At 43.6% G+C, this 72,089-nt stretch overlaps 4 protein-coding genes across 5 annotated transcripts in view; all 4 read left to right on the forward strand.

Moving 5' to 3' along the window:
* Positions 1 to 21,607: 21,607 nt before the first annotated feature.
* LOC121532755 (protocadherin beta-15-like) lies at positions 21,608 to 30,587 on the forward strand. The gene is made up of 4 exons (XM_041838551.2): positions 21,608 to 24,333; positions 28,901 to 28,959; positions 29,107 to 29,222; positions 29,478 to 30,587. Exons 1-4 carry the CDS (start codon positions 21,802 to 21,804, stop codon positions 29,849 to 29,851), a joined length of 3,081 nt encoding a protein of 1,026 aa, XP_041694485.1. The 5' UTR covers positions 21,608 to 21,801; the 3' UTR covers positions 29,852 to 30,587.
* An 8,230-nt stretch (positions 30,588 to 38,817) lies between these two features.
* Positions 38,818 to 50,589, forward strand: LOC121532763 (protocadherin alpha-C2-like). Its single transcript, XM_041838564.2, has 2 exons — positions 38,818 to 41,349; positions 50,366 to 50,589. Exons 1-2 carry the CDS (start codon positions 38,971 to 38,973, stop codon positions 50,402 to 50,404), a joined length of 2,418 nt encoding a protein of 805 aa, XP_041694498.2. The 5' UTR covers positions 38,818 to 38,970; the 3' UTR covers positions 50,405 to 50,589.
* Positions 50,590 to 65,877: 15,288 nt separating this feature from the next.
* LOC121585974 (protocadherin alpha-8-like) lies at positions 65,878 to 68,469 on the forward strand. The gene has a single exon (XM_041902347.2). The coding sequence runs from the start codon at positions 66,034 to 66,036 to the stop codon at positions 68,467 to 68,469; it is 2,436 nt and encodes an 811-aa protein (XP_041758281.2). The 5' UTR covers positions 65,878 to 66,033.
* A 510-nt stretch (positions 68,470 to 68,979) lies between these two features.
* LOC121532773 (protocadherin alpha-C2-like) overlaps positions 68,980 to 72,089 on the forward strand; it is a 196,497-nt gene continuing 193,387 nt past the window's right edge. The window contains exon 1 of one of the 2 annotated variants that reach the window (XM_045205001.1): positions 68,980 to 71,495. In XM_045205001.1, the coding sequence (XP_045060936.1) occupies positions 69,120 to 71,495 (2,376 nt within the window). In that variant the 5' untranslated portion in view covers positions 68,980 to 69,119. Of the gene's footprint in view, positions 71,496 to 72,009 lie in introns of those variants that run through there. The other variant, XM_045205015.1, reaches the window with a different exon arrangement.

Here is a 72,089-nt window from a genome sequence, read left to right on the forward strand (position 1 = left end):
ATTTATTTGCAAATGATGATGGAAAATAAGTCTTTGGTCAATAACAAAAGTTTCTCAATACTTTGTTATATACCCTTTGTTGGCAATGACACAGGTCAAACGTTTTCTGTAAGTCTTCACAAGGTTTTCACACACTGTTGCTGGTATTTTGGCCCATTCCTCCATGCAGATCTCCTCTAGAGCAGTGATGTTTTGGGGCTGTCGCTGGGCAACATGGACTTTCAACTCCCTCCAAAGATGTTCTATGGGGTTGAGATCTGGAGACTGGCTAGGCCACTCCAGGACCTTGAAATGCTTCTTACGAAGCCACTCCTTCGTTGCCCGGGCGGTGTGTTTGGGATCATTGTCATGCTGAAAGACCCAGCCACGTTTCATCTTCAATGCCCTTGCTGATGGAAGGAGGTTTTCACTCAAAATCTCACGATACATGGCCTCATTCATTCTTTCTTTTACACGGATCAGTTGTCCTGGTCCCTTTGCAGAAAAACAGCCCCAAAGCATAATGTGTCCACCCCCATGCTTCACAGTAGGTATGGTGTTCTTTGGATGCAACTCAGCATTATTTGTCCTCCAAACACGACGAGTTGAGTTTTTACCAAAAAGTTATATTTTGGTTTCATCTGACCATATGACATTCTCCCAATCCTCTTCTGGATCATCCAAATGCACTCTAGCAAACTTCAGACGGGCCTGGACATGTACTGGCTTAAGCAGGGGGACACGTCTGGCACTGCAGGATTTGAGTCCCTGGCGGCGTAGTGTGTTACTGATGGTAGGTTTTGTTACTTTGGTCCCAGCTCTCTGTAGGTCATTCACTAGGTCCCCCTGTGTGGTTCTGGGATTTTTGCTCACCATTCTTGTGATCATTTTGACCCCACAGGGTGAGATCTTGCGTGGAGCCCCAGATCGAGGGAGATTATCAGTGGTCTTGTACGTCTTCCATTTCCTAATAATTGCTCCCACAGTTGATTTCTTCAAACCAAGCTGCTTACCTATTGCAGATTCAGTCTTCCCAGCCTGGTGCAGGTCTACAATTTTGTTTCTGGTGTCCTTTGACAGCTCTTTGGTCTTGGCCATAGTGGAGTTTGGAGTGTGACTGTTTGAGGTTGTGGACAGGTGTCTTTTATACTGATAACAAGTTCAAACAGGTGCCATGAATACAGGTAACGAGTGGAGGACAGAGGAGCCTCTTAAAGAAGAAGTTACAGGTCTGTGAGAGCCAGAAATCTTGCTTGTTTGTAGGTGACCAAATACTTATTTTCCACCATAATTTGCAAATAAATTCATAAAAAATCCTACAATGTGATTTTCTGGATTTTTTTTCCTCAATTTGTCTGTCATAGTTGACGTGTACCTATGATGAAAATTACAGCCCCTCTCTCACTTTTTATGTGGGAGAACTTGCACAATTGGTGGCTGACTAAATACTTTTTTTCCCCACAAATTGAGATTTTTTTTCTCCAGAAAATCACATTGTAGGATTTTTAATGAATTTATTTGCAAATTATGGTGGAAAATAAGTATTTGGTCACCTACAAACAAGCAAGATTTTGTTTAAAAGCCTGTTGATGTCGTTGGATGTTTCTTTTGGAGCTAGCTAGCTAAGCTATCACTAGCCTGCTCGGTGGTTAATGTGGTGTACAGTAGGCTACAGTACCGTTACAGTATTACTAAATGACAACAATCTAGCCTTGTCACTACTAGTTGGCAAGTTGGTTAACATGGGGTGTAGTAGGCTACAGTACAACATGACTCAATTATAACAAAGTAGCCTTGTCACTAGCTAGTAGTTGGTTGATGGGGTGGGGTACAGTAGGCTACAATACAGAAACAATAGCCTTCCTACTGTTCTGTTATTTGTTGGGTCTGGAAATGGTTAAATTAACTAATATTATAGAAAGATCACACATTCATGCAACTGTGGTGGTGTCACATTGTCTTTATCCATACCGTAGCTGCTGCTATGGATATGCCTTTTACTTGAGAGCTCTGTCCTCTTTGCCAGATCTCCCATGACAAAATGATGTTATTTTTGACCTGGTAAAATAAGCTAATGGTTGTGTGCACTCTCACTAGATAGAATTGTGTGGTTCGGTGGTAGATTTTCAAAATAAAATAGACATATACAGTATATCATCAGCAATTCTCAATCAGATGAGATACACAGCTAACCCAAATTGAATTTCATTCATTCATAAATTTGGACACTAATTATTGTTAATATTCCAATTCTCTAGGCCCTCCCTCTTATCACAGCCATTAAACTATGTAACTGTTTTAAAGTCACCATTGGCCTTGTGGTGAAATCCCTGAGTGGTTTCCTTCCTCTCCGGCAACTGAGTTAGGAAGGACGCCTGTATCTTCGTAGTGACTGGGTATATTGATACACCATCCAAAGTGTAATTAATATTAATATTCAGTGTCTGTTTTTTATTTTATTTTTACCCATCTACCAATAGGTGCCCTTCTTTGCAAGGCATTGGAAAACCTCCCTGGTCTTTGTGGTTGAATCTGTTTGAAATTCACTGCTCGACTGAGAGACATTCGTGCGCTGTACCGAGATGAGGTAGTCATTCAAAAGTCATGTTAAACACTATTATTGCGCATAGAGTGAGTTCATGCAACTTATTATGTGGCTTGTTAGGCACCTTTTTATTCCTGAACTTATTTAGGCTCGCTATAACAAAGGGGTTGAATACTTATTGACTCTAGACTTTTCAGCTTTTCATGTTTTGTAATTTGTAAAAATTTCAATAAAAATAATTCCACTTTGATATTATGGGGTATTGTGTGTAGGCCAGTGACAAAACAAATCTCAGTGTAATCCATTTTAAATTCAGGTTGTAACACAACAAAAAATGGAAAAAGTCAGGTGGTGTGAAATTATTAAGACCCTTTGACTTTTTCCACATTTTGTTACGTTACAGCCTTATTCTAAAATGTATATATATTTTTTATTATCCTCAGCAATACCCCATAATGACAAAGCGAAAACAGGTATTTAGAAAACAACTTGGTTGGAGTCCACCTGTGGTAAATTCAATTGATTGGACATGATTTGGAAAGGCACCCAGCTGTCTATATAAAGTCCCACAGTTGACAGTGCATGTCAGAGCAAAACCAAGCCATGAGGTCGAAGGAATTGTCCGTAGAGCTCCAAGACAGGATTATGTCAAGGCACAGATCTGGGGAAGGGTACCAAAAAATATATGCAGCATTGTAGGTCCCCAAAAACACAGTGGCCTCCATCATTCTTAAATGGAAGAAGTTTGGAACCACCAAGACTCTTCCTAGAGCTGGCCGCCCCCGGCCAAACTGAGCAATTGGGGGAGAAGGACCTTGGTCAGGGTGGTGACGTAGAACCCGATGGTCATTCTGACAGAGCTCTAGAGTTCCTCTCTGGAGATGGGAGAACCATCTCTGCAGCACTCCACCAATCAGGCCTTTATGGTAGGGTGGCCAGATGGAAGCCACTCCTCAGTAAAAGACACTTGACAGCCCGCTTGGAGTTTGACAAACAAGCACCTAAAGACTCTCAGACCATAAAAAACAAGGTTATCTGGTCTGATTAAGTTTGAACTCTTTGGCCTGAATGCCAAGCGTCACGTCTGGAGGAAACCTGGCACCATCCCTACAGTGAAGCATGGTGGTGGCAGCATCATGCTGTGGGGATGTTTTTCAGCAGCAGGGACTGGGAGACTTGTCAGGATAGAGGGAAAGATGAACGGAGCAAAGTACAGAGAGATCCTTGATGAAAACCTGCTCCAGAGCGCTCAGGACCTCAGACTGGGGCGAAGGTTTACCTTCCAACAGGATAACGACCCTAAGCACACAGCCAAGACAATGCAGGAGTGGCTTCGGGACAATCTCTGAATGTCCTTGAGTGGCCCAGCCAGAGCCCGGACTTGAACCCGATCGAACATCTCTGGAGAGACCTGAAAAAATATGTGCAGCAACGCTCCCCATCCAACCTGACAGAACTTGAGAGGATCTGCAGAGAAGAATGGGAGAAACTCCCCAAATATAGGTGTGCCAAGCTTGTAGAGTCATACCCAAGAAGTCTCAATGCTGTAATCGCTGCCAAAGGTGATTCAACAAAGTACTGATTAAAGGGTCTGAATACTTATGTAAATGTGATATTTCCTTCTTAAAAAAATAATAATAATAGCAAACATTTCTACAAACCTGTTTTTGCTTTGTCATTATGGGGTATTGTGTGTAGATTGATGAGGGGGAAAAAACAATTTAATCTATTTTAGAATAAGGCTATGAAGTAACAAAATGTGGAAAAAGTCAAGGGATCTGAATACTTTCCAAAGGCACTATATATATATAGTTCCAGTCAAAAGTTTGGACACGCCTACTCATTCAAGGGTTTTACTTTATTTTTACATTGTAGAATAATAGTGAAGACATCAAAACTATGAAATAACACATATGGAGTCATCTAGCAACCAAAGAAGTGTTAAACAAATCAACATATATTTTATATTTGAGATTCTTCAAATAGCCACCCTTTGCCTTGATGACATTTTTACACACTGTTGGCATTCTCTCAACCAGCTTCACCTGGAATGCTTTTCCAACAGTCTTGAAGGAGTTCCCACATATGCTGAGCACTTGTTGGCTGCTTTTCCTTCACTCTGCGGTCCGACTCATCCCAAACCATCTCAATTGGGTTGAGGTCGGGGGATTGTGGAGGCCAGGTCATCTGATGCAGCACTACATCACTCTCCTTCTTGCTAAAATAGCCCTTACACAGCCTGGAGGTGTGTTGGGTCATTGTCCTGTTGAAAAGCAAATGATAGTACCACTAAGCCCAAACCAGATGGGATGGCGTATCGCTGCAGAATGCTGTGGCAACCATGCTAGTTAAGTGTGCCTTGAATTCGAAATAAATCACAGTGTCACCAGCAAAGCATCCCCGCACCATCACACCTCCTCCTCCATGCTTTACGGTGGGAAATACACTTGCGGAGATCATCCGTTCACCCACACCGCGTCTCACAAAGACACAGCAGTTGGAACCAAAAATCTCAGACCAAATGACACATTTCCAACGGTCTAATGTCCATTGCTCGTGTTTCTTGGCCCAAGCAGGTCTCTTCTTCTTATTGGTGTCCTTTAGTAGTGGTTTCTTTGCAGCAATTCGACCATGTAGGCCTGATTCACACAGTCCCCTCTGAACAGTTGATGTTGAGATGTGTCTGTTACTTGAACTCTGTGAAGCATTTATTTGGGCTGCAATTTCTGAGGCTGGTAACTCTAATGAACTTATCCTCTGCAGCAGAGGTAACTCTGGGTCTTCCATTCCTGTGGCCATCCTCATGATAGCCAGTTTCATCATAGCGCTTGATGGTTTTTGCGGCTGCACTTGAAGAAACGTTCAAAGTTCTTGAAATGTTCCGTATTGACTGACATTCATGTCTTAAAGTAATGATGGACTGTCATTTCTCTTTGCTTATTTGAGCTGTTCTTGCCATAATATGGACTTGGTCTTTTACCAAATAGGGCTATCTTCTGTATACCCCCCCTACCTTGTCACAACACAACTGATTGTGTCAAACGCATTAAGAAGGAAATAAATTCTACAAATTAACTTTTAAGAAGGCACACCTGTTAATTGAAATGCATTCCAGGTGACTACCTCATGAAGCTGGTTGAGAGAATGCCAAGCATATGCAAAGCTGTCATCAAGGCAAAGGGTGGCTATTTGAATAATCTAAAATCTAAAATATATTTTGATTTGTTTAACACTTTTTTTGTTTACTACATGATTCCATATGTGTTATTTCATAGTTTTGATGTCTTCACTATTATTCTACAATGTAGAAAATAGTAAAAAATAGAAAATGACATAGGCTATTGATCTAACGAAAACTGCTTAAGCCATATTCATGATGACGAATTTTACAAAACCTTTATTGCACTATAATAACCTATAGCATACGGCACAAGGAATCTTCAACACCTTGGCCTACTCAGTTTATTATGACCTGAATGCAATCTCAATCACGCAATCATTATTTTTATTGTGAAGTTTGGTCGTATTAGTTTCTGTTTTCTCTCATAGCCTAAGTAAAGCACAGGTAAGTGCACCCACGCTGTACGTAAGGCCCTGTCAGTCCCATGTTATTGGAAGTCTCTGTGACGTAGGCTATATCTCATACAAAAGTCGTTCTGCAGCCCGAGATTCTCGGCGCTGGTTTAGCTCAATGGTTACTTCAATGCAAATTCTGTTTCAAGGTCCTCGGGCTATGAAGTACGAACCATGGGCGCTGTCCAGCGCTTTTGTTTTAATTTTTTCGAAAAAGGTCTCCAAAACAAATATTTTAATTCCATTTAAAGTATACAATGGCAATTCAGTTGATCGGTTACCTTTTCCATTTGTATTATGGACATTTATTATTACGTTAAATTAATAACATTAACTGAATTGACAGCAATAAGTAGTTACACTGTGGGTATCTTTATTTTGTTAAATGTATTCATCTTTAAATAAATAAATACATTCTGAAAAGTGAATGATAGGTCAGTAGCTTATCTAGTCCATAGTCCCTATTTTTGTGTGTCTTATTGAATGTGAGCTTTTTAACCGGTAGATGGCGCATTGGATCATTAATGAGAGAATGCTTTGATTTGAAAGTACTGTGGCCTAACTAAAACAATTACACTGCATCCTTCACTTCTTTGCAAAACCGTCTGAGCTAGTACAACGAAACCTGGCCCGGGGCATAAAATGGGTAGGCCACCTGGTCAGTGATAAAGTCCATTTGGCCGACTGTGCTTACCTGTAATGCCAGTCTCTACAGTACATTGTCCCTGTGTGGGCTGCCTGATTTACCTGAATGTACCAGCAGGAGTCGCTCGGAGACAACGGAATATCAGAAAGGCCTAATAAACAGGAACGATTACATCTGGAAATATTTGTTGCATTTCAAATGAGAGGCCATTGGGCAACCAGCTTTAGCTATATAAGGCTCTTCATATCTGAGCAATTAGAGGTTGAGACAGCAGGTCTGGTAGAGAGAGACAGGATCAAACAGCAGGTCTGGGACAAGGTAGCACTTCCGGTGAGTCCTGAGCCGGTCAGGGTTCCATAGCCGCAGACAGAAACAGCAGAGGCTGGATTAGCAGCACGATAAGGTGGACTGGGGACAGGGCGAGCCAGGAGTCATCAGGCCAGGTAGCCTTAGGCATGGTCCTAGGGCTCAGGTCCTGCATCATTTATTTAATTTGTGTAGACTAAGCCCTAGAGGTTTTGTAACACATGATTTAGCGTACTTGTCAATCCAGATCAGAATATTTGATATCCTTTTTACTGTACACTGTTTTTTCCCCAAAGGAATTCACTGAATATCCTACATCCTACTAGGATGTGGTCAGGTTGACACACTTCTGAGTCACAATAACACAGATCACACACACCACAGATTGCGAGGGCAAGTACAATGAGCAGTTGGGAAAATGAAGTCTGCTACGTGGTTGCAATGTGATGTGGTCCAGGTAATTATCACACACACGTATACACTCACTCAATCACTAACTCTGTTTTGTTGTATAATTATTTTCACTTAAGAACATTTTTCCTCTCTCCTTTAGATCTGACACCCCTATTAGCTCAACCACAGCCCTCACAGCTGCAGTCATCTGCCCCTGATACACCGGCCGCAACAGGTGATACAGGTAATTATCACATACATGTATACACACATGCATACTCTCCCTCACGTGGGGCTCTATTCAATCCCATCCGCTTTAGCCTCATAGCGGTTGTTTTGGCGGTGTCTGAGGTGGAACTGTGTTAGAGCTGTCAAATCCACAAGCAGCTCCTGGCATTATACCTAAAGCGGACATTGCCATTGGCTGCACGGAGTCGCATTAACAGAAATCTCATGCAGCCCTGTTTACATGTTAGAACACTGGAATTTGAGATGTAATCTACACCTCTATTAGGCTGATAGAAATCCTCATTATTTAGTTTAATGATTTTGAATTTGAGCGTCATTTTCTACATAGCCTACACTTTCTCGTTCTGAACTCGTGACGCAAGTAGGACGGGTGTAGTTTCGTGACAATGATCAAGAGCAGCTGCTTATCGAATTGACAGATCCAACGCAGTTACACCTCAGACACCGCCAAAACATCAGCTATGCGGGTGTCGGCTATCGCCGGTTAACACTTGATCTGATTAAATGTAGGCCTTACACTCATTCAGTCTGTTTAGTTGTATGATTATTGTGCCTCTCTTTTAGATCTGCCACCCCCAGCAGTTCAGCTGCAGTCACAGTAGTCCTCTGCTGTGGTATTTAATTTACCGGCTGCACCAGCTCCTACTACACTGGCCGTGAAGGGAGAAACTTTTGAGGATTCCCAGATGGATACAGGTAATTCAGAATGATATTACATTCACATATGCTCACTCACACCAACAGATGTGCAAAACTGCACTCCACCATTGCCTGACAGCCTCACCCAGAAGTGCATACACTGGGCCTATCAAGACTGACAAGCAGAGATGGGTGACTGACAAGGAAATATAAAAGAGATTATTGTGTAATTTGTACAGTTTGAGGAAATTCTGTGTGCTTTTTTCTGAGTGGAAAAACATGCCTCCCTCTCACACACACACACATTAGACCTAATGTAAATACATTGTTTATTTTATGTATGCTCCATTTTATTTGAGGATTGTGTGCAATAAACTATATATTCACAGTTAAAGCAACAGTTTGGTTTATTGGATATTTATCTGATAAATTGAATGACCAAAAGGAAGTTGGCAGACCTGGCTACCCAACCACATCGCTCAGGCCAAACTGATGTTTGTTCTCCACAATGAATGTATGTAGCGATTAAAATTCAGGGTGAGTCATCAGGCAACCAAGGCCAAGGAATGGAGATAGAGAGATGACGTGGGGGGAGTTCCAGACCTCAGTTTTTTATGAAGCAGAGATTGGTGGCTAACAAGAAAAAATATAGCATACATGCTCTCTATCTCACACACACACACACACTCACATTAGTATGTAAATATGTAAATACATTGTAATTACTTGTTTATTTTATATGTATGCTCCATTTTATTTTAGGGTTGGAGATATTTAGGCCTACATATTGTGTTATCCATTTCACACAATGGGTATGTGCAGTTGTGCTTACTCACAGTTGGTGGAGAGGGCATGGTTAGGAGAGATGGTGGCTGACAAGGAAAAATAAAATACAACATGCACACACATTCTCCCTCCCTCTCTCTCGCTCTCCCACACACACACATACACACACACGCACACACACACAATAGTATGTGAATATGTAAATATATTGTAATTATATTGTAATTATTTTATGTATACTCCATTTCATTTTATATGTGTATAGTTTGTGGGGAAATTCTATGTGCTTTTGTCTGAGTTACAAAACATGACTCTCTCTCACACTCACTCTCACACACCCACATTAGACCCAATGTAAATACATTTTTAATTTAAAAAAAAATGTATTTATGTATGCAATAAAGTACATTCACAGTTAAAGCAATGTCTTTGGTTTATTGGATATTTCTCCAAATAAAATGTGTGCGCAAAAGGAAGTTGGCAGACCTGCAACCCTCGGAGTGTGTGTAGGCTTTGTCATCTGAAGCTGAAACATATTGAGATGGGGAGAGATGGAGCGGGAGAGATGGGGAGGAAGAGTACAGTGTAAAGGTTTATCATTAATAACTGACACAATTCTATAATGAATACATATTAGAATAATAATACATAATAGAGTGACCAATAGTTACTGTATTGTGATTGTTTAGAGTTTTAATTACTCAACAAGTAGTGCTCCAAGGTGGGATCGAACCGTACAGCCCAGTACATCACTGGGGCCAAGCTTCCTGCCATCCAGGACCTCTATGCCAGGCGGTGTCAGAGGAAGGCCCTCAAAATTGTCAAAGACTCCAGCCACCCTAGTCATAGACTGTTCTCTCTGCTACCGCACGGCAAGCGGTACCGGAGTGCCAAGTCTAGGTCCAAAAGACTTCTCAACAGCTTCTACCCTCAAGCCATAAGACTCCTAAACAGCTAATCATGGCTACCCGGACTATTTGCACTGCCCCCCCCCACCCCATCTTTTTACGCTGCTGCTACTCTGTTAATTATTTATGCATAGTCACTCTAACTCTACCCACATGTCCATATTACTTCAACTACCTCAACTAGTCGGTGCCCCCGCACATTGACTCTGCACCGGTACCCCCCTGTATATATAGCCTCCCTACTGTTATTTTATTTTACTTCTGCTCTTTTTTTCTCAACACTTTTTTGTTTTATTCAACTTTTTTATTAAAAATAAATGCACTGTTGGTTAAGGGCTGTAAGTAAGCATTTCACTGTAATGTCTGCACCTGTTGTATTCGGCGCATGTGGCCAATATAATTTGATTTGATTTGATTTGATATCTCAAAAGCAGCAGGAAAGGTCACCAAAATGTCCGTTGTGGCTATATACGTCTGGCTCCCGCGAGTAAAGCACTGGTAAGTGCACCAAGGCTTTAATAAAGGCCCTGTCTGTTCCGTGATATTGGAGATCCCTGTGACGTAGGCTATATGTCATAAAAAACTCGTTCTGCAGCCGGAGATTCCCGGCGCTTGTTTGCTCAATGGTTACTACAACTGAACTCCTAGTTTCACGTTCCACGGGCCAAATGTACGAACCACAGGCGCTGTCCAGCGCTTATTACTTATTTTTTCTAGAAAAAGGTGGTCTCCAAAACAAATATTTTGATTTCATTTAAAGTAGACAATTACAATACAGTTGATCGGTTATGTTTTCAATTTTTATTATAAACATTTAATAATTACATTTAATTAATTAATTTAACTGAATTGACAGTAATAGATAGTGACCCTGTGGGTATCTATATTTTGTAAAATGCATTTTTCTTAAAATAAATACATTCTGAAAAGTTTACGATAGGTCAGTAGCCTATCTAGTCCATAGTCCCTATTTTTGTTTTTGCAGTCTTTATGAATGTAAGCTTTTTAACTGGTAGATGGGGCTAATGATCATTAATGAGAGAATGCTTTGATTTGAAAGTACTGTGGCCTAACTAAAACAATTACACTGCGTCCTTTACTTCTTTGCAAAACCGTCTAAGATAATAAAACGAAACCTGGCCTGGGGCATAAAATGGGTAGGCCACCTGGTCAGTGAGAAAGGCAATTTGACCGGTTGTGTGGATGTGCTTACCTGTAATGCCAGACTCTACAGTACATTGTCCCTGTGTGGGCTGCCTGATTTACCTAAATGTACCAGCAGGAGTCGCTCGGAGACCACGGAATATCAGATAGGCCTATTAAACAGGATCGATTACATCTGGAAATATTTGTTGCATTTCAAATGAGAGGCCATTGGGCAACCAGCTTTAGCTATATAAGGCCTAGTAATAATGAAAACAGCAAAAACGAAACAAAAACAAAAATTATTTATTGAGTTTTTCCTATGGAAATGATGTTTATATTGGAAATGATGTTTATATTGTCACATGCCTAAGTGATTTAGGCACTTGGTTAACAGCACATTGGGTTAAACAGGTTGGTTATTTGACTTCAATAAAAGTATATGTATTGTCATTCACGTCTACTCTGACTAGTTGCACTATGCACATCAAGACTATATATAGATGTTTTTCTTCTTCTTCTGAATATTCTCTGTGATGGATCAAACCCACGGGCGCTGTCTGGTGTTTTTTTCACAAAAGTTAGCCTATAAATCAAGAAAATGACATATGCTATTGATCTAACGAACACTGCTTAAGCCATATGCATGAATTACGAATATTACAAAACCTTTATAGCACAGTAATAACCTATAGCCTACGGCACAACAAATCTACAACACCTTGGCCTAGTCAGTTTATTATGACTAGAACGGAATCTCAATCATGCAATTATTGTTTTTATTGTTAAGTTTGGTCACATTAGTTTCTGTTTCTTTTTCATAGCCTAAGTAAAGCACTGGTAAGTGCACTAAGGCTTTACACAAGGCCCTGTCAGTTCCGTGTTATTGGAGATCCCTGTGACGTAGGCTATATCTCATTCAAAAGTCTTTCTGTAGCTGCAAATTAACGGCGCTGGGTTAGCTCAATGGTTACTTCTACCAAAATTCCTGTTTCAATGTCCGCGGGCCAGAGCTTTTATTATTCTCCAAAACAAATATGTTAATTCCATTTAAAGTAGACAATTACAATTCAGTTGATAGGTTACATTTTCCATTTGTATTATGGACATTTAATAATAACATTACATTAATAAAGGTAACTGAATTGACAGCAATAAATAGTGATCCCGTGGGTATCTTTATTTTGTTAAATGTATTTATCTTTAAATAAATAAATACATTCTGAAAAGTTTATGATAGGTCAGTAGCTTATCTAGTCCATTGTCCCTATTTATGTTTTTGCATTCTTTATGAATGTATGCCTTTTAACGTGTAGATGGCGCAGCGGGTCATTAATGAGAGAAGAGAATGCTTTGATTTGAAAATACTGTGGCCTAACTAAAATAATAATATGCCATTTAGCAGGCGCTTTTATCCAAAGCGACTTACAGTCATGCGTGCATACATTTTTGTGTATGGGTGGTCCCGGGGATCGAACCCACTACCTTGGCGTTACAAGCACCGTGCTCTACCAGCTGAGCTACAGAGGACCGACCTAAGACAGGGAATTTTTACTAGCATTAAATGTCTGTGGCCTAACTAAAACAATTACACTGCATCCTTCCCTTCTTTGCAAAAGCGTCTAAACTAATAAAACGAAACCTGGTCTGGGGCATAAAAAAACTTAGGCCTACCAAATTATCTTCATCTAATAATCATAACGTTTTTTCTCAGTATAGTTTCTGTCTCATACTTGCATTCACTGGGAACCTGCAATCCCCCCCATTGAACTATGGGTTAAGGAAGAATTGTGCAATACATTGATTGACGTAGCCTACATCATAGCGGAGGTATTAACGCAGTTTGCACCCTCGCCCACTCCGCGCTGCGTTACCGCAGAGGTTCCTTCAGCTGTTAAACAATCTAATGGACCAAGTACGAACCACGGTCTCTGTCCGGCGTTTTTGGAAAATATATTAGAAATGCAAAAATCTACTACAAATGTAAAATTGTTGTCATTGGTGAGGGTTCAGCAATTACAATTGGGATAACTTGCCTTTACATTTGACATTTTAGTCATTTAGCAGACGCTCTTATCCAGAGCGACTTACAGTTATTAGTTTAGAGAGTTTACATGTTTTACTTATTGTTACATTGTACATTCAAACTATATTTTGTAAGTATTTGTAAAAAAAGTAAATCAATCAAAAAAGAAGGTTTTAAATTAATGGTTTTAATTGTGCTGAATTGAAAGTAAGGGGGGTGTGGGTAGGAGTTTAAAGGATAGGCCTACCTTTTAGGCTACACAGGTAGCCTTTGCTTTCACATTTCACTTATATAAAAAAAAAAAATCATATTTAGGCTTTGTTTTGAGGATAAAGTTTATTATGAAATTGAAATGGTTTTATTGTTTTAATGTAAAGAAAACAAAGATTATGATTGTAGGCTACAGTATTGCAGTCCTGCCTGCTCTGACATTTATCCCCAAACAATTATCCGGCAGATGGCGCTCTAGGATCACGAATAAAAAGGATTGCCAGTAGGCCTACACATTAACTGTGTTCCTAGACTTCCCACATTGCTAAAGGTCAAGTCCATTTCAGTACAATTCAGGATTTAGGAAGTGAATGAGCCACAGTTTAAGATTTTCAGTCTTTTCAGTTAATATGCTTATTAATTTGTAATGTTGTGACAAATGATTTATAGCCTACCTTACTGACATTTGGCTAATTAAATAATATTTTATTAAACTTCTACAAACAAGAATCAATAATACAGATACATGATAGAGTAGGTCTGGACTACGAGTTGAAAGTTTGAGAGACAGTCAAGATGGAACAACATGGCTTGAGCAGAGGGAGGAGGTCAACCGGTGAGAGGCTAACTGTAAGTCGCTCTGGATAAGAGCGTCTGCTAAATGACTAAAAATGTAAATGTAAATGTAGTAGGCTATAGAGCTATTTACATATTTTGGTCGTTATAGAAGACTTTGTAAACAAATTATCTTCAGCTTCATGTGATGTTTAAAACAAGTATAGTTGCTCTCATGGATTGTTGTTCATTGAACTCCATGCCCACTCAGTGATGGCACATCTTGCCTCTATGTCCACATAGAAAAGAACGAACTCTGTGGTGCTGTAGAACAGCTCTGCCGTTAACTCTCAGTTTAGTTAGCCTATCACCTGACTGCCCCTGTGTCTAACCGTAACCTGAAAAAATGGATAAACACAAGACAGGCCTAGAAAGTACTCATCCCCCCACCCACCATCTCTCCCCCGGTCTCTCGAGGGCGGGGTGCGAGGGCGGATGATACGATCTTAATGCGCCATGTAATGCATGTTAATGTAACAGGCACCGAGGGACTGTCGGTGCATCCAACAGAGTGTTTTGGGATTATTTATCACAAAACATTTGTATTCTTCTGTTGGGGAACGGTCGATCCTTGATAGCTACACACTAATCCCCCACTCTGTTAATTAAAAAGATGAGGAAACCGATGGAACTGTTTTTTCTTCAGAAATGTAATCATTTCTGGAGAAGCTTAACCATCTGCTGGAGGTTAAATCTGTGAGCAGATTGTGTTTTCTGGTTATTTAAACCCGCGGATTTCCCTTTTTTCTACTAGAAGAAGGGGCGGGTGGATGGTCTCTGGGGGAGGGGGGGTCGTCGCTAAGGGAGGGTGGAGGGGAAAACTTTCTTTGGTCTCCTTGGCTGTGTCGTCAGCTCAAGTGGAGAAATTTGAGCTCGAGCCACAGAGTTTAATTAGAATGCTGACTTAAGTCTGTCGAGAGACGACGCGGAGCGCGCAGAGGGATTCTGTATGCCTAGTGTGTGTGTGTTTTTGATGTCTGACTGACTGACCAGGATTAAATGGGAAAGATTAGATTTGAGCAAACATGTGCCACACTCTTAAGAGCCCCGGGTTTTCCTCTTTGTCTTATCAGAGCCAAAACGGCCATCTCCATAATTTCATAAAGTTCCATTTTACATCTGTTCAATTTACTTGGGCTAAGATTGTCCCTTGTCTGTACAAATAAGCTCTTGTCTTTTGCCATGTTTTTATGTTATCTCCGTAAAATGATCGCAATTATCCCTGTAAATAATAATGTAAAATGTGACTTTGATATTGTAACGATCCCGGCAGTCTGAGTCGGGTCCTGTCTGTGTACTAGTTTTTCTGCTCGTGATCTCCAGTTTCCCGAGGGTTCTGGAACGCTCCCTGCCTGGTTGCCGGGCAACGTTGCTAGGCGGGAGCTCTCTTGATTTCCGCACCTGCATCCCATCTGCAATCTGCACACCTGGTCCTGATCATCACCCTTCTTAGGCTCTGGCCTAACATCCATTCCCTGCCGGATCGTTAGCCATGAACAGTATGTTTATCAGCGGATCCGTCTTAGAGCTTAGAGCATTAGTTTTGTTGTTTTGCACCTTGTTTGCTTGTTGTATGCTTACCTCCGTTTTGTTCTCCCTGCAGTCACTTGTCCGGAACCTTCACCCAACCTCTGCCTGATGGTCGGCGGCTGCCGAGCCCTCATTGGACCAACTACTGCACCCTCAACAACTCATCCACGCCGCCCGCTCTGTTCCCTGGATTATTCAGCAGCACTCGTGGATCAGTTAAATAAACACTCACCTTTGACACCACTTACCTTGTCCTGGTCTGCTTCTGGGTTCTGGCTTAGTAAACCGTGACAGAACGATCCGGCCTGTAATGAACCCAGCGGACCTGGACTCTGTTCGCCATGCCATTACCCATCAGGAGAAGATGTTGGGCCATCATAGCACGGTACTACAGGAGATCGCGTTGTCAGTTCGGAACCTTTCTACCGGTCTGACGGAGGTCCAGAACCAGCGCAAGTTTCCGGTGGAGGATCCACTACCGGTTTCACCCATCTCGCCTGCCGCTTCTGGAGCTGTGTCCTTCCGTGAGCCCAAGGTTCCGACGCCGGATAAATATGAGGGGGAGCTGGGAAGATGCCGTTCCTTCCTTATGCAGTGTGGATTAGTGTTCGATCTACAGCCCTACTCTTATGCCACAGACAAAGCTAGGATAGCCTTTGTGATTGAGTTGCTGCGTGGTCGAGCGCTGGAGTGGGCTTCAGCCGTTTGGGAACGACAGGATCCCTGCATGGCTTCATACCAGGGGTTCACGGCCGAGATGAGGAAGCTCTTCGACCATTCCGTCCGAGGGAGGGACGCAGCTAGGCGCCTGTTTTCGCTTCGCCAAGGAACTCGCAGCGTGGCCGACTTCGTGATCGAGTTCAAGACGTTGGCTGTGGAGAGTGGGTGGAATGAGGAGTCTCTGCAAGCGGCCTTTTACCAGGGTCTGTCGGAGCAGCTCAAGGATGAGTTGATCTCCTATCCGGAGCCTAGTGACCTGGACAGCTTGGTAGCCTTGTCTATTCGGGTGGATAATCGAGTCCGAGAGCGAAGGAGGGAGAAGCAATGGGTCCCGGTCCAACCGATCAGCTTCTCAGGTTCCAGTCGGGTCGGGGATTGGACCAGAATACGTCGATCATCGTCCACCACACAGGATTAGTGGAGAGGTCCTGTCTCCCGATTCTGAACCCATGCAAGTGGGGCGGCACGGGTTAACCAAGGAGGAGCGCCAACACAGACGTAGGACTAACTGTTGCCTCTACTGTGGTGGTTCGGGACATTACCTCGCCACTGGTTCCCGGCGGTCGTCAAACTGCGCGGCTCGCTAAAGTTGGGAGGACTTTTAGCGAGCCAGTTTCGACCTCTCAATACCTCTGTCAGACCCCGTTTCCCGGCTACCCTTATGAACAGGAATCAGAGCTTAGCGATTAACGCTTTGATCGATTCAGGTGCCGATGGAAGCTTTCTTGATGCCGAGTTGGTGGAACAGCTGGGGCTTTCCAAGGAGCAATTGCCGGAAGCCATTGAAGCTACCACTCTGGACGGCAGTAGTCTGGCACGTATCACGATGAGGACTGAACCGGTTAAGATGCTGTTGTCGGGGAATCATTCTGAGATGATTTCATTCTTCATTCTGCCGTCTTCCCATGTTCCTCTGGTCCTTGGATACCCCTGGCTGAAGGAACACAATCCCACGTTCGATTGGGTGACGGGCAAGGTAACGAGTTGGAGCCTTGATTGTCATGCTAACTGTCTCAAGACTGCCTGTCCCCATTCGGTTCCCAGTCAGGTGATTGAGGCTAAACCCCCAGATTTGTCCCTGGTTCCCGAGACATATCACGATTTGGGGGAAGTGTTCAGTAAGCAGAAGGCTCTGTCACTCCCTCCCCACCGACCATATGATTGTGCCATCAACCTGTTCCCTGGAGCTGTCTACCCCAAGGGAAGGTTATACAGTATCTCCCGACCTGAACGTGAGGCTTTGGAGACCTACATCAAGGAGTCCCTAGCTGCTGGTCTCGTTCGTCCCTCGTCATCACCCCTGGGGGCAGGATTCTTCTTTGTGGGTAAGAAGGATGGCTCTCTTCGACCGTGTATTGATTATCGGGGGGTTGAATGACATCACGGTCAAGAACAAGTATCCCCTGCCCTTGATGAGTTCTGCCTTCGACTCCTTACAGGGTGCTACGGTGTTCACCAAGCTAGACCTACGCAATGCGTATCACATGGTCCGGATCAGAGAGGGGGACGAGTGGTTGACGGGTTTCAATACACCGATGGGTCACTCGAGTATCAGGTGATGCCGTTTGGACTGACCAATGCTCCAGCGGTATTCCAGAGTATGGTGAACGACGTCCTGAGAGATATGATCGGTCTCTTTGTGTTTGTTTACCTGGATGACATTCTGATCTTCTCGAAGGAACCTTCCGACCACGTCCAGCATGTCCGGCAGGTTCTGCAGCGATTGTTGGAGAATCGCCTGTTCGTGAAGGCCGAGAAGTGCGAGTTTCACGCCCACACGACATCCTTTCTCGGGTACATCATCTCCAGGGGAGAGATTAGGATGGACCAGGAGAAGGTTAGAGCGGTTCTGGAATGGGCCCAGCCCGGTACGAGATTGCAGCTCCAGAGATTTTTGGGGTTTGCGAATTTCTACCGCAGATTCATCCGGGATTACAGCCGTGTGGCCGCTCCGTTAACTGCCTTGACTTCCAGTATCAGGACCTTCAAGTGGAATCCGGAGGCGGATCGAACGTTTCTGGATTTGAAGAGGCGATTCACCAACGCACCGATTCTCTCTCAACCGGACACGGCCCGTCAGTTCGTCGTTGAAGTGGACGCGTCTGATGTGGGAGTTGGCACCATCCTGTCGCAGCGATGCTCCACGGACAGTAAACTCCATCCCTGCGCCTACTACTCTCGTCGCCTTTCGCCTGCGGAGAGGAATTACGATGTGGGTAACCGGGAGCTTCTCGCGGTGAAACTTGCCTTGGAGGAGTGGCGCCACTGGTTGGAGGGGGGCGGAGCAACCGTTTATTGTCTGGACTGACCACAAGAATCTTGCTTACGTGCAATCGGCTAGACGCTCTCAACTCCCGTCAGGCCAGGTGGGCGTTGTTTTTCGGACGATTCAATTTTTTCCCTGACGTTCCGACCTGGATCTAAGAACGGCAAGGCGGACGCCTTGTCCCGGATGTTCTCCAAGACGGAGGAGAGTGGGTCCAAGACCGAGACAATTCTCCCCCGGAACTGCGTCGTGGGAGCAGTTATGTGGAAGATTGAGGAGGAGGTGATGGCGGCCCTTCGGACGCAGCCCGGTCCCGGTAACGGTCCACCCGGTCGGTTGTTTGTGCCTGAGTCGGTTCGTCCTGCTGTCCTCAAATGGTCCCACGCCAGCAAGATGGCTTGTCACCCTGGCGTGGCTCGGACGATGGCGTTTCTTCGCAGACGCTTTTTGGTGGCCTGCCATGGCCGAGGATACTCGGGGTTTTGTTGCTGCCTGTCCAGTGTGTGCGCAGAATAAGAGTACCAATCGGCCCAGCTCTGGACTACTTCACCCCCTTCCTATTCCCCGCGACCATGGTCGCATCTGGCCCTGGACTTTGTCACTGGGTTGCCCGCTTCTGAGGGGAACACGGTCGTTCTGACTATCGTGGACAGATTCAGCAAGTTCGCCCACTTTGTGCCTATTGCCAAGCTTCCCTCTGCCTCGGAGACGTCCGAGATCCTGGTTAGGGAGGTTTTCAGGGTCCACGGTTTGCCCAGTGATATCGTTTCCGACCGTGGTCCTCAGTTTACCTCTGCTGTCTGGAAGTCCTTCTGTTTGGCCATTGGAGCTACAGTCAGTCTCACATCTGGTTTTCACCCCCAATCTAATGGTCAGGCGGAGAGAGCCAACCAGAAGATGGAATCCACGCTACGCTGCCTGGTCTCTTCCAACCCCACCTCCTGGGTCTCTCAGTTGCCTTGGGTTGAGTATGCCCACAATACTCTCCCCTACATCTGCCACTGGGATGTCTCCCTTCCAGTGCCTGTATGGCTACCAACCTCCCTTGTTCCCTTCTCAGGAGAAGGAGCTCTCAGTGCCTTCTGTTCAGGCCCATATTCGTCGTTGCCACCGGACCTGGCATCGGGCCAGAAAGGCACTCCTTAGAGTTTCGGACCGGTATCAGCTCCAGGCGAATCGTCGCCGGATCCCCGCTCCCACCTATACCATCGGAGATAGGGTCTGGTTGGCCACACGGGATCTTCCTTTACGGACTGAGTCTAGGAAGTTGTTACCGAAGTTCATTGGTCCGTTTGTGGTGGAGAAGGTGATCAATCCGGTGGCAGTTCGACTCAAACTACCGAGGACGCTCAGAGTCCATCCCACCTTTCATGTCTCCTGCCTCAAGCCTGTTTTCCTCAGTCCTCTGTTGCCTCCTCCGCCTCCTCCTCCTCCTCCTCGGATGATCGGAGGTGGTCCTGCCTACACGGTGCGACGCATCATGGATTCCAGACGGCGGGGCCGGGGTTTCCAGTATCTCGTGGACTGGGAGGGGTATGGTCCTGAAGAGAGGAGTTGGATTCCGCGGCGACAGATCCTAGATGCTGACCTCATTCGTGACTTCTACCGCCTCCATCCTGGCGCTCCGGGAGTCCGCCCGGTGGCGTTCGTCGGAGGGGGGGTACTGTAACGATCCCGGCAGTCTGAGTCGGGTCCTGTCTGTGTACTAGTTTTTCTGCTCGTGATCTCCAGTTTCCCGAGGGTTCTGGAACGCTCCTGCCTGGTTGCCGGGCAACGTTGCTAGGCGGGAGCTCTCTTGATTTCCGCACCTGCATCCCATCTGCAATCTGCACACCTGGTCCTGATCATCACCCTTCTTAGGCTCTGGCCTAACATCCATTCCCTGCCGGATCGTTAGCCATGAACAGTATGTTTATCAGCGGATCCGTCTTAGAGCTTAGAGCATTAGTTTTGTTGTTTTGCACCTTGTTTGCTTGTTGTATGCTTACCTCCGTTTTGTTCTCCCTGCAGTCACTTGTCCGGAACCTTCACCCAACCTCTGCCTGATGGTCGGCGGCTGCCGAGCCCTCATTGGACCAACTACTGCACCCTCAACAACTCATCCACGCCGCCCCGCTCTGTTCCCTGGATTATTCAGCAGCACTCGTGGATCAGTTAAATAAACACTCACCTTTGACACCACTTACCTTGTCCTGGTCTGCTTCTGGGTTCTGGCTTAGTAAACCGTGACAGATATAATCCCAACAGTAATACCTTGCTGTGATTAAACGGTGTGATTATGATTTTATGAAGTTGCTTTTATGTTGATTGTGTTGATACGTGTTCAAGTCTGCTTATACAGATAAAGCCGTTGTAATGCGTGTTTGTTTGTACCAGAGAGTACACACACAGAGTATCAGTCCCTCTTTTTTTGCCGTCATTATTTTTAGCTGGAAAATAGATGCTCACAAACAATCATTAAAATTGAATACTCATTAAGGATTCTTTTTGTAAAACCCAAATACTCTGATGATAAATCCATGGGGTCATTTTGGGCATTCATTTTCAAAGAAGCTATTTGAAGCCCTACTTGCAATCCCATGTAGGCCTACAGTGGCCAATAGCTATATGAAACAAGAAGAGCCTTTTTAGTGGCTTTTGTAGTTGTATTCCCAACACTGTGTTTTTATAAAGTGTTTTATTGAAAGGCCTGAAGGACTCTGTGCCGGACGAGACCTCTGAAATATGCGTCAGCTGCGCAGCGAATAACTAGAAAACGACACCCTCGATGAAAAGTGATTTACCCCTAATCCAAATCTGCCCCTGATGTCTCGACTGAAAGTTATGCTGTTGTCGCGTCTCTAATCTCTCGGAGGAGCCGCGCCAGATAAAGGGTTAACCGTGCTACTGTAATTAGAGTCGCTGCTCTCATGTCGTCGTCCTCCAATACCATGCTGCGCATAGTCACGGACCCCTCCTTCTCCTAACACGCACGCACACACACCCACCCACACACACACCCCTCCCCACCGGCTCATCGGAATGTCTAATACACTGGGAAATCAGAGTGCGAGCCTCCCCACTCACACACAGCTACTGCGCGCGTGGAGCACAACACATAGAGACGCTTCACTCCTCTCATCCAAGTTTACATGATTTTTGCCCCTTTTTTTCTACAACAACTGGAAACAAATCCACAAATCCTTTTATAAAGTGCATAATGTCAGTGATGGGTAAACTCATCCTGTGCTGTTTTCACTGTTGAGGATTTTTTGGTGCGCCGTTGAGATGGAGCACAGGCTCTTGAGCACCCGGTGGACACCGTTAACTGGGCTGGTAGTGTGCCTGCTGGTGTGCGCGTGTGTGGTGGACCTGGTTCTCGCACAGATTCGGTACTCTATCCCCGAGGAGTTGGAGCACGGGGCTTTTATCGGTAACATCGCCGAGGACCTGGGCTTGGATGTAGCCAAGCTGTCCTCTCGGCGGTTCCGGATAGTATCCGGGGCCAAAAAACAATACTTAGAGGTGAATCTGGAAAACGGTATTTTATTCGTTAATGAGAAGATTGACCGCGAGGAACTGTGTGAACGGAGTCCGACCTGCTTCTTACACTTGCAAGTGGTGATCGAGAATCCATTAGAACTGTTCCGAGTGGAGGTGGAGATTTTGGATGTGAATGACAAATCTCCCAGTTTCCCATGGAGCGAGTTTAATCTGGAGATTACAGAGTCAGCGGCGCCCGGGTCTCGGTTCCCGTTGGAGAGTGCGCAGGACCAGGACGTGGGCACCAACTCGCTCCGCTCCTACCAGCTGAGCTCCAACGAGCACTTTGTGCTGAACATCCAGACGCGTAATGACAGGAGCAAGTTCGCTGAGCTAGTGCTGGAGACCCCACTGGACCGGGAGCAGCAGAAGACGCACGAGATGGTGCTCACAGCCGTGGACGGGGGGTCGCCTGAGCGCTCGGGCACAGCTCTCATCACCATCACGGTGCTGGATGCCAACGACAACATGCCCGTTTTCGACCGGTCTGTTTACCGGGCGAGCCTTGTAGAAAACGCACCGAGAGGGACTTTAGTGCTGAAGCTAAATGCTACTGATTTGGACGAGGGTGCGAACGGCGAGGTGTCCTATGCATTCAGTGGGCACGCACCACTCAAAGTGCGGGAGCTGTTCAGCGTGGACCAGTACACGGGTGAGATCCGAGTGAAGGGGATTGTGGACTATGAGAAAGCGAGTGTGTATGAACTGTATGTGCAGGCTAAAGACAGGGGTCCCTCGGCTGTGGCCGTGCACAGTAAGGTACTGGTGGATATCTTAGATGTGAATGACAACACGCCAGAAGTCATCCTCACCTCCGTGTCCACACCTGTCCAGGAGGACGCACCACCTGGAACGGTGATAGCCGTTATAAGCGTCATGGACCGGGACTCGGGAGAGAACGGGAATGTGGACTGCCAGATCCCCAGCAACGTCCCCTTTCAGCTCCACTCCTCTTTTAAGAACTACTACACTTTGGTGACTAGCGAGTTTCTCGACAGAGAAGCCTTCTCCGAGTACAACATCACCCTCACGGCCCGGGACTTGGGCTCCCCGTCGCTTTCCACGAGGAAAACCATCCTCGTCCAAGTGTCTGACATTAACGACAACCCCCCGCGCTTCGCTCAGCCATCATACACAGTTTATGTGACTGAGAATAACGCCCCGGGCGCATCCATTTGCTCAGTCACTGCTTTCGACCCCGATTCTAACCAGAACGCCTATCTGTCCTACTCGATTCTGGAGGGTCAGATCCAGGGTATGCCCGTGTCCACTTACGTATCCATCAACTCGGACAACGGAAACATCTACGCGCTGCGCTCCTTTGACTACGAGCAGCTAAGGAACTTTCAGATACGGGTGCAGGCTCAGGACGCCGGTTTCCCCCCACTCAGCAGCAATGTCACATTACATGTGTTCGTTTTGGACCAGAACGACAACGCTCCAGTCATCGTGTCCCCCTTGCCCAAGAACGGGACTGTGGCGACAGAGGTGGTCCCGAGGTCAGTGGATGCGGGGTACCTAGTCACCAAGATCACTGTGCTAGATGCGGACGCAGGTCAGAACTCCCGCCTCTCCTACCAGGTGCTCCAGGCTACGGACCCGGGTCTGTTTAGTGTCGCCCTCTACACAGGAGAAATCAGGACGATTCGCCGGTTCGTGGATAAGGACGCTACGAGGCAGAGACTCATCATCCTGGTCAAGGACAACGGCCAGCCGCCTCTCTCCGCCACCGTCTCCATCCTCCTCTCTGTGGCCGAGAACGTGCCCGAGTCCCTGTCTGATTTCGGAGACCTCACTCTGAGCCCGCAGCCCTCATCCAACCTCGCCTTCTACTTGATCGTGTCACTGAGCACCATCTCGCTAATCTTCCTGGTGGCTATTATCGTGCTGGCTGCGGTCAAGTGTTACAAGGACAGAGAGACCCCCAGCGGGTACAACCTCCCCCCCTTTGCCTGCTGCTGCTGCAGGGGCTTCCAGCCAGAGCCACCCCCCGAGGTGTTCAAGAAATCTAACCTGAACCTGCAAATCTCCACCGGGGCTAAGGTGCCCACCAACTGCATGGAGGTAAATGGCAACGGTACTCTGTCCCAAGCCTACTGCTATAAAGTGTGTCTGACCCCCGAGTCAGCTAAGAGTGACTTTATGTTCCTGAAGCCGTGCAGCCCCAGCAGCATCCCGAGGAACAACGAGGCGAAGGATGCTGACAACTTTGCTTGGAGCGCGCACAACCGAAGCGCATCGGTGAATAACAATTCCGGAGCCACCACTCCGAATGAGGTAACGTGAGAGTAAATGTGTTTGCATTTGTGAATTTAGCCCCTTTACTTATACTGTGTGTTAATGCCCAGTTTTGTTTAAAACATAATCAAGTACTTGACATTCTATCTAATGAAGGTGAAATCATACATGCAGAAGTGTGATTATGTCTGACTGAACTTGAACAACACAGTATTCAGACATCAATGTATATCAGGCTGAGGCAAACTCTTTACTAATGCAACCTACACATTTTTATTTTACATTTCTGTTGGTGTTTATATGTACCATAGTTATAGGCCTACAGTAATGACGTAATTAACAAAAGGAGTGTTATAATAAGAGAGTAGATATTCTATTCACAAAGGCTGAGAGAAAGATGAACAAGCACCACAGTATATTTTATATTGAACGTGTGTTGTGGAGCGTATCTCTCTCTCCTCGCGCACAGAACAGAACAGTCTGCCAGAGATATCCGTTTCACAGAGCAACGGAGATGAATAAACCTCAGTCCTGTTTGTTTCGATGCTTATACATCGATCCCTAATCTATTTTTGTCTATAATCATCATTTGTCCATTATTTATTTGTAAACATTTTCGGAGTAGTATAGTAAATGAGAAATCCCATAACGTTTGTATGATTGTGTATTGGTGTGGTAGTATACAATCAATGTCATTGCATGTTCTGTCTCCTGCTATGTGATACGACTAGAGAGACATTGTCTATACTTTTCCTTCACAAACCACCAATTAGAATTGATTTCTAGTAGCGTTTGCACATAGAGTTTTTACTATATATACAAGGTTAACGGCTGACAGACAAGGTGAATGAAAGTTAGGTCATCTCGGAAATAGACCTCTGCTTTTCTGGGCTAAAGTATGCTGTCAACGACCGTTCTGGAGAATCGTGCACCTCTCCTTTGTTTGGACAGATCACCTCACTAACTATGCCTCAAGGGCACAGACATGGTCGAGCCATTATACTGCACACAACGTGGTGCATACGCAAGGGGGTCGCGTCCATTATTGATGAAAAATGGCAATGGACTGGTTTCGCGGGGACGGGGGAGGAGAGGGGGTAGGGGGAGGAGAGGGGCTATGGACCTGGCTGGGACGTGGCGTGCCTGTAGATTGCCCTGGCGAGGAGAGAGATGTGGATCGGTGTTTTGTCCCGAACGAGGGAAGGGTGGGGGAGACGGTGGGAGGGACGAGAGAGAGAGGAAGGCGAGATGTCGACACCGCTGTTGTCGGAGTCACTAGATGGGACCGGCAGACCGTGAATGTGATGTGTGCGTATTGCCCATTGTACATCTCTATAATCTGGTACAATGTAAGCAGACAGTGACGGATAAACGGACACTTTTTTCCTAGAATATCCCATCTCCGTATAGACTGAAGACTAAAAATGTCAGTCCCATTCATAGCAGGAACACCTCTAGCCATATAAAGACCTTGATTCGAGGTCATGATGATTGTTCTGCTCGTAGCTATGTCCCTCCAGGGGCTTGGTGTCCTTGATGACGTTAATTGGTTCCCTTAAATCACCCCTGTGTTCCCCGAGAGTCACTCTCCCATATGAGTGTAATTGGATGTGTGCACAGCATGTCGCGGATCGGCGGATGACACGAAAACACCTCAAAGACTTACCAACTAAACAGTGGGATGGTTGCATAGCCTATTGTCAACCATAACAATGTTGTATGTAGACCTACATGTCGGCCTAGTGTAATCTCAGCAGGGTGATAAAAAATGCATAAATTGAAGGTGAAAGAGGAGACAGATTAGGCCTCTCCAACACACAGGTCAACTGTTCTGTGAAACAGACTGATCAGCTGAGATGACCTAGATAATGGACGGCACAACTTTTCCCGCTTCTCAGCAAGACGTAATTAAAAGCTGATCTTCTCAGAGAATCATGGCAATATTCATGTAAAAAATGATACATAAAACACAAAAAACAATTACGTGTATAATTTGGTTAATTTCCTGAGTGCCTCGGTTTCCTTTTAATATTAAAATCGTGTTTTCCTTTAATCCCAGGTGGGTCCTAATTGGTTTTTGTGCAGAGCTGGCGTGGAATGTATTTTGAATACCGATTCTAATAATACGCTCACATCGCATTCTCCTTGTTAACAGTCCTAAATGAATTAACAGAGCGTGGAATCCACAATATGACACTTATTCCCGGAATAAATATCATTCAGGAGTGCCCGTCCCCCTCCCCTGCTGTGTTGTGCTGCAGAGGATGAAAGCGAAATAAGTGACAGGCGAGTCATTGCTCATGGCACCGCGCACATCCTCGCTGCGTTCTAAAAAAAAGGCCACAGGGAGGCAGTCAAGCTCCATGAAAAGAATATAACTTAATTAAGACCTCCGTTCCTTAAAGGTCCAATACAGCCGTTTTTATTGAAATATCACGTCATTTCTGGGTTACAGTTAAGTACCTTACTGTGATTGTTTTCAATAAAAATGGTCAAAAGGTGACAAAAATAGCTTTTTAGCAGAGAGCAATTTCTCAAGCAATAATTTTGCTAGGACTGTCTGGGAGTGGTCTGAGTGAGGAGGGGAAAACTAAAACCTAGCTGTTATTGGCAGAGAGGTTTGGAACTCTCTAATTGGGCTATTAACTTATTTACCACATGGTGATGTCAACAGGCAGGCCAAAACTCCATCCCACCACAACAGGCCGAAATATCAGGCAGTCTTTTCAAACAGCTCTTACACTTAAAGGGCATCTTGATCATTTTCACAATTTCACAGTATTATTCCAACCTCATAGTGTGGAAATATACAGTGCCTTCGGAAAGTATTCAGACCCCTTGACTTTTTTCACATTCTGTTACCTTTTTACAGCCTTTTTAAATCCTCATGAATCTACACACAATACCCCATAATGACAAAGAGAAAACAGGTTTTTAGAAGTGTTTGCAAATTTATTAAAAATAAAAAACTGAAATATCTTACATAAGTATTCAGACCCTTTGCTATGAGACTCGAAATTGAGCTCAGGTGCATTCTGCTTCCTGTTTCCATTGGTCATACTTGAGATGTTTCTACAACTTGACTGGAGTCCACCTGTGGTAAATTACATTGATTTTATATGATTTGGCAAGGCACACACCTGTCTATATAAGGTCCCACAGTTGACAGTGCATGTCAGAGCAAAAACCAACCCATGAGGTCAAAGGAATTGTCCATAAAGCTCTGAGACAGGATTTTGTGTCAAGGCACAGATCTGGGGAAGGGTACCAAAAAATGTCTGCAGCATTGAAGGTCCCCAAGAACACAGTGGCCTCCATCATTGTTAAATGGAAGGAGTTTGGAACCACCAAGACTCTTCCTAGAGCTGGCCGACCCGCCAAACTGAGCAATCGGGGGAGAAGGGCCTTGGTCAGGGAGGTGACCAAGAACCTGATGGTCAATCTGACAGAGCTCTAGAGTTCCTCTGTGGAGATGGGAGAACCTTCCAGAAGGACTACCATCTCTGCAGCACTCCACCAATCAGGCCTTTATGGTAGAGTGGCCAGACGGAAGCCCCTCCTAAGTAAAAGGCACATGACAGCCTGCTTGGAGTTTGCCAAAAGGCACCTAAAGACTCTCAGACCGTTCTCTGGTCTGATGAAACCAAGATTGAACTCTTTTCCCTGAATGCCAGGTCTGGATGAAACCTGGCACCATCCCTACGGTGAAGCATGGTGGTGGCAGCATCATGCTGTGGGGATGTTTTTCAGTGGCAGGGACTGGGAGAGGCAAAGATGAACGGAGCAAAGTACAGAGAGATCCTTGATGAAAACCTGCTCCAGAGCGCTCAGGACCTCAGACTGTGGTGAAGATTCACCTTCCAACAGGACCACGACTCTAAGCACACAGCCAAGACAACGCAGGAGTGGCTTCGGGACAAGTCTCTGAATGTCCTTGAGGGGCCCAGCCAGAGCCCGGGACCTGAACCTGATCAAACATCTCTGGAGAGACCTGAAAATAGCGGTGCAGCGACGCTCCCCATCCAACCTGACAGAGCTTGAGAGGATCTGCAGAGAAGAATGGGAGAAACTCCCCAAATACAGGTGTGCCAAGCTTGTAGCGTCATACCCAAGAAGACTCGAGGCTGTAATCGCTGCCAAAGGTGCATCAACAAAGTACTGAGTAAAGTGTCTAATATTTCAGTTTTATGTTTTTAATACATTTGCAAAAATGTCTAAAAACCTGTTTTTGCTGTGTCATTATGGGGTATTGTGTGTAGATTGATGAGGGAAAAAAACTATTTTATCAATTTTAGAATAAGGCTGTAACATAACAAAATGTGGAAAATGTCAAGGGGTCTGAATACTTTCCGAAGGCACTGTATATAAAACACAGGAAAATCACGTTTCTGACTGCACTGGGCCTTTAAAGTGACATGAATATAATATAAAATATGGAAATGAATAGAAGTCTACTATTGAATATTTACTGAGAAAACATTGAATCACTGTTCTTATCAAAGCTCATCTCTTTAACGAGGCCATTGCATCAGTAGGCTATATCACTGTTAAATTTTTTGTCAGACAGGACATGTTTTAAGATCTTATTTTCTCTCTAAATCTATAGCTCAAGCAACCAAACACAGACTGGACCCTCACAAAGAACCAGAACTCCTCTCTGAAAAGGTAACAATCACTTTTAACATTTAAACTTACAACTACATCAGCATACCAGTGTTTGAGATAGAACGTCATTAATGTATTAATGCCGGTGTGTGGTCATGACATAACACGATATGTGATTCTTCATGGATGGATCTATATCTTCTGCAGCTATAACTCTATCAACATGGACGGCACTCTGATGAGGAAGGCCATGCATGCAGACCCAGAGAACTACATGACACCCATGACTGGCCAGTACTGGACCTGGGGCACCCGCATGAGGGGTGCGTGAGGGGCTTGAAACACACACGCACACACACACACACACACACACACACAAACACACACACACACACACAATACAGAGAGAGAGCTAATGCCTCTCCCTGGATAATACCAAACAGAGAATGAGCAGGTATCTTATGATGACATAAGTACCACTTCCACAGCGTTTATGTGTGTGTGTGTCTGTAATATCCATCCCACCTTGATTTCAGTCATACATTATATTAATCAACATTATGTCTCTTCTTCCACAGACTATAAGATGTCTCCTCCTGCCACTGGGCCTCCTCTTCGCTCCTGGACCCCCCGGTGCACCCCATCACCCCAGCAACAGCCCCAACCCCAACCCCAGCAGCCTCAGCAACCTCCACTCCCCCCCCACCCCCATCCTCACCCCCATCCTCACCCTCACCCCCACCCACCTCCAGACTACCAACATAACGTGTACATCCCGGGCACGCCGTCGGCCCTGTGCACCCTGAGGCCAGCAGCCACCCACCACCGCAGCGAGCTGGATGTCCACAACTCCTTCTCCACCTTCGGCAAGAAAATACGCTTCATCCACAACTACGAGCCCCAGACAGACGCAGCAGCAGCTGTCATCAACAACGACCTGTATAATGATTAATAATGGAACTCTGAGAGAGGGAATGAGTGAGTGAGTAGCCTCTATGGTATGAATGAATGAATGAATGAATGAATGAATGAATGAATGAATGAATGAATGAGCCCTATGTTCTGTAAACATAGAAAACATACTAAGGACAGAGAGTTAAACGAAAAGGGATTAATTAATGACTGAATTAATTAAATAAGTGTACAAACTGAGGAATTAATAAATTAACTTTAAACATCTATACTAACCGAAAGAGGGATATGGACTAATATTGAGAAGATGAATGGATGAATCCAAGAAGAGTGATCTTTAAACCGTTTTTAGATCTGCCACTGTTGGCTATTGTTATTTTGGATACATTACTGTCACATGTTTTCCACAGTCTGTTTTTCAATTGATGACATTTACTATTATTATTATTATTGTTTTGACAATCAGCCTGGAGCACATTTTTGATGAGAAACATCCAAATAGCCTAAGATTGGACAGCGCTTTGCACATTGTTATAAATATGAATTATATTTTTGAATGTTTACGAAAATGAAAACGGACACAAATAACCAAGTTGCATTTATTCACCTAAAACGGTTTAAAATGTATGGTTCTGTCAAGCAGAACATGTATGAATATACCTGTAGATATGCAAACTGCATTTGTGATGCAGGTGATCGACAAAGGCTTAAACAGTCGTCTCCCCAACACATATATTGTATATACATTTCTGAGAATAAAGTATTTTTTCTCATAATATGCTCTTCTTCCTCATGTATCAAGTATGTATCCTGCCCTGTCGAGCATATGGGCGTGTTGAACGCCTTGACTCATGCTCATGTCATCACCAGCTCCCCCAAACAGGTCTGGCGGCAGTAAAGGTTTAATTCTGAGGATGGGTTAAATTGATTGAGATACCTTTTCAATGCAAATCAGCTTCAGTCACACATCCACTTTAAAGTTGGGATATTGTTTTAGGGTGAAAAAGTTCCCAGGCACACTAACACGCTTTCTGACACAGTAAGCCGTTTTCCGTGGCAAGGAATACACATAGTAAAATGCTAACATATGCTAATTAAAGTGCCTGTATTTGCATTAACTGAACAAACAGAATCTCCCCTCAAAATCTCCCCAGAATCTCCCCTCGAAATATAATTGTAATTAAAGACAGTGGGACTGGGCTGGGAGCTTAAATGCCACACCTGGACGAGATCTGCCGAACGTTCTTCCTCCTGTAGTGTCTAAACTATATGACTTTGCTGATGTTTGCAAATGGTGTCTTAGAGGATGTTGACTCAGCTTGTGGAAGCATCTGGAGAGCATTTCTATAGGGGCACCCTAAAACAGAGGAAGTCTGTTATGTGGTGTCCTGGGATTGGTCTGTAGGGGAAAACACCCATATCAGGTTACATAGGATATATATACCTTGGTTGGGACATAGGAGGGGAGAACAACATATTAAAAGATTGGGCCGGTTGTTCTCCAGATGTCTGCAGAAGTCTGTAAATTGGCGCTGAAATCTTCTATGTAATAAACTATTATAATCAAGGACAGTGTCAGCGGATTTCTTGTCATCACAGCATCTCAGCATCGTTCTCGACACTACACTCCCTCTCTCCATGCCTTTTTCCTTTTAATATCCCAGGGAATGAGTTCCGAATGTCAACAGATGAGTATCGGCCGGATCCAGAAGAGTAATTAGTTCGGTGCGTGCCGCAGATTGAAAACAATTATCTTAATAAGGAAACAGTCTCCATGGAGGCAAGACACTTCTGGAACTGGAGTGTAACTTTCTCTCTGGCTGGAGAGGAGGAGTAGAGCCATAGGGACGGTATGGCAGGGCTGGAGTTATTTAGGTCAGCTAGACATCACTTAAATTCATGTGAAATAGTACGTGGAGCTACTGTATCAGTTTGAAAATGGAGGCATACAACTTTTCACACCAACTAAAATTTCACCAAACAAGATGTGTCTATGAATATAAACCATAGCCTGGTATAAAATGCTAGGGTGTTGTTTAGTACATTTCATGGTCTGGATTAATCTGAAGCAGTGTTGCGTTCCATAGGATGCATGAACAAACAGGCATTCTTCTCATGATCTAATAAGGTAAGGACCCCACATTCATAATGACTAGGGCTGCTAAATTCCATATCCCTTCAGGACATAATCCAAGCCTTAACCTTATTGAGGCCTAGTCAAGCCTCTTCACCTGGACCTCAGAGGGAACACCTACAGTATGTCTCATTACACAATGTGTACCTCCAGCAGCTCTGTGACCCATGGGGCTTCTTCTGTGTGGTACAATGTTATTTTCCTCTCATCATACCTACCTCCTCCCCATAAACACACTGTTCATCCCCCCAATCCCTCGCCCATCCTCACCTCCCCCCAATCCCTCGCCCATCCTCACCTCCCTCTAATCCTTTGCCCATCCTCACCTCCCCCCAATCCCTCGCCCATCCTCACCTCCCTCTAATCCTTCACCCATCCTCACCTCCCCCCAATCCCTCGCCCATCTTCACCTCCCTCTAATCCCTCGCCCATCCTCACGTCCCTCTAATCCTTCACCCATCCTCACCTCCCCCAATCCCTCGCCCATCCTCACCTCCCTCTAATCCTTCACCCATCCTCACCTCCCCCCAATCCCTTGCCCATCCTCACCTCCTTCTAATCCCTCGCCCATCCTCACATCCCTCTAATCCTTCACCCATCCTCACCTCCCCCAATCCCTCGCCCATCCTCACCTCCCTCTAATCCTTCACCCATCCTCACCTCCCCCCAATCCCTCGCCCATCCTCACCTCCCTCTAATCCCTCGCCCAGCCTCACCTCCCTCTAATCCTTCCCCCATCCTCACCTCCCTCTAATCCTTTGCCCATCCTCACCTACCCCCAATCCCTTGCCCATCCTCACCTCCCTCTAAGCCTCACACATTCTCCTCCATGTCAGCTCCCTCTTTCCTATCACCTGATCAATTAAAGTCCATGAAACACACAGAGACCATGACATAAATTACATAAGCAAAACACTTATATAAAGTCAATGTAAATACAAAAACGCTCTTTCAAACTAGCAGGGAACACCATGACCTAGATATGTCTTATTGTGAGCTAATACAAGGATAATGAACAATTTAGAGAACTGAATTAAACATATGGCCTATTGTAGTACCACAGGGCATGACCAATGTGATCAGGCATCGCACAGTATGGATCTAGACGTACAGAATCTGTATACGTGGTCTAGCTGCTGTATCTCCACCAGGGGGCACCATTCAGTCACAGACAGAGGGAGAAAGATGGAAAAGGAGCAGACGAGGGAATATGACATATTTAATCACGTAAAGTACGTAAAGTACACCTTCAACATAATAATGGAAAAGATCACAGAACAAATCCTACTAACACTCAGACAGCATGCAGGTATGAAAAAAAAATGTATGCACTCACTAACTGTAAGTCGCTCTGGATAAGAGCGTCTGCTAAATGACTAAAATGTAAAATGTAAATGTAGGAAGCAGACAAGAAAGCACATAAGGCCTAGTTGTGTTTCGGAAATTACAGGTACGTTTGCTGATGTTAACACACGTGTTGGATATTGGTTTGAAAAAGGCGATATCAGTTTGTGGATTTGGTGGCTTCCTGGTCATCTGTAGAGGTCATCTGTAGAGGTCATCTGTAGAGTCATCTGTTGGCTGAGGTATCCTCAGGTTCATCAGGAAGTGACCTGTGATGACAAAAGAACACAGCATACAGCGCCAGTTAGATAGTTATAGTGGAAAAGAAAGATGTATAAATAGCATTACAATACATTACATTAATTAAAGGGGCAATCTGCAATTGCTACGTCCATTTTTGAACTTTTAAATTCATTATATATAGCCATTGATTCTTGAAGAAAACATATAAAAGCCTCATCAGAACCCCAAATATAAGCTTGTTTAACTAGAAATGTTATTGTTAACAAACACTGTAGAGTCTCAAAACATGGTTAAAACTATAATCTTGATATCTGCTATAAATTTGATAGTGGTTACATTGCTTCAGCCCCATCCCTCAGCTGTTTACTGAAACAGTGGCGTGATGTAGGTTTTGTTATTGTTTGAACTGCAGATTGACCCTTTAATTAATTTAAGGTTCAAATAAATGATTACTGATTGGAGTGCTTTCCATTCAGGCCTGATATATTGGCATTTAAAGCGTTTAGATTGCGTTGAAAATGCGCTTGGTATAAAGTCATACCAAGGTGCTGTCCACAGGCGCGGTGCTGAAATTCTAGCCAAATCAAATCAAATCAAATGTTATTTGCCACATGTGCCGAATATAACAGGTGTAGACCTCACAGTGAAATTCTTACTTATAAGCCCTTAACCAACAATGCAGTTTTAAGAAAAATAAGTGTTAAGTAAAAAATTGATGAGTAAAAAATTAAAATTAAAAATAATTAAAGAGCAGCAGTAAAATAAAATAACAGAAGGGAGGCTATATACAGGGGGTAAAGGTACAGAGTCAATGTGCAGGGGCACAGGTTAGTCGAGGTAATATGTATATGTGGGTAGAGTTAAAGTGACTATGCATAGATAATAAACAGAGAGTAGCAGCAGTGTAAAAGAGGGAGTGGGGGGGGCAATGCAAATAGTCTGGGTAGCTATGATTAGCTGTTCAGGAGTCCTATGGCTTGGGGGTAGAAGCTGTTAAGAAGCCTTTTGGACCTAGACTTGGTGCTCCGGTACCGCTTGCCGTGTGGTAGCAGAGAGAACAGTCTATGACTAGGGTGGCTGGAGTCTTTGACAATTTTTAGGGCCTTCCTCTGACACCGCCTGGTATAGAGGTCCTGGATGGCAGGAAGCTTGGCCCCAGTGATGTACTGGGCCGTACGCACTACCCTCTGTAGTGCCTTGCGGTCGGAGGCCGAGCAGTTGGCATACCAGGCAGTGATGCAACCAGTCAGGATGCGCTGTATAACTTTTTGAGGATCTGAGGACCCATACCAAATATTTTTAGTCCCCTGAGGGGGAATAGGTTTTGTCGTGCCCTCTTCACGACTGTCTTAGTGTGTTTGGACCATGATAGTTTGGTAGTGATGTGGACACCAAGGAACTTGAAGCTCTCAACCTGTTCCGTTACAGCCCTGTCGATGAGAATGGGAGCGTGCTCAGTCCTCTTTTTTCGCTCTGTAGTCCACAATCATCTCCTTTGTTTTGATCACGTTGAGGGAGAGGTTGTTATCCTGGCACCACACGGCCAGGTCTCTGACCGTTGTCGGAGATCAGGCTTACCACTGTGTCGTCGGCAAACTTAATGATGCTGTTGGAGTCGTGTCTGGCCATGCAGTCATTTTGTGGACAGGGAGTACAGGAGGGGACTGAGCATGCACCCCTGAGGGGCCCCCGTGTTGAGGATCAGTGTGGCAGATGTGTTGTTACCTACCCTTACCACCTGGGGGCGGCCCGTCAGGAAGTCCAGGATCCAGTTGCAGAGGGAGGTGTTTAGTCCCAGGGTCCTTAGCTAACGGTCTATTGTTGCGTCACATTACAATTGTAGACAGAATTTTTTTTATTTTCATTCATATTTTTTTGCGGGTGATCTCATAATCAGTTAGTAGAGGTAAGATATGACTCACTAACCAGGTTTCCATCCAACCATTTCATGCGGATGAATTACCTGACGCATGAGGAAAGTCAGGACTGCGCTGATGGAAACAGGATATGCTGGTACAATTTGATAAATGCCACAGACAATTTGTTATTTCGCACAGCTGCGGGAAGTAGGGTTGCTGAAAAGTCAGTGTTTTGCACAAAGTAGTCCAGTGGGCCTTTACTTGTTGACTGATATATAGTGCATTCGGAAAGTATTCAGAGCCCTTGATTTTTCCACATTATGTTACATTACAGCCTTATTCTAAAATTGATTAAAAATAAAAATAAAAATCCTCATCAATCTACACACAATACCCCATAATGACGAAGCAAAAACAGGTTTTTAGAAATGTTTGCACATTTATTAAATATAAAAAACACACTATTAGACTTTAAATGGGGCTCAGGTGCATTCTGTTTCCATTGATCATCCTTGAGATGTTTCTACAACTTGATTGAGTCCACCTGTGTTAAATTCAGTTGATTGGACATGATTTGGAAAGGCACACCTGTCTATATAAGGTCCCACAGTTGACAGTGCAAGTCAGAGCAAAAACCAACCCATGAGGTCGAAGCAATTGTCCGTAGAGCATCGAGACAGGATTGTTTCGAGGCACAGATCTGGGGAAGGGTACCAAAAAATGTTTGCAGCATAGAAGGTACCCAAGAACACAGTGGCCTCCATCATTCTTAAATGGAAGAAGTTTGGAACCACCAAGACTCTTCCTAGAGCTGGCCGCCCGGCCAAACTGAGCAATTGGTGGAGAAGGGCCTTGGTCAAGGATGTGACCAAGAACCCGATGGTCACTCTGACAGAGCTCTAGAGTTCCTCTGTGGAGATGGGAGAACCTTCCAGAAGGACAACTATCTCTGCAGCCCTCCACCAATCAGGCTTTTGTGGTAGTGGCCAGACGGAAGCCACTCCTAAGTAAAAGGCACATGACAGCCCGCTTGGAGTTTTCCAAAAGGCACCTAAAGACTCTCAGACCATGAGAAACAAGATTCTCTGGTATGATGAAACAAAGATTGAACTCTTTGGCCTGAATATCAAGCGTAACGTCTGGAGGAAACCTGGCACCATCCCTACGGTGAAGCATGGTGGTGGCAGCATCATGCTCTGGGGATATTTTTCAGCGGCAGGGACTGGGAGACTAGTCAGGATCGAGGCAAAGATGAACGGAGCAAATTACAGAGAGATCCTTGATGAAAACCTGCTCCAGAGCGCTCAGGACCTCAGACTGGGGCAAAGGTTCACCTTCCAACAGGACAACGACCCTAAGCACACAGCCAAGACAACGCAGGAGTGGCTTCGGGAGAAGTGTCTGAATGTCCTTGAGTGGCCCAGCCAGAGCCTGGGCTTGAACCTGATCGAACAGCTCTGGAGAGACCTGAAAATAGCTGTTCAGCAACGCTCCCCATCCATCCTGACAGAGCTTGAGAGGATCTGCAGAGAAGTATGGGAGAAACTCCCTAAATACAGGTGTTCCAAGCTTGTAGTGTCATACCCAAGAAGCTGTAATCGCTGACAAAGGTGCTTCAACAAAGTACTGAGTAAAGGGTTTGAATACTTATGTAAATGTCATATTTCAGTTTTTGATTTTTATAAATTTGTTAAAATTTCTACAAACCTGTTTCTGCTTCATCATAAAAAAACAATTTAATCAATTTTAGCATGAGGCAATAACGTTACAAAATGTGGAAAAAGTCAACGGGTCTGTATACTTTCCGAATGCACTGTATATCAAGTATTATCAGATTAACTGTTTTGTACATATAATTATCAGACTCAAATTACAAATGCTGGTAAACACTGAAATACATTTACTTTAAATGTTTTCACAAAAGTAGTGCACTGGGCCTTTACTAGTCCTGTATTAGCGGACCGATATAGAGGTCTTCAGCTCGAGCATTTTTTTTTTCTGTATCTCCCCCATCCGCAAAAGAATCGCAGCACCCCCACCCCAAAACTACTTCCACGGCTATGTTCGTTCGACATTGTGGGATCTTTTTGTGTCGGTAAAATTTATTATGCATGAAAGGGCGGTGGAAAGACCTTCATGAGCAAATATTGATATAATAAACATCATATCGAAATAAACTTGGAGTCACGCGATGATATGTTGTGTGGTCCTCCCACTACGACTCGGGAAACCATGCAGTTTATAAATTATGATGAACTTCACAGAGTGGTGAAAGTGCACGTGATGAGCTTGATAATCCTTGCCAATAAATATCTTATTCTTGTGACAAGATGATCGATGCTTGGCTGCCGTTTGACAAAAAAAAAAGCCTACCCACACTTTATCTGCAAGCTGTCGACTAAAGCGCACGTGCCAAGACCAGAGTGGGCACGGTTGCTATATAACGCAACAGTTTTTGTGACAAAACTATCAGTAGACTTGAAAATGCGATGGAAACCCATTTAACTAGTATTTTTCTTTCATTACATGTAAATTTAACTGCAAAAATGTTGTATAATAAATAATAATAATAAAATAAATGTATGTATGTGCACAATGTCATCACGCACGGTCTTTTATCTGCAATAAGTCAGTTTGATGGAAACACATCTCTGGTGGGAAAATGCGCATATTGTTTTAGGCAGATTTTAGAATATTCGCATGAAAATCTGTCGCAAATTGGATGGAAACCTAGCTAGTGATTTTGGGGTGTTCTCTGGGAGCTGTCCACTGGCGTGGTGCTGCAATTCTAGCCAATGGTCTATTGTTGCGTCACATTATAGGATTCTAGACAGCAAAAAAGTATTTAATTCATATTTTTGTCGCGGGTGATGTGATAATCAGTGAATGGAGGTCAGATAATTTCAATCACATGGATTTGGCGCTAGATATAATAATAATAATAATACATTTATTTATTGCGTTTTTCATTACAGAGTTATCTCAAAGCTGTACTGATGAAACAAATATAAAATGATATACAATAAAAACAACACACATTTAGAATCAAGGCAGATAAAATAGCGATAGTGGGATAGGTGCTAAATACATTTTAGATTCTGACTAGGACTCTAGAAGTGGGGTTTTGATTTCACTGTTTTTGATTTATTCACGGATTATCACATCAACCATGAAAACAATAGATAGGCCTAGTACAATAGTACAAGTTAACAGCCTACTTAGTAATACAGCATAATATTGACAATTTTTTATATTTCTATCAGTACTGTCTTGTAAAAGTAGCCAGTTCTGCAGCATCACATCAACCAGTGGCCTCTCTCCCTGACTTCCCTCCTGCGTTAGCCACATGGTGTCGCTGTTCACCAGTAAATGTCTCAGCTCTGTTCAGCGGGAGCCATGACATTCTAATCCATCTCTGCTGTAGGACAGACCTGTTTTAGCTGAAACAAACATGGCTATTTAATTTATAACAACAATACTGGTCTGAACACCAGGCTACTATATAGGATTTTATACAATCCTTAGTAACATCCGAATATAAGGAGTCTAGCTATTTCTGGCTGGAGTTCACGGTCCAGGATGCATCGGGAGAGAAGGTTTTTCTCGGCTGTCTTTGTGTTCTATGCGTTATGGGGCAGCGCGTTGTCCGTGACCCGGTACTCCATACCCGAAGAGATGGAGAGAGGTTCTGTAGTTTCCAATTTAGCCGCAGATTTGGGACTGGAACTTGCAGGTCTGGCTCATCGCGAGGTTAAACTTGATATTTTCCATAGCAAGAAGTACTTGGACGTCAACAAAAAGACAGGTGAGCTGTATATTGTAGAGAAAATAGACAGGGAGTATCTTTGTACCACTAAGACTACCGACTGTTTTTTAAAATTGGACGTCATCATTGAAAGTCCTTTACGTATATTTAACATAGAATTGGGAATAACAGATATTAATGATAATGCGCCTCATTTTCGTAGGGACAGAATAGAGCTTGATGTTTCAGAATCAGCTTCACCAGGAGAGAGATTCTCCCTTCCTAATGCAGTGGACCCGGATGTTGGTATAAATACAGTAAAAACCTACCAGCTCAGTGCTAGCGAGCATTTTACCATCGAAATCCAGACTGGGAGTGATGGTACTAAATATGTTGACTTGGTCTTGACAAAGGCTTTAGACCGGGAGGAGCACGCCGTTCATAACCTAATACTCACGGCTGTAGATGGCGGGGTCCCATCGCGTTCTGGTACAGCTAATATCATTGTTAGAGTGCTGGATACAAACGACAACGCCCCTCGATTCGACCGTTCAATTTATTCCGTTAATATGACAGAAAACACACCTATTGGAACGCTAGTAATGAAGCTAAACGCCACAGATTTAGATGAAGGTCCAAATGCAGACATCACGTATTCATTCACACTTTACACGTCAGAAAGAACACAATATGTATTTGCACTGAATCCAAACACAGGAGAGATAACAGTGAAAGGAACTATTGATTATGAAGATATTAAGTTTTACGAGATGCATGTTGAGGCGAAGGACAAAGGACAGCATCCCCTATTGAGTCAATGTAAAATTGTAGTTGACGTTACAGATACGAACGACAACTATCCAGAGATCACCGTTAAATCTTATAAGAGAACAGTTAATGAGAACATTCTGGTTGGGACAGTCATAGCAATCGTAGGTATAAGCGACAGGGACACAGGTGACAATGGCAAAGTGAGCCTATCTATAAACCAACAGGTGCCATTTGTTTTGAACAAGTCGTCTGACTTCCATTATGAGCTCATAGTCTCAGAACCATTAGACCGTGAGAAAGTTCCAGAATATGATATCACGCTCGTTGTGACGGACGGAGGAACGCCCTCCTTGTCTGATAATGAAACGATAACTTTACATCTGTTGGACGTCAATGATAACGTGCCACTCTTCCCCCAGTCATTCTACACTATTCCTGTTATGGAGAATAACGCGCCTGGGGCCTTGCTAAGTTCCCTCACTGCGTTTGATCCAGACCTCCATGAAAACCAGTATCTAGTTTATTTCATCATAGAAAAGGAGATAGTGAACACCTCCATGTCTATGCTGTTCTCCATCAATCCGGAGAACGGTAATCTTTACGCACTAAAGACGTTTGACTATGAGATAGAGAAGGAGTTCCTTTTCCACATTGAGGCCAGAGATTCTGGTGTTCCTCCGCTCAGCAGTAACATGACTGTCCACCTCATTATTGTGGACCAGAACGACAACACACCAGTCATAGTCTCTCCGTGGCGCGCGCACGGCTCCGTGGTGGAGGAAAAGATCCCCAGATCCACTGACAAAGGATCACTGGTCTCCAAGGTGATAGCCATAGATACAGACTCGGTCCAGAACTCTCGGATTACATACCAGTTTCTACAGGTTACTGACGCCACCTTATTCAGTCTGGACCAATACAACGGAGATATCCGGACTATGAGAATGTTCAGTTACAGAGATCCGCGTCATCAACGGCTGGTTGTCATCGCCAAGGACAACGGGGAACCTGCTCTCTCTGCTACAGTTACCGTCAAACTCTCAACAGTGGAGACTGCCGTTAAAGCCTACTCTGACATGACTGAAGTGCCTCTAGAATATGACATATTTTCAGACTTAAACCTGTATTTGGTGATCGGCTTGGGCTCGGTGTCCTTTCTGTTATTGATTACTGTATTGGTCACCTGTATGCTGAAGTGTCAGAAACCGAAGCCCAGCAAAGCGGCTCCTCCCAGTAGGAACAGCGTGAACTCGACCCTCGCAGATTCCACCCTGGTCTCCAACGATGCCTACTGGTACAGTCTGTTTCTAGCAGAGACCAGGAAAGGAAAGCTGGTGGTCAGACAGCCTGTGCCAAAGGCGGGCTCCAGATACATCGTGTCCAGTATACCAAGGAGCACGGGCCTGACAGAGACCAGCGACTCAGCAGCCTCTACTCTGCAGGTAATAATGACCAACACCTCCGCATGATCTCCACCTCTGAATGACCTCCACAGCAAAGCACAATGCAACAACAATATGACTGAGTCGATGCACTCTTAGAATGAGTGTTCCAAAATATTATTCAGCAGTCCCCATAGGAGAACCCTTTTTGGTTCCATGTAGAACCCTTTTTGGTTTCAGGTAGAACCCGTTTGGGTTCCATGTAGAACCCTCTTTGGAAAGGGTTCTACATGGAACCTAAAAGGGTTCTACCTGGAACCCAAATTATTTTACCTGGAACCAAAAAGGGTTCTCCTATTGGGACAGCCGAATAACCCTTATAGGTTCTACAGAGCCTTCTGAAAGTATTCAGACCCCTTAGCTTTTTCCACATTTTGTTACATTACAGCCTTGTTCTAACATTTATTACATTGCTTTTTCCCTCATCAATCTACACACAATACCCCATAATGACAAAGCAAAAACAGGTTTTAAGAGATTGTTGCTAATTTATTAAAAAATAAAAAACAGAAATATCTCATTTACATAGGTATTCAGACCCTTTACTCAGTACTTTGTTGAAGCATCTTTGGCAGCGATTACAGCATTGAGTCTTCTTGGGTATGACGCTACAAGCTTGGCACACCTGTATTTGGGGAGTTTCTCACATTCTTCTCTGCAGATCCTCTCAAGCTCTGTCAGGTTGGATGGGGAGCATTGCTGCACAGCTATTTTCACGTCTCTCCAGAGATGTTCGATCGGGTTCAAGTCCGGGCTCTGGCTGGGCCACTCAAGGACATTCAGACACTTCTCCCGAAGCCACTCCTGCATTGTCTTGGCTGTGTGCTTAGGGTCGTTGTCCTGTTGGAAGGTGAATCTTTGCTCGGTCTGAGGTCCTGAGCGCTCTTGAGCAGATTTTCTTCAAGGATCGCTCTGTACTTTGCTCCGTTCATCTTTGCCTCGATCCTGACTAGTCTCCCACATCCCCACAGCATGATGCTGCCACCACCATGCTTCACCGTAGGGATGGGGCCAAGTTTCCTCCAGACGTGACGCTTCAGGCCAAAGAGTTCAATCTTGGTTTCATCAGACCAGAGAATCTTGTTTCTCATGGTCTGAGAGTCTTTAGGTGCCTTTTGGCAAACTCCAACCGGGCTTTCATGTGCCTTTTACTGAGAAGTGGCTTCCATCTGGCCACTCTACCATAAAGACCTGGTTTGTGGAGTGCTGCAGAGATGGTTGTCCTTCTGGAAAGTTCTCCCGTCTCTACAGAGGAACTCTAGAGCTCTGTCAGAGTGACCATCGAGTTCTAGGTCACCTCCCTGACCAAGGCCCTTCTCCCCCGAATGCTCAGGAAGAGTCTTGGTGGTTCCAAACTTTTTCCATATAAGAATGATTGAGTTCACTGTGTTCTTGGGGACCTTCAATGCTGCAGAAATTGTTTGGTACCCTTCCCCATATCTGTGCCTCGACAAAATCCTGTCTCGGAGCTCTACGGACAATTCCTTCGACCTCATGGGTTGGTTTTTGCTCTGACATGCACTGTCAACTGTGGCACCTTACAGGGGCTTGCGAAATAATTCACCCCCCTTGGCATATTTCCTATTTTGTTGCCTTACAACCTGGAATTAAAATGGATTTTTTTGGGGTTTGTATCATTTGATTTACACAACATGCCTATTACTTTGACGATGCAAAATATTTTTTATTGTGAAACAAACAAGAAATAATACAAATAAAAACAGAAAACTTGAGTGTGCATAACTATTCACCCCCCCCTCCCCCATAGTTAATACTTTGTAGAGCAATTCCAGCTGCAAGTCTCTTGGGGTATGTCTCTATAAGCTTGGCACATCTAGCCACTGGGATTTTTTCCCATTCTTCAAGGCAAAACTGCTCCAGCTCCTTCAAGTTGGATGGGTTCCGCTGGTGTACAGCAATCTTTAAGTCATACCACAGATTCTCAATTGGATTGAGGTCTGGGCTTTGACTCGGCCATTCCAAGACATTTAAATGTTTCCCCTTAAACCACTCGAGTGTTGCTTTAGCAGTATGCTTAGGGTCATTGTCCTGCTGGAAGGTGAACCTCCGTTCCAGTCTCAAATCTCTGGAAGACTGAAACAGGTTTCCCTCAAGAATTTTCCTGTATTTAGCGCCATCCATCATTCCTTCAATTCTGACCAGTTTCCCAGTCCCTGCCGATGAAAAACATCCCCACAGCATGATGCTGCCACCACCATGCTTCACTGTGGGGTTGGTGTTCTCGGGGTGATGAGAGGTGTTGGGTTTGCGCCAGACATAGCGTTTTCCTTGATGGCCAAAAAGCTCAATTTTAGTCTCATCTGACCAGAGTACCTTCTTCCATATGTTTGGGGAGTCTCCCACATGCCTTTTGGCGAACACCAAACGTGTTTGCTTATTTTTTTCTTTAAGCAATGGCTTTTTTCTGGCCACTCTTCCGTAAAGCCCAGCTCTGTGGAGTGTATGTCTTAAAGTGGTCCTATGGACAGATACTCCAATCTTTGCTGTGGAGCTTTGCAGCTCCTTCAGGGTTATCATTGGTCTCTTTGTAACCCAACTCTGATCTGTACTTCTCCACAACTTTGTCCCTGACCTGTTTGGAGAGCTCCTTGATCTTCATGGTGCCACTTGCTTGGTGGTGCCCCTCACTTAGTGGTGTTGCAGACTCTGGGGCCTTTCAGAACAGGTATATATATACTGAGATCATGTGACAGATCATGTGACACTTAGATTGCACACAGGTGGACTTTATTTAACTAATTATGTGACTTCTGAAGGTAATTGGTTGCAGCAGATCTTATTTAGGGGCTTCATAGGTGGGGTGTGAATACATATGCACGCACCACTTTTCTGTTACTTATTTTTTAGAATTTTTTGAAACAAGTTGTTTTTTTCATTCCACTTCACCAATTTGGACTATTTTGTGTATGTCTATTACATGAAATCCAAATAAAAATCCATTTAAATTACAGGTTGTAATGCAACAAAATAGGAAAAATGCCAAGGGGGATAAATACTTTTGCAAGGCACTGTATATAGGCAGGTGTGTACCTTTCCATATCATGTCCAATCAATTGAATTTACCACAGGTAGACTCCAATCAAGTTGTAGAAACATCTCAAGGATGATCAATTGAAACAGGATGCACCCGAGCTCAATTTCGAGTCTCATAGCAAAGGGTCTGAATACTTACGTAAGTAAGGTGCAAACATTTTAAAAAACCTGTTTTCGCTTTGTCATTATGGGGTATTGTGTGTAGACTGCTGAGAAAAAAATAATATTTTAATCAATTTTAGAATAAGGCTGTAACACCAATAAGTTGAATGCACCAATTTGTAAGTCGCTCTGGATGAGAACGTCTGCTAAATGACTTAAATGTAAATGTAACGTAACAAAATGTGGAAAAAGTAAAGGGGTCTGAATACTTTCCAAAGGCACCTTTTTTTCTAAGAGTGTGTGTTCTAAAACAGGGGTTCCCAAACTCTTTCACTCGGGGCCCCCCTTCCAACATTGGGGAATATCCTATGTAGAACCTTTCCACAGAAGGTTCTACATGGAACCATAAAGGGTTCTCCTATGGGGACAGCTGAAGAACCCTTATCGAACCCTTTTTTCCCCTTGCGAGGACAACAACACTGAGCATTTTTCTAAAATGTTTTTTGAGATTAGAGATGATGTTGGGAGGGATCTTAGACCATTCCTTCATACAGAGTCTTTTCAGATCCTTGATATCCTTCGTCTGCAATGTGGACTGCCCTCTTACAATTCAAACCACAACTTTTAAATTGGGTTCAAGTCTGGAGACCGATGTTGATTTTGTAGTCAATTAACCATTTCTTTGTGGATTTTTATTAGTGCTTGGGGTTATTTTCTTGCTGGAAGATCCACTCCTGGCAGAGGCAACCAGGTTTTTGGTGAAAATGTCCTGGTACTTCGTAAAGAACATGATGCCGTTAACCTTAACAAGGGCCCCAAAACCAGTGGAAGCAAAATAGTGCCACAACATCAAAGATCCACCACCATATTTTACCAGAGGTATTAGGTACTTTTCTGCATATGCTTCTGTTTTTACACGCCAAACCCACCACTGGTGTGCGTGACCAAAGACCTCTATTTTCATGTCATCTGACCAAAGCACCACCCAGAGTTTAATAAACGGCATTGGCATTTGGATTGGAACTGGTGCTATGGTGAGATTACATTAATATTTGGTCTTTGGTGGGTTTTGGCATTGAAAAACAGAAGCATATTGGATCTTTCAGCAAGACAATAACCCCAAGTACTAATCAAAATACACAAAGAAATGGTTAATTGACCACAAATTCAACATTTTGCAATGGCCATCTCAGTCTACGGACTTGAACCCAATTGAAAACCTGTGGATTGAAGAGGGTAGTCCATGAGAGCAAACGAAGGATAACAAGGATCTGGATAGACTCTGTATGGAGGAATAGTCTAAGATCCCTCTCAACATGTTCTCCAATCTCATAAAACATTTTAGAAAATGCTCAGAGTCGTTATCCTCGCAAGGGGAGGGTGCTGAAGTATATTGACAGCAGGGGTGCCAATAATTTTGGCCCCTACCTTTTTTATATTTGTTTTTATTACTTGTTAAACAAAATCTCTTTCTCTGAGCAATTGTATTAGTATAAAATAATATATAATTTCTACATGTTTGGAGCATACAATATATCTCAATATTTGTATTATTTATTTTATAGAGTCTTTTTTGCTCACCTTTATCAAGGGAGCACAATTGGCCCAGCGTCGTCTGGGTTTGGCCGGGGTAGGCCGTCATTATAAATAAGAATGTGTTCTTAACTGACATGCCTAGTTAAATAAAGGTTAAATAAACAAATTAAATTAAATAATTATGGACCTGACTGTAGACAATGCATGCACGTCCAGTTCCAGAACAAGCAAAGAAATGTCAACCCAGTGAAGTTGTTCGTAACTTACAGTAATGAGAGAGCAACACCAAATGTTCATTAGAACCACACTACTGTGTAAGAACAACAGGAAAAAACAAGTTGGCAGCATGAATAACACTTTGGTCAAATGTTCTGTTTATTTCTGAGAAGAAGCAATGATGATTTCGTAAAATACTGTTTATAACAGCAACTTCGAAAATTACTGAAACTGAAAATGTGTAAGATTACATTTGATAATGTTTTTGGCATCACATTAATTATTCACACAAACTTGTTGCATACTGTTTACCCGGATATACCATATACAAAGTGTCAGGTGTTGAAAGGGGAGGTGTAACATTTCCACCTTCCATCACATTACCAGTCTAAAAACAGGTCACCTTTTGGCGTTGCCAGGTAATCAGGCCTAGTTCCTTTCTCTCTGAAATGCATTCACCTGTTATAAATTCATATTTTATCCCTCTAGCACCTCAACACACAGCTGCAGCACCTGCTGGGAAAAAAAGCCTCTCTAATTTGGTCTGACAGGTTGAGTGGCGTGTGGCCTATATTTTACCGCACTGACTGTGCCTGCATACTGCATCCTTGTACAGCTAACACACAGTGATGGAGATCACACAGCGCCAGCAGCAATGTTGTTTATATATGGTACAGCCTACTAGAATATGAGGAGAATGAAACCCCTTGAGCTTTCAAAACAAACAAGGTTATGGTTTCACATTAGACTTACTGTCCTTCATGAGTCTAGATGGGCCAAATGGCTTCCTCTCATCATTGACATCACATGATCTATTCTAATTCTGTATATGTTTATTGAATTTAATTTAATCAAATATCTCCATCCCCTGATGTAAAATGCATTAGAATACCCCCCCCCCTCTCTCTCTCTCTCAGTGAGCCCAGTCAAGTTGAACTCCTCGCTGTGGAGCATTTCAATGCAGCCACTCCCCCCTCGATGCTGCAGAGGTTGCCTCTCCTCCTCTTATGTCACTCAGTAGGGAAAAGTGAGCAGGAGGAGGTCTGCAGCAAGAGAGGGGTCAGGGTTGTAGTGAGCTTGTTTTGCTGTGCACCTCTCTCTCTATTCCTAATGATGTGCACTGCCAGTTCTCAAAATCCAGCCATGGCCTATCCATGGCCTATCCATAGTCTATCCATGGCCTATCCATAGTCTATCCATGGCCTATCCATAGTCTATCCATGGCCTATCCATAGTCTTTCCATGGCCTATCCATAGTCTATCCATGGCCTATCCATGGCCTATCCATGGCCTATCCATAGTCTATCCATAGTCTATCCATGGCCTATCCATGGCCTATCCATGGCCTATCCATAGTCTATCCATAGTCTATCCATGGCCTATCCATGGCCTATCCATGGCCTATCCATAGTCTATCCATAATCTATCCATAGTCTATCCATGGCCTATCCATAGTCTATCCATGGCCTATCCATAGTCTATCCATAGTCTATCCATGGTTTATCCATGGCCTATCCATAGTCTATCCATGGCCTATCCATAGTCTATCCATGGCCAATCCATAGTCTATCCATGGCCTATCCATGGCCTATCTACATGTTCTGCAATATCTGTTCTCATGTTATTAAACATTTACACACTCATTCCAATGTATAACAAATGTTTTACTTGATCAAGGCTGGTTCTTGTGAAAAGGTAAGTATGTGCAGAATAAGTTATTATTCGTGCACTTGTTGTGAGGGTGACTGTGTTTGTTTGTGTATGGATTGCTGAAACGGTCGTTTTTCTAACCAACTTATGTTTCCTTTTTCAGGTTGCCATGACATTTTTCCTGCTATCCTGTTTTGTCTGTTTTAGGCTGTAGGCTAAAATATTTTTGAAGTATTGACGTTCAGACTTTTCCCCAGATTAATCAGATAATCTCTTTAGTAGAAATGGAATGATTAATACGAAAAGATGAGTATAGTTATATGCCATAACCATGCATATATATAGGATTCCTCTTCTTGTGTTCTGCAATGTCTTGACCATTGAAATGGTTATTTCTTTTCTTCCTGTTCTTAAGTACCCTAAATGAGGGAAGTTCACTCTGCAGCTGGAGGTATGCAGGAGTCTCACTCACCCGCCCCGGAACCCCTTTTTAAATGGCCTAACAGAAATGATGTGTTTTCTTTTTCGTGTCTGCTTTTGTTTCTGTGGAGTTCTTCTTGTCCTGGTTTTTTCCCTCTTGTTAGAGGAGCTGTTGTTTTGATGACAAATGTCACTCTGGTGATAACCCTGCCCCATTACTCATGGCTTAATCCAGAATTTAAAAGCACCATATTGGGTCTGGCCTGCATCAACTTTTTGCCCCTTTTTAACAGATCCTCATCCCCAAACTAGCCATTGCTGTCCATATTAGGCTCTTATCCTTAAGGCCCTTCCTATTGGGCCTGTCTCAGCTCTGACTACATAATAATAGGCCCTTCCTATTGGGCCTGTCTCAGCTCTGTCTACATAATAATAGGCCCTTCCTATTAGGCCTGTCTCAGCTCTGACTACATACTAATAGGCCCTTCCTATTGGGCCTGTCTCAGCTCTGACTACATAATAATAGGCCCCTCCTATTGGGCCTGTCTCAGCTCTGACTACATAATAATAGGCCCTTCCTATTGGGCCTGTCTCAGCTTTGACTACATAATAATAGGCCCTTCCTATTGGGCCTGTCTCAGCTCTGACTACATAATAATAGGCCCCTCCTATTGGGCCTGTCTCAGCTCTGACTACATAATAATAGGCCCTTCCTATTGGGCCTGTCTCAGCTCTGACTACATAATAATAGGCCCCTCCTATTGGGCCTGTCTCAGCTCTGACTACATAATAATAGGCCCCTCCTATTGGGCCTGTCTCAGCTCTGACTACATAATCTAGCAATGCTACTATGATGCTATGTCCTGCTGCCCTATTTTCCTAACTCTACATTACATTTGGTCTTTCTCCTCTGCCGGAACAGTGACTTTTAGATGGTTTCCTATCAGGGAAACAAACTAATGGCATTGATTGACCTCAGAGGACATCAGATAGAGACAGAGTAATAATATTAATGCTGCTGATAATAATAATAATAATAATAATAATAATCTGTGATCTATTTGGCAGAAACTCTGGCTTTAGTTGTAATCCAGATTAAAGAGGGGGATGGATGAAGGTATGCTCTCTCTCCTGTGATAGTTGTATTGTTTAGGGCACACACCTGTCTGTAACTCCTGACTGCAGCCAGTCACTGAGGACTCAGCCCAGCACCTGGCCGCGAAAAAAAGAATGGAAAACTGACAAATGTCTCGCCCACACTCGCCCACCACAACTGATCCCTGACTGATGCATCTTACAGTGTCCTACCCGGACCCTCCCAGGCCCTCCCTGCAACCACCACAGACACATTATAACCCAGGCTGCCGTACATTTGAACCTGTAGCAGAACTAGGGTTGCAACAATCCAGTAACTTTCCCCAAATCCCCAGGCTTTCCAGTAATCCTGGTTGGAAGATTATGGATTTCCTGCTTTTTCCCCTCTTGATTCCGGGAATCTTCACATTTTGGGAAATTTCTGCAACCCTAAGCAGTAAAATACAGTCCTCTGCATGTAATATTAATATGTGTTCATCTCTGTCAGTCCCATCACTAAAGCAGATAAGGGACTTGTTCTACTGTATCTTAGACTGTTTGTTTGGTGGATTGTACTGTTTTTGGTGTGAATGATTGACTGTTTGATTGTTTGACTGACTGTTGATGAATTCACAACAACACAATGATCCTTGTGAATTCCTCTTCACTGCGATGTGATGCGTGACCTAATTCTTCATGCAGAGGGACGGGAAATGAAACTAATCACCCAGTTACTTAGCAACAACTCTCTCCCTCACGTAATTTTGGAGCATGGTGTTCATTGATAGCACCCCCACCACCACCCCTACACGTCCCAGAATCCTCCACTCTGTCATTCTGCCTGATGCCCTGTCTGACTGACAGACCTCGGCTGCATGAGACATGTCAGAGTCTGGTCAATCACAAGGCTGTGAGTGTCCCAGATCCCTCCCACCTTTGTCTAATCCTCTCCTCTCATTCGCAGGGGTCCACCATCACCGGCAGTGGCAGCAGTTCCTCATAAGGCCCCATCCCCATTGGTCCACCGGAGTTACGTCAGGAGGAACCCCCCGTCTACTGAAGAAAGGAACCCCCGTCCTTACCCTACTCAGCCCCCTCCCCTAAGAGCCCAGGCCCCCTGTGACACTCCACCTGCACCCCCTTGGCCCCACAATGACTGTCACCCCAAGGACCTAAAGGACACTATGATGCCCCCCATCCCCAGCACATGCCCCAATCTCTCTATAAGCACACACTAGCCCCAATCAACTTCAACATCTTTCAACAACCATTCAACACGCATGGTTCTGCATGGCTATGGCCCATCACTGAGGGCCCTTCATGTTTCAACTAACCACAGTGAAGAGAACATACACTAGAGAGACAGAATGCAGGAGGGTATTACAGGTCATACTGCAGGAGTTAAAACAGCCACTATGAATATACAGAGACAGACATAGGAATGTGGAATTGCTTTCAAAGACTGTACCCCCTTTCCAAAAGGAAAGACCTTGGATGTTGGGTTTTTACTTAAGTATTTGTTCTTGTTCTGTCAGAGCACGTGTGGAAATGTATAATCAAACAAACCAAGAAATCATAAAAATGAATATGTCAGATGAACAGCTACAGAGGATGAACAGCATAGCGTACAAAGATCTAGTGCTATATGTGTGTTGTGAGGGAAAACATTACATATGGTTGATTATATCTGTATGAATATTGATAGTTAACTACAGTACCAGTCAAAAGTTTGGACACTCATTCAAGGGTTTTTCTTTATTTTTACTATTTTTTACATTGTAGAATAATAGTGAAGACATCAAAACTATGAAATAACACATATGGAATCATGTAGTAAACAAAAATGTGTTAAACAAATCAAAATATATTTTATATTCTTCAAATAGCCACCCTTTGCCTTGATGACAGCTTTGCACACTCTTGGCATTCTCTCAACCAGCTTCACCTGGAATGCTTTTCCTACAGTCTTGAAGGAGTTCCCACATATGCTGAGGACTTGTTGGCTGCTTTTCTTTCACTCTGCGGTCCAACTCATCGCAAACCATCTCAATTGGTTTGAGGTCGGGTGATTGTGGAGGCCAGATCATCAGATGCAGCACTCCATCACTCTCCTTCTTGGTCAAATAGCCCTTCCATAGCCTGGAGGTGTGTTTTGGGTCATTGTCCTGTTGAAAAACAAATGTTAGTCCCACTAACCGCAAACCAGATGGGATGGCGTATCGCTGCAGAATGCTGTGGTAGCCATGCTGGTTAAGTGTGCCTTGAATTCTAAATAAATCACAGACAGTGTCACCAGCAAAGCACCCCCAAACCATCACACCTCCTCCTCCATGCTTCACAGTGGGAACTACACATGCAGAGATAATCTGTTCACTTACTCTGCGTCTCAAAAGACACGGCGGTTGGAACCAAAAATCTGGACTCATCAGACCAAAGTACAGATTTCCACCGGTCTAGTGTCCATTGCTCCCGTTTCTTGGCCCAAGCAAGTCTCTTCTTCTTATTGGTGTCCTTTAGTAGTGGTTTCTTTGCAGCAATTTGACCATGAAGGCCTGATTCACGCAGTCTCCTCTGGACAGTTGATGTTGAGATGTGTCTGTTACTTGAACTCTGTGAAGCATTTATTTGGGTTGCAATTTCTGAGGCTGGTAACTCTAATGAACTTATCCTCTGCAGCAGAGGTAACTCTGGGTCTTCCTTTCATCATAGCGCTTGATGGTTTTTGCGACTGCACTTGAAGAAACTTTCAAAGTTCTTGAAATGTTCCGTATTGACTGACATTCATGTCTTAAAGTAATTATGCTTATTTGAGCTGTTCTTGCCATAATATTGACTTGGTCTTTTACCAAACAGGGCATCTTGTGAGAAGGGTTAGGGACCACCCATACACAAAAAAATGTATCACGATGACAGTCGGAAAATTGTAAATTATTATTATTATTATATCTTCTGTATACCATTCCTAACTTGTCACAACACAACTGATTGAAGGAAAGAAATTCCACAAATGAACTTTTAACAAGGCACACCTGTGAATTGAAATGCATTCCAGGTGACTACCTCATGAAGCTGGTTGAGAGAATGCCAAGAGTGTGCAAAGCTGTCATCAAGGCAAAGGGTGGCTATTTGAAGAATCTCAAATATAAAATATATTTTGATTTGTTTAACACTTTTTTGGTTACTACATGATTCCATATGTGTTATTTCACAGTTTTGATGTCTTCACTATTATTCTACAATGTAGAAATTATAAAAAATTAAGAAAAACCCTTGAATGAGTAGGTGTGTCCAAACTTTTGACTGGTACTGTATGTGCTTGGCAACAGTAAGAGATCTCTTACCCAAGGTAACAGGATTTTCATAAATACCAATGCTGTGCTTTTGCAAAAGGATGGTTTCTGGGCGTATAGTCAAGGACATGGTGTGACTCGGGATAGAGATAACTTGTTTCTAGTCATCTTTGCTTCTGAGAACTAAGCCAGAGAACGATAAACAACACCTGGCACACATAAACAGATTATGAATACAAGGTAGCTTATGATGCCCCGATCTGCCGGGGAGGGGTGGAACCAGCCATGATTAAGCATTTTTAGGTCTGCTATATATGACCTCTGTATTTTCTGTATGATTGAGCTCTCGGCCTTACACTTCAGAGTGTGGGGTTTACCAGCTACATTATTGCAATAATTTATTGATATTAAAGTATGATTGTTTGAAAAATCTGCAGTCTCTCTTCCTTTTGATTAGAATTTCCACAACAGTGTGAGAGACTCTTTAGAATACTTTAATCAATCCATTTATCAAAGAAGAAAGAGTGAGGCCTTCTTTATCAGTACTGTATATGTACGTATATCAGGCCTTTCAATCATTTGCATGGAGATTTCAATGTAAGTGCTTTGTTAGGAATAGTGTTAGATGTGGTCCGGGATATTTTGAGTGACTCACAGTGTCTACCAAGGCCCCTACTCTACCATCATTGATTATTCACAGTTTCTTATTTTTCACTTTTCATAACAGTGTCATTACAAATAATACTGTTAGCCACTATGATGAAGTCACAATTATGACACCTCTCTTATGAAGTCACAATGACAAAGACACCCTTATGACATCACAAAGACTGCTGGTCTGGAGGAGGGGTCAGAGGTCATCGGCCTATGCTCTCTCTCCCTGCACAGCTCCTCTAACCCCACTCCTCCACTCCAGAGCTGAGCAGACTGCACATAGTTCCCTAAAACATCCATGGTCTGCCCCTATGTAAGGTTGGGGGATGTCTGGGCTTTGCCAGTGAGGGGAAGTTTTGAAGTATCTGGTGTCATTTTGAATTAGGCCCTATGGCGAATACAATATCATCCAAATATAGGATGTACATTTTTTATATTGTTTCACTGCCTTCTACGTTTGCTTTAAACCTTTAAATGAATGACTTTTATGAGAGTGTTATTTTATGTGTAATGCTGGATGTGTTTGCTGCCAATGCTTTAGTATTGAACTAAACGAACAAAGAAAACAATTAATCTGCTTTTAAAACGTTGTACAAAATGTGACTGCTAAACAAAATGAAACATCAATATGTATTTAAAATGTTATTACTACAGTAACTACTATTGCTGCTTTAAGTTATGATCAAGGCAAGTATATAAGTGCTTTGTGTAGCCTATAGTATCTATTGATGGTGCAATATGTAGTCAGTCTTTTTATGTATTGCACTGCATGCTATGGTGATCTGTTCTATAAGAACATTACATTCCTGATGAATTATCTCTTTGCTCTCTGGTTCTTTTAGCTTTCCAAGGTGGGTCCACTCATCAGTAGGACATAAAAGATGCGCCTAACCACTGATATGAGGTCAAATATTTTTCAGATATGGTTAAGGACAAGGTTGGTAGGTGTCTGATCCTAAATCTGTGGTGTAAGGGCAGCTTTTACTAGGTCAGCTGACCAGTTCCACAGCAGCTCGTTAGTTGACATGCTAGCTACCGAAGCTACTGAAGCCTACTCAATTCGACTTTTGAAGTGACTGCACATTATCAGTTCTACCAGACAAAAGCTTCACAGTTTAACTGATTCTTTGAAAGGTTTTATAAACAAATCAATAGCCTAACGCAGGGTTTTCCAAACTAGGTTCTGGGGCCCCCCCTGGGTGCACATTTTGGTTTTTGCCCTAGCACTACACAGCTGATTTAAATAATCAAAGCTTGATGATGAGTTAGTTCTTTGAATCAGCTGTGTAGTGCTAGGGCAAAAACCCAAATGTGCACCCAGCGGGGCCCCAGGACGGAGTTTGGGAAACCCCCTAACCTGGTGGTGTCAGGGTGGAGGTGGTGATCTGTAAAACAGAAGCAACAGCAGGAAAGTGATAGGAAGAAATTAGTCATTTTAAATGATATAATCTCATTGGTTAATACTTGGCTGATTGATGAAACGTGATAGGTGGATATTGAAGGTGTGTAAAGTGACAAAGACTCACAGGTAGGCCTCATAGAGATAGATAGAGGACTCATCTTTATATCTGTGCCATTATAGCGTCTGACAGCATGGGCAGCGCCATTGAGGTTACAACCCATAGGAATCCCCATCCAGTTGACTACTTGGGCTACTTTAAATTGGCATGGTGGAAGCCCTCAATTGCGCTACCCATGCTAAAACAGACTTTTGTTCACTAGAGCTGTCTATTATTCTCAATGGTAGGCCTATCACTTAAAGGACACATGTTTTTTCTTGTCAGCAGTTTTAAAGAAATGTAACATTCAAAATATAGAAATCATCCCTGTATGATGCATTTTGCATCATATGATGCTGCGTTTTCCATCCTATTATGCAAAATGAATCATATGGGATGATTTCTGTATTTTGAAAATTACTTATGTTGGAAACTTGAGTGCTGCCAAGCAAAACATTTTGGGACTATGTCAACAATGGACTAATGAAACAAATACCAAAATATATGGGGGTGGTTTACAGGTACAATTTACATGTCAATTTACACACTTAGTTTATACCAGATGTACCAAAGTTAGAAATACATACATACAGAGAAATTATCATATTGATCATACAGGATTTTGTAATAATAAAATTGGTATGTAAAGAAAGAGAGGTGGGCCTACTCCCCAACATGTCTCCGTCCAACCCCCCGCACACCCCTGAGATTGTTCTTTACAGAGTCAAGTATATTTGTCCAGGCCTCAATTGTTCCTTTACTTCCATAATTCTAATGAGTGTTTATGCACGCAATAAGTTGAAAACTGAATGATTTCTGATGGATATTTACTTAATTGAACTGTGAGTTTGGGCAAATGAGGAGAACAACGCGATTTTACTGCAAAGATAAACAAGAACGGCGTTCAATTAGGCCTACAGCGACCAATGCAATATTGTTTCGAATCGTAAATTATCTAAACTCAGTGCAGGGAACATGTCAACATACATTCATGGTGATATGTGCAATGCTTTGAGAAGACCAGGCCTATTTATTTTGATAGCAAAACAATTGGCGTTAGCTAGCTGATATTTGCTATTTCACTTTGTGGCCTAAAATGTTCCATAGGCCTAGTCGTGAGGAAAGGGCATTGTAAATGTTCACTTTAAATATGATGGAGTTGGCTAGCTACTGGTGAACGTCTGTGTGATGGAAAGGAAGGCCAAGAAATGACACATCAGATTTGATTTACATGCATGCACACGTAAACGTGGTTGTATTCTGCTATTCACCACATGGTAGTGGTAGATTTACAGTGAGAGAGACAGGCCATGGCTAACTGGCGGCAGGTAGCTTAGTGGTTAAGAGCGTTGTGCCAGTAACTGAAAGGTTGCTGGTTCTAATCCCCGAGCCGACTAGGTGAAAAAAATCTGTCGATGTGCCCTTGAGCAAGGCACTTAACCCTAATTGCTCCTGTAAGTCGCTCTGGATAAGAGCGCCTGCTAAATGACTAAAATGTAAATGTAAATGACCATATGTGACCATGTCCTTGACCCCTTTCTGATGGCCAGAGGGGTCCTAATGCTGCTCGTGTCTGTGTGTATGGGGTTATGATAATGTCTAGGCCAGCCCATACAAATAGAGTGAATTGAATGGGACTGCTGTAACTAATACAGTTGGGCAAAGAGAGATGTGTGTTTGTGTATGTGTGGGATCCTACATGGCCAAGAGCAACAACACAGCCAGGGTAGCTACATAACAGACTGCTGTGAGTAGGACGTCTTGTCCCTTGACTGTGTGTTGTAGACATCGCGTGCTTTAGTTAGATAATCAGCAATAGAGAATAGATGCATCTCAGTGCTTTAGTTAGATAATCAGCACTATGATAGAGGACAGAGTGCATCTCCTCCTCACACAGTGCTTCAGTTAGATAAGCAGCACTATGATTCAGGACAGAGTGCATCTCCTCCTCACACTTTGCTTCAGTTAGATAATCAGCACTATGATTCAGGACAGAGTGCCTCTCCTCCTCATACCATGCTTCAGTTAGATAATCAGCACTATGATTCAGGACAGAATGCCTCTCCTCCTCACACTGTGCTTCAGTTAGATAATCAGCACTATGATTCAGGACAGAGTGCCTCTCCTCCTCACACCGTGCTTCAGTTAGATAATCAGCACTATGATTCAGGACAGAGTGCCTCTCCTCCTCACACAGTGCTTCAGTTAGATAATCAGCACTATGATTCAGGACAGAGTGCCTCTCCTCACACCGTGCTTCAATTAGATAATCAGCACTATGATTCAGGACAGAGTGCCTCTCCTCACACAGAGTCTTCTGGCCTGCTGCAGGTGCAAGGTGCTGACTTTTACTTATAGTTTATTTTAGTTTTATTTTATTTTCTATACATGGCAGCTAAAAGTTGAATTGTGTACAACAAATATAAATCAGTAAATTGTGACAGTTAGGAACTTGAAGGGATGATGATGATGAAGATGATGATGATGATGATGATCTGGGAGAAAAATATGGGATGGCATTGAGAGCGATAGTATTGATAGTATTGATGGCATTGACAGTATTGATGGTATTGATGGTATTTATAGTAGTGATGGTAGTGATGGTGTTGATGGTAGTGATGGTGTTGATGGTGTTTGTGGTGTTGCTGGTGTTGCTGGTATTACTGGTATTGCAGGTATTGCTGGTATTGCTGGCATTGATAGCATTGATGGCATTGATGGCATTGATGGCATTGCTGATATTGCTGGTATTGCTGGTAATGCTGGTTTTGCTGGTATTGCTGGTATTGCTGGCATTGCTGGTATTGCTGGTATCGCTGGTATCGCTGGTATCAATGGTATCGACTGAATCGATGGTATCGACGGTATCGACGGTATCGACGGTATAGGTGATATAGATGATATTGATGGTATTGCTGGTATTGCTAATATTGCTAGTATTGATGGTATTGCTGGTATTGCTGGTATTGATGGCATTGATGGTATTGATGGTATGGTTGGAATTGATAGTATTGATGGTATTGATGGTATTGCTGGTATTGCTGGTATTGCTGGTATTGATGGCATTGATGGTATTGATGGTGTTGATGGTATTGATAGTATTGATAGTTTTGATAGTAGTGATGGTATTGATGGTATTGATGGTATTGATGGTATTGATAGTATTGAGGGTATTGATGGTATTGCTGGTATTGCTGGTATTGCTGGTATTGATAGTATTGATAGTATTGATGGTATTGATAGTATTGAGGGTATTGATGGTATTGATAGTATTGATAGTATTGATAGTATTGATGGTATTGATAGTATTGAGGGTATTTCTGGTATTGCTGGTATTGCTGGTATTGCTGGTATTGATAGTATTGATAGTATTGAGATAATTGATGGTATTGATAGTATTGAGGGTATTGCTGGTATTGCTGGTATTGCTGGTATTGCTGGCATTGCTGGTATTGCTGGTATCGCTGGTATCGCTGGTATCAATGGTATCGACTGAATCGATGGTATCGACGGTATCGACGGTATCGACGGTATAGGTGATATAGATGATATTGATGGTATTGCTGGTATTGCTAATATTGCTAGTATTGATGGTATTGCTGGTATTGCTGGTATTGATGGTATTGATGGTATTGCTGGTATTGATGGTATTGCTGGTATTGATGGCATTGATGGTATTGATGGTGTTGATGGTATTGATAGTATTGATAGTTTTGATAGTATTGATGGTATTGATGGTATTGATGGTATTGATAGTATTGAGGGTATTGATGGTATTGATGGTATTGCTGGTATTGCTGGTATTGATAGTATTGATAGTATTGATAGTATTGATAGTATTGATGGTATTGATGGTATTGATGGTATTGATAGTATTGATAGTATTGATAGTATTGATAGTATTGAGGGTATTGCTGGTATTGCTGGTATTGCTGGTATTGCTGGTATTGATAGTATTGATAGTATTGAGAGAATTGATGGTATTGATAGTATTGAGGGTATTGCTGGTATTGCTGTATTGCTGGTATTGCTGGTATTGCTGGTATTGATAGTATTGATAGTATTGATGGTATTGATAGTACTGAGGGTATTGATGGTATTGTGGAGAAGGGAGCCTGTGAGAGTCAGGTAAATAGTTAGGTCCATAGCCTTAGCAGCACACCTCGCTGTCCCCTCACGTCCTTTGGCTCTCGTCTGTGTAAATGGTATAGCTGGTTAACCACTCCTCTCCACTGTATAGCTGGTTAACCACTCCTCTCCACTGTATAGCTGGTTAACCACTCCTCTCCACTGTATAGCTGGTTAACCACTCCTCTCCACTGTATAGCTGGTTAACCACTCCTCTCCACTGTATAGCTGGTTAACCACTCCTCTCCATTGTCACAGTGTAACACCCACCAGGGTAATGCTATTTTACCCAGGAGGACATCGCTTTATGTAGGCCACTTACTCTGCTTATGAAACACCCAATTATTAACGCCGTAAAAAACCCTGCTTGTGGGAGGAACAGAGCGCTGACGCCTATTTTTAACTCAACCTTCCTTTCTCAGACAGGACAGGACAGAGCTGTTCCTTGTTTTCAGTCTTGGAGATGCCACCAAAAATCCCTCTTATAGATGTGTGTGTGTGTGCATGTGTGCAACTGTGCCTGTGTGTGCATAAGGTGTGCGATTGAGTGTGTGTGTATGTCTGTGCTTGTGTTTTAGCCACCAGTGTGATTTAGCAGCAGCAGACAGGCTGGTGAGTAAGAGTATCAACCGGATTCTGATGGATCTAATAGCTCTTAATGCCCAGTTAGCGTAGTGACAGTAACATGCTAGCCAATCTGCTCTCCCCTGACTGCTGAGGCCATGGTCTCTGTTTCAGCCTGAATGAAAACACCACATCTGGCGTCGCCTTAAAGAAAGCTAATTGTACTGTGAGGGCTCCAGCTGTTAGCATCTCTGTGTGTTGTAGTTGCGGTTCTACCTGTGAGATAAACAAACAAACAAATGAAACAACAGGAACCTGTAACCTGTTTCCTGATGCTCTGCAGTAGATCATCAGTGGTATGAAATCGTCATCTTGTCATGTATTAGGCCTATTATAATCTTTGTATCGCCATAGTGACCTGCAATTTCATACTCTAAGATAAGATGAGTGGTCCAGGGTTTAAGAAAAAAAGAAAACAGCTAATTCATGAAGGATATTTACAGCAAGCTGAATTGTATAGCCTGAACTGTGACAAAGCGTGTTTTTGTACAATGACTTAGTATGAGAATTGTATCTTTCATTGTATTTACTATATGCACTTGATTGATGTAAAAAATAACTTGTTGCTCTTTATCAAACCAACAGAATGCCTCTGTAAGGTCATAGTTCATGTGGTTATATGATTGACAGAAACCCCAGTGTTGCGTGGGTTATAAAGAGTCTGAGTGACTGAATCATTTGATGACCTGGTTTATGTTCTCCTGCTGCTGTGTTTGTGCGCATGGCTTTCTACTTTTAGTTTAAATCCATGTGCGCGTGTGTGAGCGTGTGTTTGGGTGGACAGAGAGGGCTGTGAGATGAGATCATTCCCACGGACAGATGAGGTCATACACGAAGGACAGATCATGAGTCACTTCTATGCCTTTATTTTAAATAAAACAAATTGATCTTACAACAAAATGTCCTGATAGTAATTTCTCTGTGTTCGCTTGTAAATACTACAGTGTGAATAAAATATTTAAAATGAGCTGGTTTTGAGTCGGTGTTAACTGGTGCGATGTGAATGGCTTGGGAAGGTTGGCACTTAGCAGTGAGGGAGTTCTATTACGCTGGCCCGAATTGAACCGGGCAATGGCCCGTCACGTCATCGGGCGAACGCTGGGAGGGAGGAGTGCCCTTCTCAAATCAAACAGTAATCTGCGCCGCTCTGTCATGTTGTCAACAAGGCAGCATGGTGCATTGTCCAGAAACATACAACATCTCTTTTCGATCAAATAAATGTTTTAATTTTCAAACTAGTTTTCATTAGGAAGGCAGATAAACCGTTTTTATCCAAAGCAATCACTTTAGCATGTGAAAACAGAATCCTACTCATCACTCCACGTGCTTGATATTGTCACTTTGGTTTTGAACCTACTTCACCTTCGGCTAGAGTGGGGCACCTGGCTCACACCCGGGAGGCAGCCCGGTTCCAAACCGAATGCAATAACCTTTCACCCGGTTCAACCTCCTCCCACCGGGGTAACCTGGGCCAGATAAACAAACCCCCTCAGCGTGTTCCAGAGTGTTCCGTCTCCCTCCTTCTGACCCAGATTGGATGCTCCCAGGCTGCCTGTACTGCCTGTATATGACTACACTGCTGCTGTGTTGCTGTGAGCCACTGACAGACTAACATGCTTACAACACACAACCCGCAGCAGAGCTCACAAGCTAAGTGCAGAATGTCTCCTGGTGTTGCCTCTTTTCAAGAGCCTGGGTGGTTCCCCATCTACTGCACCAAACTAGATGGTCATCCTTCCGAATGAAAGACCCCTGAAACCACATTGAACACTATTCACCATTCCTGTCCCTCTCTGTGACATCCATCACATCAGGCCATGGTGCCATCCACTCTGACTCTTTACGTTAGGCCGCGTATGAGCCTTCACACACAGGGGAGGGCTTGATGCTCAGGGCAGCGATCAAGTGACAGAGGGGAAGTGAAGGTGGGGTAGTGCAGGATAGAATTACATAGCCCAGAATGCTGTTCGGTTGAGAGACATGCTGTTTTTTAGACTGATGCCTCATGTCCTTCACAACCGAGTTCTGCTGCATGCTCTTTGTGTGTCTTGACCAATCACATTCAAGGAAATCGCAGGTCGCACGGGCCGGTCACATAGCACAAAGCTCAAGGTGCGCTCTCCACTTTCCTCCGGTATTTATTTAGTAAGGTTGATAACACATCACTCTCGACAGACACAAGCAAAAACTCTTACATAAATGTAGCAGCCTACACCTATATTTGTGATCTGACATGCTGTATTGCATGGGTATTAGACTATGTTCAGTCTGATCAACTGTAACACAAGCAGCTGGATAGTCTAGCCTACTATGAGCCCTGTCCCTCTGGCCAGGGTAAACAAAGTATTTATAGGCCATTTGTTTGTGAAAAAATGTGAATGGGATCAACTTGGCTACCTAGACTTGACTGAGCGTTAAACTGACTAGGCTACCTAGACTTTTTAAATCCAAAATGATTAACCGTAATTAATCAATAAACACAATAGCTGACAGATAATGTTTTATCAGGCCTACAGTTGCATAGGGCAGGATTACACTATGCAAACCTGCATAAAGCAAGCTCAGCCCTGTGAGTATTATTGTCAAATAATGTTGCTTTCTCTGTGTCTGTGTATAGGAAACCCCCCCTAGTCCTTCTTTAAAATCTAATTCATATGAACAAGTACAAGGTTGCTGCAGTTTGACAGGGTTCTCATCCTCCCAAAGCCAGGAGTTTTTCCAGGAGTTTTTTTTTTAACCATATGACCTGATTAGGAAAAAGTCTGGTCCCATCATAGCTCATATTAAACGTTTTTGCAGCAGATGAATCACGTCATACCGTATAAGGTCCGGAGTTATACCTAGTTAGGTTACCAGATCAGGAAAAATATAGGCCCCAGATTTTTCGCCACACCACTCCGGCACATATGGTGCCACCTCTGCGGGAAGGGGATTCCTTCTCCCTCTGTCGAGGCGACAGCAGAGCAGTATGCCTCTCAGAGTGACAAATCCAAGGCGATAAGAGGAGGGATATAGGCCTAAGAAGGTGGGCAACGGGGAAGAACCTTGTAACACAATTGAGGACAAATTAGGAGAGCAAGACAAAGAAAACCTACCCGTAGATGTCATTGTCTACAGCAGGCATTGCCCCCTCATCCCTCCCCCTGATCTCTTCCTCTTCCCCTCTCTCTCTGCGCCTGTTTTTTTTTCAGAACCGCGGAAAGCGACCTGCCTCTCGGAGCTCCATTGCCAGGGCAACGCGCTGCCTGCTTGCAGGGGCTCCTGGTGCGCTTTGAAGCAGCTGTAATTTTATATTCTGACAAGCCCCTCAGCTCGCGATGCAGCATCCGGGTAACGCATTCAGTATCTGCAGAGCATTCAGTGCAGTGATTTAATAGTTAGGCTAAATAAAGCAGCATTGAAAATAAGGCAACATTAGTTATCTGACCGTTTCACAATACACATTTCATGGCAGTAATCTTAGAGATGACGTGTTGGAGGGAGAGGGACACGGAGGCAGAATTGGAGAGAGAGATGCAGAGTGCAGACACGAGTGTGTGTGTGTTGGGGTGAGGGGGGGGTGTAGTGTGTGCATAATTATTATGTGGGTCATTCTGTCCATGAATTTGGGTTGCTCAGACTGTTATGGTCTTGTCAGAATGTACTGCCATGCAGCCAGTTACCACACTATCTATCACGCATGTGTCGGGGAAGAAGACATTCAATTGGCACTACTGAATAAACCTAGCACTCTCAGCCATAGGGTGTCGCTGTTTACCGTTGCAAGAGCAGAACATGACGGGATGTTCTAATAGCCCTATGTAGACACACACAAGAAATATCTAAGAGTTTGTGCCAAAAAAAGTAGATATCTATAATGTTAATAGTGTGACGCACTGACTGCACTACTCGTGATATCTATCACATTTAGGTGTTTAATTTATTATTTGAATAGAGGATGTAATCATTTTAAGAATATTGGTGACTAAGCCGAAATTCGTGGTATATAGAGGTTACCCACTCAAAGTATAACAACTGATCAAATAAGGACAGTATATTGTTGGTAAAATAAGGACCAGTGGTGAAAAGTACTTAAGTAAAAATACTTTAAAGTACTACTTAAGTAGTTTTTTGGGGTATCTGTACATTACTTTACTATTTCTATTTTTGACAACTTTTGCTTTTACTCCACTATATTCATAAAGAAAAGAATGTACTTCTTACGCCATACATTTTCCCTAACACTCAAAAGTACTCGTTACATTTTTACAGGAAAATTGTCCAATTCACGCACTTATCAAGAGATCATCCCTGGTCATCCCTACTGCCTCTGACCTGGCAGACTCACTAAACACAATGACTCTGATCTGGCGGATTCACTAAACACAAATGCTTCATTTGTAAATTTTGTCTGAGTGTTGGAGTGTGCCCCTGCAATGAGTAAATTTAGAAAACAAGACAATCGTGTCATCTTGTTTGCTTAATATAAGGAATGTGAAATGCTTTATACTTTTTCTTTAGATACTTAAGTATATTTGTGCAATTACATTTACTTTTAATACTTAAGTATATCTAAAAGCAAATACTTTTAGACTTTTACTGAAGTAGTATTTTACTGGGTGAATTTCACTTCTACTTGAGTCATTTTCCATTAAGGTACACTACATGACCAAAAGTATGTGGACACCTGCTCATCGAACATCTAATTCCAAAATCATGGGCATTAATATGGAGTTGGTCCCCCCTTTGCTACTAGGTAGGTCATTGATGTTGGGCAATTAGGCCTGGCCCGCAGTCGCCATTCCAATTCATCCCAAAGGTGTTCGATGGGGTTGAGGTCAGGGCTCTGTGCAGGCCAGTCAAGTTCTTCCACACCAATCTCCACAAACCATTTCTGTATGGACCTCGCTTTGTGCACGGGGCATTGTCATGCTGAAACAGGAAAGGGCCTTCCCGAAACTGTTGCCACAAAGTTGTAAGCACAGAATCATCTAGAATATGCTGTAGCGTTAAGATTTCCCTTCACTGGAACTAAGGGGCCTAGCCTGAACCATGAAAAACAGCCCAAGACCATTATTCCTCCTTCACCAAACTTTACAGTTGGCACTATGCATTGGGGCAGGTAGCGTTCTCCTGGCAACCACCAAAAACAGATTTGTCCGTCAGACTACCAGATGGTGAAGCGTGATTCATCACTCCAGAGAACGCGTTTCCACTGCTCCAGAGTCCAATGGCGGCAAGCTTTACACCACTCAAGCTGATGCTTGGCATTGCGCATGGTGATCTTAGGCTTGTGTGCGGCTGCTCGGCCATGGAAACCCATTTCATGAAGCTCCCGACGAACAGTTATTGTGCTGACGTTGTTTCCACAGGCAGTTTGGAACTCAGTAGTGAGTGTTGCAACCGAGGACAGACGATTTTTACGCACTACACGCTTCAGCACTCGGTAGTCCCGTTCTGTGAGCTTGTGCAGCCTACCACTTTGCGTCTGAACCGTCGTTTCAATTTCACAATAACAGCACTTACAGTTGACCGGGCAGCTCTTAACGGGGCAGAAATTTGACAAACTGACTTGTTGGAAAGGTGGCATCCTATGATGGTGCCACGATGAAAGTCGCTGAGCCCTTCAGTAAGGCCATTCTACTGCCAATGTTTGTCTTTGGAGTTTGCATGGCTGTGTGCTCGATTTTATACACCTGTCAGCAACGGTGTGGCTGAAATAGCCAAATCCACTAATTTGAAGGGCTGTCCACATACTTTTGTATATATAGTGTATCTTTACTTTTACTTCAGTGTGACAATTGGGTACTTTTTCCACCAATGATAAGAAAAGTATATTGCTGATCAAAGACTAAGTATAAATGTGAAACGGCCTCTTATTTGCAATGATTGATTTTGCTTAACGGTCCCATTGGAAACATGTCCTATGAATCCTAGTGTACTGTTTTTGTCACCCATGCCCTTTATGAAGTGTATATAATTTTCAATAATATAGAATTGTCAATAATTTTCAATAAGGACAATATATTGCTGATCAAATAAGGACAGTATTTTGCTGATAAAATAAGGACAGTATATTGTAAGAGGTGATACAATTAGGTTGATCCGTTATGGAAAGCCAATTCAATTCATTTCTAAAGTACTTCAAAGCCGGGGCATGTATGACGATATTGGCCTACAGGTTAAGAACAACAAGGTGGCCAGACGCATGATGGTGCTGTTACATCATAAACGGGTAATAGAGGCGCGTAATAGGGCTGTTCTTGAAGGGATGCGACATTCAGCAGCTGCAGAGAGACAGTAGCATCACCGCGGACGTAAATAGCGCTATTCTAAAAGGCAGGACGATAGAAATAACAAACACTTATAGTGCGATCCTCTGATACGGAATTTATTTGTGTGCTTTTAGATTTTAGCATTTCTGCGTTTGACCTATAGCCTAGTTATTCTAGCATACAATGGCGATACAAACCCGAAAAAGACGCTGGTTAGGTGGATGGGCATTTCCTTCTTTTGCTCTTCTTTTGCTTCATTTGAAAGGAATCTCCGGACAGATACGATACTCAATTCAAGAGGAACTAAAAGTCGGAACGGCAGTTGGGAATATAGCTAAAGACCTAAGATTCGACACCTCGAGACAAGCGGACCGGAATCTTCGCATCTTATCTGGAACAAAGCACGAGCTCTTCCAGGTAAACCGGAGAGATGGCACTTTGTTAGTGAACCACAGAGTAGACAGAGAGGAACTGTGCGTAAAAACCACGCCGTGTTTCATCAACCTAAAAGCGGTGATAGAAAATCCGCTAGAAATGCACCAAGTGACAGTAGAGATAATAGATGTAAACGACAATTCCCCTAAATTCCCCGAGGAAACATATAATTTGGAAATACTAGAGTCCGCATTGGCAGGGACACGGTTCCAAGTGGAGGGAGCACACGACTCAGATGTAGGCTTAAATGCTTTGCAGTCTTATACGTTAAGCCACAACCAGTATTTTCGAGTGGAAACAGAAGAATTTGGTGAAGACGGTAAAATCCCATTTCTAATATTACAAAAACCATTGGATAGGGAGCTTATTTCTCAGCACACGTTGCTGTTAACAGCATTAGATGGGGGCAAGCCACCCAAATCAGGAGGCCTTAATATTACAGTTATTGTGTCCGATATAAATGATAACGCACCAGTGTGTGACAAGCAGAAATACACGGTAACCATAAAGGAAAGTGCACCTGCGGGGACATTTTTAATTCGATTGAATGCCTCTGATACGGACGAGGGTCTAAATGGCGAGGTCAAGTATTCTTTACGAGGCAAATTTAGAGGTATGGGTGTTGAGCCCTTTGAGTTGGACAGTAAAACAGGAGAGCTAAAAGTGAAGGGAGGCCTTGATTTCGAGGAGAAGCAGGTGTATGAGATGAATGTACTGGCAGCGGACACGGGAGCGGTGTCTCTCTCCACACACTGCAACGTGCTCGTCAGAGTTGAAGACGTGAATGACAACAGGCCCGAGATTGACGTCACCTCTCTGTCCAGGCGGATCTCTGAGGACGCACATCCCGGTACCGTGGTAGCGCTAATGGGGATGACCGACCTGGACTCGGGTGTGAACGGACAGGTAGTCTGTTCTTTACCGAAGGATTTACCGTTTGATCTGAAGCCTTCTCCCGATGGACATTTCTATTCGTTAGTCACGAATGAATTCCTTGATAAAGAGTCTGTGGCTCGGTATGATATTACAATCACGGCTAAAGACTTAGGAACCCCTCCTTTGACATCAACTAAAGTAATTCAAGTGGAGGTAGTAGATGTTAACGATAATAATCCACTTTTCACCGACAACCCTTACACATTTTATGTAGTTGAAAACAATAAACCCGGTATATCTATTTTCTCTGTAAGCGCGTCTGATTTTGATGAAGGTGAAAATGCAGCCATTTCATATTCACTGGACCGTGGGAGCACTGGACAAAGCGTGACATCCTTCCTAAACATAAATGAAGGCAACGGTACCATTTACGCACTTAAGAGCTTTGACTTTGAAACCCTCAAAACGTTCCAGTTTCACGTCATTGCCAAGGACTCGGGCACGCCGTCACTAAGCAGCAATGTCACAGTGAACGTGTTCATTCTGGATCAGAACGACAACGCTCCAGTAATCTTGTATCCAGTCAGCGCTAACGGTTCCGCTGAAGGTGTGGAGGAGATTCCCCGCAATGTGAACGCAGGCCATTTGGTGACTAAAGTGAGAGCCTATGATGCTGACATAGGATATAACGGCTGGTTATTATTTTCACTGCAGGAAGTTACTGACCACAGTCTATTTGCTTTGGACCGCTATACAGGACAGATAAGGACACTTCGGCCATTCACAGAGACAGACGAGACTGAGCATAAACTGGTCATACTGGTAAAAGACAATGGGAACGTTTCATTGTCAGCAACAGCTACTGTGATGATCAACGTTGTGGAGCCCAAAGAGGCTTTTGCAGCTTCTGATGTTAAAAGCGCAGTAAAAGACGAAGAGGAGAACAGCGTTACATTTTATTTGATCATAACTTTGGGATCAGTTTCAGCACTTTTCATCATCAGTATCATCGTGTTGATTTTAATGCAGTGCTCCAAAGCCCCAGACTATTCCTCCAAGTACTTACAAGATGCGAATTACGACGGGACACTGTGCCACAGCATCCAGTACAGATCCGGAGACAAACGGTACATGTTAGTTGGACCCAGAATGAGTATAGGTTCTACTATAGTCCCGGGCAGCAATGGGAATACTCTAGTGGTACCCGAACACAGGAGGAGAGCTTCTGGAGAGGTAAGAAGTGTCTTTATCCTTTACTGCCTATTAAGTCAGATAAAGAGACATGTTTTGAGTGAATTTGTGCGCTAGCATGTTTTTGTCTGTGCGTAATGTCCATGCGCAAACTCCCTGTAGAGGGCGTTGTCCATGGTGCTGAATTACAAGCTCACTTAGGTTATTTTACATTTTAGTCATTTAGCAGACGCTCTTATCCAGAGCGACTTACAGTTAGTGAGTTCATACATTTTCATACTGGCCCCCCGTGGGAATCGAACACACAACCCTGGCGTTGCAAGCGCCATGCTCTACCAACTGAGCTACACGGGCTGTTCTTTAACTGTGCACTCCTTCAATTTAGTATTTTTCTCTTCCTCACCTATCTAATCACCCCTTCTTTTATTCTTATTTTTACTGATATTGGTGTATTTACTGGATTCGATACAGAAGACACACACGGAGCTCATAGTAGCCTATTGTGTGGACCAGAATCCCAGACCACATGGTGTCAGGGTAACACAAGGAGACTGTTTAGTACTTTGTAGATTAGACCCTACCCCTCTCTGTGCTGTTTTGTTTCACACACTGAGAGACTGGTGCGGACATCCGAACAAGACATGTATACGATAGTCAGATAATAATTGTATTATTTTTCGGTGCTGAAGCATTTGATTCAGTATGGATCATTTCGACTTGGCTATCTGATCATTAGGATTGTATTTTTTCATTGAGGTTTGTGCTTAATGTTCGGTTTAACGATGGGAGACGGAGGACAAAGGCGCAGATGGGAGTACTGGTGGGTTGCTCTGCGTTTCTCTTTGCTGCTGTGGTTCGGAGAGCAGGTTTCAGCACAGATAAGGTACTCTATTCCAGAGGAGGTGAAAGAGGGATCCGTTGTTGGAAATGTTGCTAAGGATTTGGGGCTTGACGTCAGTACTTTGTTGGAGAGGCGGTTTCGTATTGTTTCTGGATCTAATGACGCTCTTTTCCAGATAAATCAGAACAATGGCGTCTTGTATGTTCATAAGAATATCGACAGAGAAGTGCTATGTGATGGTAACAGCGCCTGCTTGATAAACCTCAAAATGGTTGTTGAAAACCCTTTAGAAATCCATTATGTAGGTGTAGAAATTACCGATGTGAATGATAATTCTCCCAGTTTCCCAGAAAAGGAGAAAAGACTTGAAATTGCAGAGACTACTGTGCCTGGAACACGTTTTCAGCTGCCAGCTGCGCTTGACCCTGATGTAGGAATACATTTCGTTCGCTTCTATAAATTGAGTCAGAATGAACATTTTGAGTTGCAAGTAAGAGACAGGGCAGATGATAAAATTCCATTTTTAGTTTTACAGAAATCTTTAGATAGGGAGCAAAAAGCCAAGCACAAGTTGGTGTTAACGGCGATTGATGGGGGAAATCCACCAAAATCAGGGACTCTTAATATTACCATCACTATTCTCGATTCAAACGACAACCACCCAGTGTTCACCCAAGAGGTTTACTCTGTGACGTTGCATGAAAATGTAAAAGTTGGAAATGTTGCGATTAAAGTTAAGGCCACTGACATCGACGAAGGCCCAAATGGTGATATTGAATATATCTTCAGCAGTGACTTAAAACCTAAAATATACGACGTATTTACTTTAGATAGTATGACAGGTGAAATCAGAGTTAAGGGAGATGTGGATTTCGAAGACATCGATGTTTACAAACTGGATGTCCAAGCATCGGATAAAGGAAATCCTCCACTAACTGTTGAATGCAGAGTCATCATTAAGATAATAGATGTAAATGATAACCAACCAGAGATAGATGTGACATCATTGTCAAATTTAGTGTCAGAAGGTTCAAAACGAGGAACTGTTATTTCTCTCATAAGCGTAAGTGATAAAGACTCCGGCATTAATGGGAAAGTAATGTGCAATCTGTCAGGAGATGTACCTTTTGAATTGAAACCTTCATTTCAGGAAAACATGTACTCTTTAGTGACGAAACAGCATTTAGACAGAGAACTCGTGTCCCATTATGACATCACAATAACAGCCACTGACTGTGGTCAGCCTCCTCTGTCCACATTCAAAACTCTGAGCGTCCAGATATCAGATGTGAACGATAACAGCCCAGAATTCTCCCAAAATCCTCTTGAGCTGTACTTAGTGGAGAATAACGCCCCTGGTGCTTCCATATTCTCTGTAAGCGCAACAGATAAAGACTTGAATGAAAATGCTGCGATTTCATATCACATTGTTAGAGGTGAAGGGACACTAAATGATATGGCATCTTTTCTGAATATCAATTCTGATAATGGACATATTTCCGCTCTAAAAAGCTTTGATTTTGAAACCCTCAAAACATTCCAATTCCAAGTTGTAGCTACAGACTCTGGAACTCCGTCACTAAGCAGTAACGTCACAATAAACGTGTTCATTCTGGATCAGAACGACAACGCTCCAGTGATCTTGTATCCAGTCAGTGCTAACGGTTCCGCTGAAGGTGTGGAGGAGATTCCCCGCAATGTGAACGCAGGCCATTTGGTGACTAAAGTGAGAGCCTATGACGCTGATATAGGATATAACGGCTGGTTATTATTTTCACTGCAGGAAGTTACTGACCACAGTCTCTTTGCTTTGGACCGCTACACAGGACAGATAAGGACACTTCGGCCATTCACAGAGACAGACGAGGCTGATCATAAACTGGTCATACTGGTAAAAGACAATGGGAACGTTTCACTCTCAGCAACAGCTACTGTGATGATCAACGTTGTGGAGCCCAAAGAGGCTTTTGCAGCTTCTGATGTTAAAAGCACAGGAAAAGACGACGATGAGAACAGCGTTACATTTTATTTGATCGTTACTTTGGGGTCGGTTTCAGCGCTATTTTTCATCAGTATCATCGTGCTGATTTTAATGCAGTGCTCCAAAGCCCCAGACTATTCCTCCAAGTATGTACAAGATGCGAATTACGACGGGACACTGTGCCACAGCATCCAGTACAGATCCGGAGACAAACGGTACATGTTAGTTGGACCCAGAATGAGTATAGGTTCTACTATAGTCCCGGGCAGCAATGGGAATACTCTAGTGCTACCCGACCACAGGAGGAGAGCTTCAGGAGAGGTAAGAGTTGTCTCTGTCCTCTACTGCCCATTAAACCCGCTAAAGAGACATGTTTTGAGTGAATTTGTTGTTTGTTAGCATGTTTTGTCTGTGCTTAATGTCTGAGTGTGCAAACTCGCAGCAACAGTCGTTGTCGATGGTGCTGAACCTCGCTTATGACTTGTTGAGAGCATTGTAGGCTACTATTTAAAAAATCTGTTGTTTTGCTCTGTAGCTACTCCTCCATTTCATTCACTACCTCTTCCTCTCATCCGCTCATCTTCCACCATCATATTTACTTGTTCTTTGATGTCTAATTTACTGGAATTTGTGTACATATTTGTTAGGATAAAAAAACGTACCGGTTTATTGAAAACAACTCTCGGAGATCATGTAGTAGTTGTACTGTAGATACCAGAATTCCGGGCCACATGGTGTCAGCGTAACACAAGGAGACTGTCTGGTACTTTTTATACTAGGCTCTGCCCCTATCTGGGCTGTTTTGTTCTACACATGCAGAGAGAGTGGGGCGGATATCAGAACAAGATGTACTATGATAGTCAGAGAATCATAATTATTTTTTGGTGCTGAAACATTGGATTCAGTATGGATCAT

Source organism: Coregonus clupeaformis, chromosome 2, assembly GCF_020615455.1.
Source record: "Coregonus clupeaformis isolate EN_2021a chromosome 2, ASM2061545v1, whole genome shotgun sequence".
Taxonomy (NCBI): Eukaryota; Metazoa; Chordata; class Actinopteri; order Salmoniformes; family Salmonidae; genus Coregonus; species Coregonus clupeaformis.

What these genes read in the sequence shown, in the direction of transcription:
- LOC121532755 (XM_041838551.2), top strand. Translation starts at nt 21,802, where the DNA reads ATGGAGCACAGGCTCTTGAGCACCCGGTGGACACCGTTAACTGGGCTG. An exon ending in GAGCCACCACTCCGAATGAG is followed by an intron (nt 24,334 to 28,900) that starts GTAACGTGAGAG and finishes CTAAATCTATAG; the next exon opens with CTCAAGCAACCAAACACAGA. An exon ending in CTGGGGCACCCGCATGAGGG is followed by an intron (nt 29,223 to 29,477) that starts GTGCGTGAGGGG and finishes CTTCTTCCACAG; the next exon opens with ACTATAAGATGTCTCCTCCT.
- LOC121532763 (XM_041838564.2), top strand. Translation starts at nt 38,971, where the DNA reads ATGCATCGGGAGAGAAGGTTTTTCTCGGCTGTCTTTGTGTTCTATGCG. An exon ending in CAGCAGCCTCTACTCTGCAG is followed by an intron (nt 41,350 to 50,365) that starts GTAATAATGACC and finishes TCTCATTCGCAG; the next exon opens with GGGTCCACCATCACCGGCAG.
- LOC121585974 (XM_041902347.2), top strand. Translation starts at nt 66,034, where the DNA reads ATGGCGATACAAACCCGAAAAAGACGCTGGTTAGGTGGATGGGCATTT.